Source organism: Hetaerina americana, unplaced genomic scaffold (assembly GCF_022747635.1).
Source record: "Hetaerina americana unplaced genomic scaffold, ioHetAmer1.1.p SCAF_5, whole genome shotgun sequence".
Taxonomy (NCBI): Eukaryota; Metazoa; Arthropoda; class Insecta; order Odonata; family Calopterygidae; genus Hetaerina; species Hetaerina americana.
Window position 1 is genome coordinate 36,321,893 of NW_027287095.1, and position 72,089 is coordinate 36,393,981.

Genomic DNA, 72,089 nt, shown 5'->3' on the forward strand with positions numbered 1-72,089 from the left:
CTTGCTCACATGTCTCATTTATCAAATGGAGAAGCATTTAACTGAAATAATTTGGCTTATACTTTTGATAAAATGTTTAAAAGACATCCTAACAAAAAAAGTAAAAATAAATGAAATACACAAAGGGATATGAAAATAGGAATGGGATTATTTCCGAATGTCTACGAGGTGCTCAAATGTACTGTTGGATAGGGTAGTGAAATCAATGCTGTTCAAACGTGACCTGAAACTAGACGCTGCTGGCTACGGCAGCCAGTTCGGTAAAAGACAAGCCGTCAATCGTAACTACGAACAGAATTACACTGACCTTTTCGTAAATCCAACGGCGAATAGTAACGGCAATCTTAACCGATAACTGACAGTTTGCTACGGGGTTTAGGTCGCAAGGGTCGGATTGTGAACTTAATCATAAGCCAAAATAATGCAGTGGGAAAATCGACATTCGAAGTGAGATGAGGATATGGGTAGAATAAGACACGATGGTTTTGGCGAGAGAACTGAGAGCATGAGAGGGGACGGAGTTCGCATTTAATGGTAGCAGTAAAGAGAATAAAATTCATCAGCCTTTCATAGCGAGAGTATTAAAACGCTCCGAGTTAAGAAAAATATGCAAGGTTGCGATCGAAGAAATTTCTAGAATCTTTGTGTAACCTGGAGTGGAGGTATCAGGCATTCATCCCTTTCCGATGGAAAATCTATCTCATGAAGATTGATTTGCACTGAATATTCAGTGCGGGTCGTTCTCCATAGAAACCGCTATAGGGTTTGAAGCAAAGACAAAGGGACGAGGGGAATCACGATGAGTACGTTGATGGAACGTTTTTGAGCATTAAAGGGTGTGTAGATGGAGGAAACCAGATGAGAACAGTTAAAGTAAACATTAGAGGGGTTTCCATGAGAAGAGAGGATTAAAATGATTAAAGAAGAGATTAAAAGAAAAGATTAAAACGCAATGGCAAATGAAGTTGAATGGTTTAACGATGAATCCAAGTAAGCAAAGCTGTCGCTCAGTTCTGCTGGCGCTCGTCCTAAAATGTACGCAAGGTTACGCACTTCTCAACGTTGAAAGATGAAAATTTTCAGGTCATGTTTCCGAAGTCGTTCGAATGAGTTATTTGTTTAAAATATTTAAACTTCAAAACTGACTCCCCGAAGGGATTACTCTGAACACTTATTGAAAAACTCTTAATTGAAGTATTACTGGCTCCAAAATTAGGGGATTTTGTGCTCATTAACTATTAATAATAACGTAAAGTAAGTGCTAATTACAAATACCATGAGAAACCCCACCGTTTTATATTTAGCATGGCTGCTATCCTTAGAGATCCATACGTTGGTAAAGCACTAAGTCTATGTTGCTATAAATTTTCATTTTTCTCAGATTGATATTTTTTGCCTCTAATTCCTCTTATCCGTTAAAAATACTTAGTATTTGTTCATGAAGAGATTACTACCCCTATATACGAAGGTGCTCGGAGAAAGTCAAACTCGGAGGCCTCAATTTCATCTTTAACAAGATTTAAAATTTTTATTTAAATTTGACCATGCAGGATTTATAACGTCATCATCCAAATATTAGTTATGTCCTATGACACAAAATTTTATTTGGAATTGTAAACTAATAACTAATTTCCACATTATAATATGTAAATTTGCTGACGGTCAGTCAAGTTTTTCTTCAATCTGGAGTGAACTTAGAGCCAAAATCTTGGCAGGTAAATTACAAGTTATAATTGAATACTCCTACTATAATTGGTATATAAATAAATATTTTGTGTAAAAATAAATTTTAAAGAAAAAGTTAAATTTCTGGGCATCACTCTCTTTGTCAGGTAACTTTAACAGGAGGCGATACATAACTAAGGCTACCAAATGAATTGATCATTTTTTATTTAACTGGGGTTATTTCTTCCCTCCTAATGTGCCAAATGCAAATTAAATGATCCATTGAAATTAGGGTGAATACATATGGGATTAACAGATTCACTCAGGAAGAAGTATAACAGTAATTATGAGCGGCTAAATGCATGCATAATATAATAGAACCAAGAAGATGACAGACGCCGCCGCAAAATAGTTCAATAAATACGATTTGTATGTAATGCCAATATTATTCGGCTTTAGCTTAGTCTCAGCCTTTAAATATAAACTCTTGTCCTATATGTTATAGCTATATTTCTATTCACAACACACAGTGACGTGCTCCAATACTCTGCATATCAGATCTGAAATGCCTATCTTAACATTAAGAAGACAAATATTAACCCAGACATCAAATGACGGCCAGTTGAACAAAATACGGAATATTGATGAAAAACTTGTCTTTATTAACTATTATTTGGAAACCCCAACACAAAATGAACTAAAGACATTATTCAATTGTTTACTTCTCTTAATTGAGCAAAGAAATGTAAAGAGTATGAGATAGTAAATATGGATTTTAGATAGGAAATAGGAGAGATCATTAATTTTACAAATGTTGATGTTATCATGCATTATGTTAACAAACAGTTATTTTAACGGTTAGATAGATTTTCAAAAATTAGAAAAAATCATCTTTTTTGTAACATACATATCAGTAATGCAACTCGTCCAAATGATTTCATAATAAGATTATTGAAAAAACAATGTACACGTCCTTTTGAAATTTTAGTCATTTTAAAACTCACACCATAGTTAACTGAGAAAATTGATTCAACGCCCTACTATACATAAAACATTATGAACTTTACAATAAAATAATTTCAGAGCGTAAAAATCATTCACATACTCTGAAAATGTTGCAATGTAATGCGCATACTGCGGATGACACCGTTAAACGTTACTGTCGCGACATCTCCCGCAGTTCCTTGGATTTATGAACTTTGTTTAAGCATTTGGTCACAATTATCAAACGAATACCAACAAGTAACCCCGCATTGCCCCAATGCTTTAGGATAACTCCGTCGCACAAGCGTATCAGGAAGGTCCGTCCCGTCACGCATTTCAAGGTCTAAAATTCATATTTTTCTCGCCATGAAACAGCATTTTCTACATACAAAAATTTACTCCCAATTGTTAAGTTAGGACAGTAAGAGTATTTTGGAGCTTTTACTCCTACTTAAGCGAGCTACAAATTTAATTACTGCATCTCTTTAACCATGGAGAGAACTCTCATGTGCATGTGCAAGTGGAGGGAAATTTATTTTCCACCACCTCAGGAAGAGCTCTCCAACTACATAAATTAGGTTTATTTAATGACCATGCAATATTAGTAACATAATTTCAGGCGTTTGGAAAATGAAATAAAATTATTTCCTCCAAGGCAAAACATAAATACACGCATAAAGCCTTTAATTTTATAATAATTTGTTTTTATTCATAATAATTTCAAATACATTTTTTATTTTAATCGCTATAAGCAAGTGAAATATTTCGGTAACAAAGGAAAATCGAAGTTCTAAGGTTAAATTACGTACATAATTATTCTCTCTCGTCTGTCACATGCTACATTCTTGATGTCCCGTGCCACTACTCGTATTAATTCACCTAATGAATATGGTTGTGAAAGTGACGTTGGGCCATTTTCCGATGGTAACTTCTAATGTATATGCATGGCAATTTAACATACAGCTTCTATATCGTTAACGTAATGTTATCCGGAGTAACCTTAAAAGACTAAACCGTATACTTTTACTCAATTTAGAATAAATGGTGATAACAGAAACGGAAATGTAACTGTCGCGAAATGGCACCGCTGTTTCCCATCGCTAAAGTAATTCTGACCCGTGCGTAGTGTGATTTTAACATTTCCCCAAGTATTATCGTTAAAAAGCCAGATCAAAGTTCTGAAGTATACGCGTTCTTCCTTCCTAAAAATGCCGTCTTCATGGGTTCAGTCAGGGGATGTACAAAGACGGTCCTGCAGCCTCATACGGTCGTAGTTGGGCTGTAAAAAAGATTACGCTTCGTGCGCCTCACAAACCTGATGCCTTCACGTAACCAACGCTCGCTTCCTCTGGTCGAAAAATACACTCCCTTTCCCCCACCCAGAGCCTCTCTCTCTCTCTCATCTTACTCCCACCGTTCTCTCCCGCTCTCTTTCCCTCCCCATCTACTCCCACCCGCCTGCCTGCTCACGGTACACACCTCCCACCCCGTCGCCGCGTCAACCCCCTTTCTTCCCTCTTCCGCCTCGGTTTTTAAAACCACACCCTCCTCTTGCCCCCTCGCCTCCTTCCTCCCTCTAAAGCCAACGGGGGACGAAGAGGGGACGGAGAGGGAAGCAGTGAGAGTGAGAGAGTGGAGGGGGAAGGTTTTGGAAAGAAAGGAGTTCGCGAGACATTGGGGGATTTTCGGATGGGAGGTGGAGGTTGGGAGGAGTATCGCCATAAATAAAAACAAAAGACTCGCGGATAAAAAAAACGGAACAGGGAGAGGGCAGAATGCAGAAGGGAGGCGGAGTCACGGCGCAAAGAGATTTGGCAGAAAAAAAGAGAGAGAGAGAGAAGGGGATACGGAGAGTGGGGAACAGAAAAGAGGGTCGGCAGCGTAGGGGCGGGGATCTGGAGTGAAAGGCTCGCCAGCGGGGAAGGGTGGGAGGGTTGGGATGGGGGAAAACAGGGTGAAAGATGAGGAGGGAAGTTCATCTACTTTCATGCTTATACGCTACGGGAACGAGTGCGTTTAAATGGAGAAAGCCGAGGTCAAAGGGAGGAGGCAGGGATAAAAGGCCGAACGAGAAACAAGGGATAGAGATGGAGAGAAGATAATAACGGGGAGGACAGAAAAGTGAAGCCAAACATTGCGAAAAACAGAGCCAAACCTCTCAACGGGCGAAGAGAAAAGTTCGAAAACTAGCAAAGGTACGTCGGTTTTAAAGACGATAAAATGTGAGACACTGATGGGACAAACTTCAATTAAAATTAAAAACCAGTTTTTAAAAACTATCTGATGAACGTGGCGCACATTGGATATCATTACCTTTAAAATGTCATATTACAACTCGTATGCTTAATTTTTTACTCGAATTAATGGGTAAAAAAATACTATTTCATATCATTCCCATTCATTTTCGTAACTTTATATATCTACGTATTTAATCATTATTTTTGGATAAAATTTATTAGTTTCTAAAAGAGTAAAATATGAGAATAGTCATGAATTAGTAAAACAGGTCTTATGTGGAAGTTGAAAAAGCCATTTTAATTCTACAGCAACCACACGCTTTAGAAAACTCTCGTCAATTTCTGTCCCATTTTATGAATTTTAAGTGCAATGAATGGTTCATAAGCATTCTTCATTATTCAAAAGAAATCATTCTTTATTATATAGCTAGAAAAATACCGACAAGTAAAAACCTATAACAGAATGGATGAAATTGTCCCAAAATAGAAATATAGAAAATCTAATTTCATAAAGTATTTGCACCTCTACAAAGTCTAGGAGAAGAATATTTGATACATCAGCAGGAATATTTAAGAATGAGCATTAAGATAGAAATAATAAATCTGTGAATGCGGGATGACAAAATTCATCCGTACTCGTAATAAGATTTGGACTAAGCTGAGAACAGGTATCTTTCAATGAAACAATAGAAAAGAAAATTGCTCCAGGGATTTTTCATTCACTGCGTTCAGATGCAGCTTTCCAGTATTTAACTCAGACAATTTTCGTAGACATAAAAAATACATTTACCTGTCTCTTTATGAAATTAAAATTTTTTCTGGAGGATAGAGGAAACTTTGAAAAAATAAAAAAGATAAAAATGAGTATGATCTGGTGCTTTCCTGGCGTGTCTGCTTTATGAAGTTTTCTCGGGTCTTTTACCTGGTAAGGGGTTCCATGTTGGTCGACGTTTCGATGCTCGACTCGTATATCTTCATCAGGGTTGATGCGTGAAGTTTTGTGAAGTGAAGTCACTCATCTGCACTGAGGACGATGCAAGAGTCGAGCATTAAAACGTCGGCCAACATGGAACCTCTGATCCGGCGGAAGACCCGAGAAAACTTCATCAAATAAAAAGGTAAATAATAATCATATAGCCAATAAAGCCAATTTAAGTACTTCAATAATGAATGCATAAATTTTCATTTTCTCACGAAATTAAGATATACTTACAAGATTTTCCATTTAGTAGATTAATTTTAATTATCAACGGCTAACATATGTTCGAAATTGATGCAGATATGTTGAAAAAATGAACAAATGAATCAATATTAGAAAAAAAACCGGAATTAAGCTTGCATATTCGTTGTGAATCGGTTCTTTCGGTATTCCATCCAGCCTTTGGAAGCTAAAGCTTACGTCGAGTTTTAGACACAACATATCAACGCAGCCTATTAAATTGATGAAGAGCCATAAGATCCATTCCATGTACATAGTTGACTTTATCACTAAGAATATAAGGACAACCTGCTAAGACATGCGACATCTTGAGTTTTCTGCATATCTCTGATCCTGTGTGAATGCCCAAAGATATCAACAGAATACTCAAGAAACTCTTGCCAGGAGTTTTCAACTTGTTAAGCCTTCTAGATAACCATAACCTACACGTTTATTATAAACTTAATATTAAATAAAATTCCTACGGATACATCTATGCAAATACCTCATCGCAGAATATCGTATCTTTAAAATCAATCTAGGAAATTTACTGACTAGTGAGAAAAATAAAACTGTATCTTACCTGCGAAGTAGTTCATAAAGGATAGCGAATCGCTTTGTCAATCAAATGGGAAGAGATTCCGAACCGAGCATGTTATCTGTCAAAAAAATAAATATTCAGTGAACAAATCTATTCTAAAAATAATATTCAAATTTTCATAGATACATTAGCAAAAATCTAAACATAGTCGAATATCAAATGTGGCTAATAGTGTTTGTATCATTGGATTTCAGTCACAACGCATTGAATAACGGTTTCCATGAAATCGTACTGGAATGCAAGGGTATTCCTTTGCAATCTGAAAAACATTTTTTGCCTAAATCTTAGGAGTGTATAAGGCAAGCATAGTAAAAATTGTGAAAAATATTAATGGAACATAGTTCTTTTTTATTTCAACACTATTAAATTAAATCAGCGCTATTTATGCTAGCACTATGCCAACTTGATAGATATTCTGCCGTGTTCAAGGTAGTAAGATTTAATATCAGATTTTGAAGTGTAATATTTAAATGGCCAACTCTATTTTGACTATCAGTCATACATGTGATTCATGAATTTAAAGCAAAGCTTAATTTTGAAAACATGCTATGGAATGCCTTTAATTCAGCAAGCGGGAAAAGTTGGAATGACTTGCAAAAACAGTATAATCGAAAGACTGCGACCCTTTTGATCCAAACGGAAGGAGAAAAATCGTAAAACCGCGGGAATATCAAAGGGTGTCTAACAAGCGAGAAAAATATTTCATTTCTGGAGGAGTTTCATGGCCACCAACATTAAAACATTTCTTTACCATGAGCACGTAAATTGCGTAAACAAGAGTTAGAATGTTAATGCGGACAATGCTTGTCCGCATATAAGTACTTTGGTAACTCTTCGTGTCGGTTTCAATGGTCTGGTTCAAAAGAACTATTATAGCTGTGCACTGAATGGATCAATACGCAATCTCGGAAAATAAATGGATACGAGTCAAAAAGGTTTATTTAAACGTGGCATAACTCATAAAGCCTCTGTGCCATTTAACTTTTACCTTTTGTGCCTAGTGTTAAGCTAAAAGAATAAGAGGGAAATTTTTTCCCTGCGCTGAAAAATGTATTATAAATATTCAAAGAGTTGGCAGCCAGCAATTTTTCTCTATGTGCATAAAAATTTGCAAATGTTCACACGTTAATTAAAGTTGTCAGTACTGCTCAAAATGAAAGAGAAATTGAAACATTGATACCCAAAATAGGATTAAAATATAACAACTCAATTTTCAATTCTTTACGTGGCAAAAATCTCTTGAATATGCAAAATGAAAATTTTTGCAGAGAATTCATGTCACATAAATCATCCAATAAACCATATTTAAATTCACTTATCCTCGATACGCTAAAATCAGGCGAGCAGAATACTTAAATGGATGTAATATGCTTAGACTTCAATAAAGCCTTCAACAAAGGACTTAGTGATAGGTTAACGGTTGCAAGATGGTATAAACGAGAAATCAGTTTTAATGCAACAATTTCAGAGCGTAAAAATCATTCGCCTTGACTGGGACTCGAACCCAGATCCCTCAATATCCGGTCGAGTGCTTTAGCCACTTAAGCTACCGAGGCGTCCTCTGGGTTCGAGTCCCAGTCAAGGCGAATGATTTTTACGCTCTGAAATTGTTGCATTAAAATGCACATTAGCGGATGACTCCGTTAAAAGTTACTGTTGCGGCATCTCCCGCAGTTTCTTTGGAATTTGAGAAATCAGTTATCTGATTCAAAGAATTCCTATCGCATTGTAAATAAAAGGTGGTAGTAGATAGTACGAGCTTCAAAGAGGTAGTCGTGAATCCCGGCGTGTCGCAGGGAAGTGTTACTCTTCCTAAGCTACATAGCCGATAACACTTCTCGTATACAGGTATGTAGCAGCATTGGGTAATTTGTATACGACACGGTCATCTATAGAGATATAGAGTCGGCAGTCAATCATGAACTGCTCTCCCGCCATTTAGACAAAATCTCGAAGTGGTGCAAGGAAAGATATTTAGAACTAGCATTTAATCTAAATAAATGTAACATAATGACATTTTGGGAGAAACTAAATATGGCAACAAACACCGCATGCAAAATTAATGAGGTCGAAATAAATGGCAACAAATAAGGTACTTAAGTATCACCCTTGCAAAAACTTATCATGCAGCAAGGCAATTAGGAAAATTTGTGGAGCTACCATGAAGGGACTGCAGTTTGCCATGGAAAAGTATATTACCCTATAGAAATGACATGGAATTTTCACTGGATATAAGTACTTTGTATTGGATAAGTAACACTGGATAAGTAACATTTAGAATGCCATGCGCAAGAAATATTTTCGAGGGGGTTTCGCTGCAGATAATGCATTAAATGAAAAATTATACTTGGTATTTCCGTTTTTTGGCCGAAAAATAGGGCGAATATACACTTTCATCCCAATATGCCAAGAAAAGTAGCAGTAGGAAACCTTTTTTAGCTCATGATTAATACGTAAACGGAACCGAAAAATTACTAGTGCGATGCACACTAAGACATAAGGAGCATACATCTTTTGAAATAAATATTTAAATCACATTCTTCCACCTACTTGCTCTTCTAGGTGAATTAAGTCTGAGTCTAGTTCCACTCGTCTGTAATTAAACATGATAGTACTCAACCATTTGAAACGGCCTTTCTTATGGAGGTATTTTAGATTCCAGCTGATACAAATTACTACTTATGCTTCTGAAGAGGACGGTTAAGCGTTGAAAGGCTTCATTTAAGCATAACAGAGTACATTCCTCATCACTGGTCATTAATCCCAAGATTGGTTCGACACAGCTCTCCATTCAATTCTTTCATCGACCAACCCTTCAAGCCTACGCATTTCTCTTTGTCGTGTGTCATTACTTGTTCCAAGTATCTCATCCGAGGCCTTCCTATGCAGCATCTCAAGCTCATTTTCCCTTCGGCGACTGTCTTCATCAAGCCTTCGTATCCTAAAATGTGTCTGACAAAGTTGTCTCTTCTTATTTTCTGTTTGAATTAGACTCTACCTTCTACTCTTTATTATTATTCGATCCTGCCATTTGATCCATAATTTAAACACCAAGTGTATAATGTAGAGCTAACTCCGCTTCATTTAGGGTTTATTTATCATTTTCTCTAAAAAAATAATGCATAGCTGACATTTACATTAGCAATTTCGACTGAAAAAAAGTGAATTTTACATTGATAATAAGTGTACAACTCTGCCAAAAGAGGGCCAACTTGGGAAATGTGGCTGATATAGATTTTTCATTTTTTCGATATTTAAATTATGAGCAACCTACAGTTTTGGTGGATTTTATTACAAGTACATTAAAGACAACCCCCTGAAATTTCTAATAATAATTTTATATTCTTTAACCTAAGTTTTTTAAAATTTTGATATATAAATCAATTAGAAAAACTGCAGACAATAAATAGCAACACCAAGGAAATCAAACTAAACGAGGAAAGTGTTTCCGGTTTTACTTTGTGGAAGTTATCCATCGCGAAAGAAATAAAGCTTGGGTTATTTCATTTTAATTAACCAAAGCCTTATTATTAAACTTATTCACTCGGGGATAATCAGGTATGAGCAGCAATACACATCAGAGTTGAACCTAGTACCAAACATGAATGGCATATGTACACGTACAGTTATGAAAGCCAAAAACTTTAATTCTTGAGTCTTTTCTTGCAGGCTAAGGAAGGAAAATCAGCTGCCTTGACCGCTAGTGTTGTACCAGTTTAAATCTTACTCGGCTTAAACCTCAGTTTGTTTTAGTTTTAAAACATTCAGGCAAATTTATTACATTTTTTCTGTTTGTTTCCTTTGCAAAAAATTTCATATTCTTATAGGATTACTATTTACCATTCCTAAATTACTCGTTCTTGCTATTTAAAACACATGCAAAGGTATGTATGCAATTATAATAATCGTCTTTTAACAAAAGGCATAATTTTTAGCCCTTATCTATTGGAAACACTATGGTTTGAGAACATCGTACTAATGATATACTCAAAGGAGTTAAGTACTTAAACGTAGATGAGGAAGTGCTTGTTTGCCCATAGTTTGAAAACGATGCTCAAAGTGTGCGGGGGTATGGTAGACGACAGGTTTGGTCTGCAGGAAATAAACCACGTTAAGCAGGCGACGAACGTGGCCACAAGGGGAGAGCACCATGGAGGCTAGCACGGACACGGGGGAAATCACGGCTGCACTTAAATGGTTAGGTTTCGTGGGGGGGAGGAGGAGCAGAGCCGGAAGGAAAAAGGGTTGGGGAAAAAGAGGGAGTGGGAAGGGTTGAAGGGCTTGGGGTGATGGAACACCAGGAGGGGGGAAACAGGGTAGGGAGATGAAGAAATGGGGATGGAAAGAGAGGGGGAGGTATTTAGGCGAAGCAGAATGGCGGGCTGGATGTAAAAGTGGGTGGAGCCAACAACCGCGTGGCTTCGTGATGTTTGCAAAACCGTCTGTTGCAATTTTTCCCGTAAGGAGTCGTTAAGGGATGCTGGAAAGGTTAGCTAGGGGGTCAATGAGAGGACGTGGAGGTATAAGGAGTGGCCTTATAATTTTTTCCTTGCTTGCCTTCTCCTACCTGGAGGCAGTACCTATGCCAGTAGCGTTTAGATTTACTTGCCATTACGAAAACACTTATTCCTGGCTGCCAAAATTCATAGTACCAGAGCATATTGGCTTCCGTTAGTCATAAAAATTTTTATTTTTTTAATATGAATATCGATTTCAAAGTTATTGATTCAATAATATACATCTGTCTCAAGCATATTTAGCAATAATAAGTTTACTAAAATGAAGAGTACGGTACAGATGAAAAATCCCTGATATCTTTACTGAACATAATTTTTTATCATAATCCACTTATTTCGATTTTGCTACCTAATATTGATACTGCAATACATATATTTTGTATATATACATATACATATACATATATATATATATTTATTTATTTATTTATTTCCGGCGAATTTTAGCAAATTTATACCGTGGTTATTATACCTAAAACTACTAGATTTAAAAGTCCAATTCTTTGTATAAGGTATTAATTGGGTAGATCATTTTCCTTCCATGGGAATAACCTCTCTTCAGAAACGAGTTCATACATTACTGAAAAAAGAGAGAATAAAAACACATTTTAAATACCACTCTATAGTTTAATTTACGCGTTCCGGGTACCGAGTCATTTTCAGGTGACCTTATGGTTAAGATCTCAAACAAACATCATTATTATTATTAGGTAGTCAACCATTTTAGCAGGTTTTGGATTAACAGACAAAACAACGATAGATTTATTTCCCTAACCTAACAAAATGCAACCCAACCCACAATAAACTTTTACATTAAGCATACTTCCTTACTCCCTTCATTCAGGCAAGTATGTCCATCATTTTTCTAGCCCTTCCTCGTTTGCCTACCATTTTCCCTTTCACCTTCCTTCGTCTTCGTCTTCAACACCCCATCGTCAATCAAAACCTTGTGCATCCACACGTCCTGTTTCCTTTGTATCTCGCCCAAAAATCTTCTCGTTTCTCTCTATGGCTAATACTGCTTCTAATGTTTTCTTTCTGTCCATTTTATCTTTTCCATCCTTCTCCACGACTATCTTCTTGTTTCAGCGACCATGTTTCAAACCGTACAAAACCATGCTCCATATCAGAGTCTTCACTAATCTTTTCTTAACCTTTCCCAATACGTTTATCTATCATCAATTCTCTCCTCCTTCTGAAAGTTTCATCGCCTAACTCCTTTCTTCTTCTAATATCTCTATTACTTTTGGCATATTGGGCACCAGGTCATTTTTGGCAAAGAAGGCATACTTTGTTTAATAAGATTGTACTAAAATTATGTCTCTGAGTCCCACTCCATACTTGCTACAATTTTATTCCCTTTCAAATGTGTTTGTGATATCCATCCGAATACGTACATAGTACCCGTATGCTGAGGAAAAGGTATTTCTGAATAAAGGAACAATATCATTTTTCGCCATTTAATCAATCTTGAATATATTTCGCCAATTCTTACAGCAGAAACGCAATAAGTCTAAGCACTTAGTATCGATTTGTATTTTCTATAGGAACTATCTATTTCTCCCCGATTTCAACTTGAATATTACATTATCAATACGAAAGAGAGGTTATTCCTAAAACCTCGATAGCATATTCCCTAACGGTGGAATTCTTGCTGGATAAAACAATTTTGAACGTAAACTACGGCTATAAGATCCCTATTAATCACAACAAAATACGCAACTTCCGAAGTGATTACGGTACGTATACGGAGGCGAATTCGACCGGATGTCCCTTAAACCATACCACAGACTAGTGCGTGCGCATGTTAGACGCACAGATTGGGACGCTTACTATATTCCACGCTAATCTGAGCCAATTTCCGTTGATACTTCATTATTATGACAACATAAGTGTAATCCAGAGAAAAATAGTAATTAATTATAATAATCAAACACTCTAGATGTGTTGAAGAATTAGGTTAAAATCTCTGTACTCAAATGAGGAGGAAGTAGTTGGATTTTTTTTCAATGGCATAAAAACATTATCATGAGGAAATGCAACTCCCACAATCAATCGTCAAATTCACAAAGGACTGACGTACGACGGCTGTAAATCTAGTCTTTTCTTTCACTTTCTTTAATTAAGGAAATGTATAAAAGGGTAGTTGAAAAAATTGTACGCAAAGAATCCGCTGTTTACAAAATGTGGGGTTTATAAAAAGCCTTTATGATGATTCATTCATCAAGATAGCTTGATGATTATACCATATTTCATACTTATACCATGAATCTGATTTGCTAACTGTTAATGAGATTAATTAGAAGGTTCCCTACTTCTCGCTAACAATATAAGGGAGAAAAAGTCGAAAAAGTGAAATAATTACATTTATGACTCCCAAAAAGAAGATCACTAGAGATGGAAGTTTGGAAGAACAAAACTAATGAGATGAAAGGTACATTTGTAAAAATTTTATAACCAGAATAAGAGTTTGAAAATGGGAAATAAAAACAATTTGTTTATCCTGAAACTGTCCAGAATAATAGTGAGGCTCGTTGGGAACGGTTTAGATAAGTTTGACGCATGCGTGACAAACCAGTATAAGAAATTATAAAAGAGAAAATGCTTAAACATAAAAATTTGAATAATGTGAATTACATTGATCCAAATCTTGAAAAAACCGTTGATAAAAAGTGACAAACAAATCTGAGATACTTGAATGCGTGGAAGACTGGTGACTATGTGGACCAAAAAGCATTCTACGAATGACGTTCCCGAGACTTAACGGTTTCGTGAAGTGCGACCCTGCGCTCTATACGGTGATAATACGCGAAAAGGTCTCGTGTATATTCATAAGAAATAGAGGGCCAGGGAGGCCATATAGACGGGCCAGTTACGGTTGTAGTTTTGAAATAAAAAACGGGTCTGGGTCTAGGTCTAAAAATGTAAATATTGTGATTTTTTCAGTTTGTACTAGGGAGATGAAATTTAGAAACATTTCATTTGAACTTATCAATAATTACCTTAAACTGTTATACAGTTTAATTTACATAATATAATAATAATTATTATAAGTATTTCAGCAGTTATTGAATTGATTTTTGGAGGTTTCACACTAAAATTAAGTGGAGAATTGTTGGAAAGGAGGTTGGATAGAAGAAAGGAATATTTGCCAGTACACCAAGCCGGAGATTTTGCATCTATAAAATTCATATGATTCGCCATTCTTTTCTAACGAAACTTAATTTTTCAGCACTCCAATTCATTAATGAGTGTTTTAAATAGACTTCTGCACTTTCTTTATTGAGATCACTGTATTAATCCATTTAAAGCTCATCATTTACACAGCATGATAAATTCGCCTTGTTTTTACTCACACTATGGAATAGAAATGTGGTACATTTTCTTTAATAATAACGTGATGACTGTGACTTTTTATGACTCTCGTCATGAAAAAGTCATAGAAGATGCATGATTAGAAGATGCATGGTGCTCCTATGCATGCATATGATCTATGTACAAGTGAATATACGTTAAATAAATATATATTCGGAAAAGCAGTGGCATGTACCTAGAGATATATCACCACTTCGACATTAAATGGTCGAATATTAGGTGGTCTTTCTGCAATATTAATAATTTTAGAAGTAAAAACTGTTTCAGTTTTAACTCCTTGCTTAATTTGATGAAAGATAAGACATCCAAAGCTTCTTTCCTTACTTAGCAACACTAAACAGTATAGCCATGTGCATGACGGGAAATGTTATCATCACATTACCTGACTATTCCCCAGAATGAGGGTACGAGAAATGTAAAGAGATAAAAAATTGAATCGGATTGCTTAAATCGTTTCCAAAATTATAGCCACTATTTTAAACTGCTGTTGGTCATATATTCCCATATTCTAAGCACGCGCTCATTCTCCAATTCCGCAGAAATCATCAAATCTTGAGAGATATTAAAATTCTGTCTCTCTAAGCCACCGATATCAACCCCACTCACTCCCTGCAGCAAGCCTCGCTCCTTCTTCCCCACCCTACTTTATTTCTCTTACTCTTAAGTTTACCCGTAGAGTTCCTCACGGCGGAGTCATCATAACTTATCACCGGGAAATCTCCAATAATAACTAAAAGAGACGACCCCTTTTACGAACCATATATTCATATACTTATAAGCAAACAACGCTCTTCCGTAAGCAAGTCGGTGCTAGTCACCGAATTCCTATCGGCAAAAGAGAGGGAGGAAGGAGGGGGTAAGGCGGCGGGAGAGTAAGGGTGCCACCGGGGGTAAAATGGAAGCCTGGGGAGAGGGGTTAGGGAGGGGCTGATTTCTTCGTTTCTCGCCTCGTCCCTTTCTCTCGCAGCCACCCCCTTTCACCCTCCGTGGCTTCGCCCTCGCTCTCGCGGCCGCACGACACTGCCATCGCCCGAACTCCTTCCCTCTACCAATCTGCTCTCCCAACACCGCCCCCGCCTCCCCCTCGTTCTCTCTCCGCCCTCAACAACCCCACGCCACGGTGGCGGTGAAGGATCGCCTCTCCCCTCTGCCCCCCCCCCACCGAGCGCGCGCACACACACAAGCACATGCAGGAACTATGAAGTCCCGCTGCCGCTGGCTCGCTTTTTTGCCGCCACTGATCTTTATCTCCGAGGTGAGACGACTGGTACGGCCTATCTCCGTCGCGTCCTGAAATACTGGTGGTGGCGGTTTGGTTGACGTACTTTTCAGGGGGGGGGAGTAGGTGGGTGAGAGAGAAACTCGAAAATTACGTGAGAACAGAGTGCAGGCCCGTTTATTGTCCCCCTCCTACTTGGTAGTCTTATCAAACCATCCCTCTCTCTCTCTCTCCTCGCCCTTTACCTCTAGCGACCTATTCCGGCCGCCTGCTCACGGAAGGCGTTTATAACGCATGCTTCCGCGTAATATTCACCCCTCTTCCTCCACCGACCCTCCCGTGATCCGTGACAATACGAGTGGTACCTGGTTTTTAAAGAAGAGTCAGAAGGTTTACCAGAAATTACGACGTGACATTGATTTTTTTCTTCTTCTTGAGAAGATGGATACCGTAAATTAAATTAGAGGATTAAAAACTATATCCCTCCATTTCTACTTAAAAGCGCAATGCAAACATATCAAATAAGGTACTTAAAATTAAAGAATAGTAGTTCTTGATATCGTTTGAATAAAAGCTTTAACTTTTTGCTAAGAAAATTAAATATAGTTATTCGAAAAAGGAAAAAGTTCAAATTAAGTTTTTTTCTGCGAAATTCCTTTTCTTGCGTTTCTACTTCAAAGCAGAATACTCATATATCGCATAAGGTCTTTAAAATCCAAGAATAGCAGCCCAAGATAGTGTTCATTCGACGATCCTGCACCCATTGTCGCCATTCAACCATGTTCATGGTGTTCAGACACATTTTGAAATGGCAAGTCACATCATTTTTGTCTAATACATCTCCACAAATCTTGATACTCAGGTATTCCAACATTTGATTGAAAGTTTTCTCTTCCTATGATTCTCTTCATCCATATCATCCGTCAAGGAAACCAAAGAAATGATATTTGAACCTGTTATCAGTAGTCTCTGGGTTAACATGTCGTCATAAGCGTACCTGATGAAAATTAATTTCAATGGTAACATTTACTGAGGCGACCAGTAAATGAAACAGGTAAATTTTAACTAAGGGGAAAACGCGCACTGAGCTAATGAATAAATCACATCTGTGAGAAATAATCTAGAATTGACTGGCATGTGGTATGCCGGTACTCTCACTCGCAGAAGAATCATGCACACCTTATGGAAGCAATTGTGGTATTAATTTAGCAGCATAAGTTAAGCATTTTTTCTCTTCAACATGTTCAATATATTTCATGGTTTTTCTTCCGACTCTTTAGGAATTAGTTAGTTTAGTATAGCGATAACTCACATAAGTGTTTTCTTTCATTCCCTTTGGAGCAATGTCATAATTGATAAAATGTTGAAGACTTGAGGTTTCCATAACTGTAACACTGATACTAGGTACGTTTGTCATTCTTATTTTTATCTGGTTGCATTAAAAAGAAGCGATTTAGAGAGGATTTCATAGATTGTATTGAAGACTAATACGGATGTCCCCTCATTTAATAAATCCTAAAATGTACTTGCTTACCATTTTAATATCACGCTACATAAGAATATTTGTTTATTCTCGATTTCGAAGAGAATTTTCTTCACCTTCCAAATATACACTCCAGTAAAGATTAGAGCACTGCCTTAACATTCTGCTCCAGTTGCTTATGGCCACGTCAATACAATATATTCGGCAAAGGATTCCTGGATAAAAAACAATCCCGGAAAAAGAATTTCTATTTTTAATATCGCCGAGATTGTTCAGATTGATCTCGCCAGCATGAGGAATAGTGACAAAATCGCTGAACCCCTTTACCCTAAGACACAGTGGTCCAAGCAATTCATGATGGTGGGTAAACCTCTGCATAGCCCCCTTGACTCTTATTTCAATGGAAGCCTTTCAGTAAACACAGTTTTCGCTTTAGTTTTTAAATTAATTAAGCGGATTTAAAAAAGACTTCTCTCTACCCGTGCATTTCCCTCTAGATCCCTCCAACCTTCCCACAAGCGTGAGTACTGATGCAACGACGCGCGAAAAAGGTGTGGATAGGAATAATTCACTTCTTGAGGAGAGACATCGAGAGACTAAACAGCCTTCAGTATCGTTCACAGAGCCTATTTCTCGGCTCATTTCTGTGATGTCTGCCACAAGCCCTTAGGTTTCAGTCGATTAGACGAATACATTTCTCTTACTCGTTTGGACCAATTTAACTAAAGTTGCAGTGAAATAGTGGAAAAATGACACGATCGATGTTTGCATTTGGATGTTATATTATTTTTAATGTATCATCGTATATTTACATTAATCGTATATTTACATAATTTACATTAATACATACTAAGAAACAATTTAAGTAATAATTATATTCCTGAAAAGGTTAAGTTTCATATTTTTTTTAAGTAGAGGACATTTTAATGGAATATAGTCTCTGAAAATTTAGGGTTAGTGAGTAAAATGCCCTAAGCGATTTGCTAAGTACGAGTGGGTACGCGACTATTACCTACTTATGGTTCAAGATATTACCTACTTATGGTTCAAGCAGAACTTTCATCTCACTATCTATTCTAAAAAACACTAGTGCTGGGAAAATTATATCAGCAAGAAGCATGAATGCAGAATGCCAAATGGATTCAAATAGTTCAGAAAATTACTAAAATATTCAAATTTGATTTTGCGATTCAACATAAGATTCTAAAGGTCACCCTTTTTCCCAAAGTATAAAATTATCCCTCTCATCAATAACCTCCAGCTATTTACAGTCTTGAAACAAAAATTAATATTTACCGAAAGTATAGATACAAAAATTTTCATGTGAAATTTTTGATTAATCACACCTGTAACGATCACTAATGCTTCAAAGTTTCATACATTTTGACGATTAAAAATCAAAACAGCCATTTTCCAACCACAATTCGTATTAAGTCTCCTTCTTGACAAATGTGCAGCAATTAAGAAACTCAGCTCCACATGCGTACACACCAATCATGATTCATATGGCAGCTAAATACCTAAGTAGATCCAAAGTAGAAACACACTGGGGATACCACACTAATGACGATGACGCAATCTGAAAATATCAGCTGGAAGGCTTCTATACTCTGATATTCGATGCTTTAGATTAAATTTAGGAAAATTAATTTTCCAATTAACAGTGTCAATGTTGTTTGGGAGATAACGCTGTTTTCAATGCTGCCTTGTGTACAATACGATAAACAGATTAGAGCCCCCTTAATGGTCGATACACGAGGCGCGTTCACTCAGTTATAGGTACGGAGTATACCAGCTCACGTGTGATATAGTAGCGGGTTGCAACGTGGATAGCGAATTCACTGTGTAGCCAAGGCTTGTGGATGTTGAAGGTTGAATTACAAGAGGTAATTTCACGCACTACTAGCAGGAGAGTTTACTAGCGGGGCTAACGTAGCAGTAGAGAGTGAAGTCAATCGTAGTACAGTAAACTGGCTGGGTAATACGGCGTTGTGTTGGGGAGCTTATTACTCATTCCAGCAATCATCAAACTCTGACGGTCAGCGAGTTGCGATCAAAAATGACGCGATGAGCTTTTACTTCAATCGCACGAATCGACTAGCTGACGACATCGTTTGCTTATGCAATTAAGCGGGTGCTATTTGGCGTGGTTTTTGCAGCCACACCGGCGAAATTGAAGCTGAAACTGTTACACCAAAAACTCACTCCGTGTTATCAATCCCCTTTTAAGAAAAATTCGTCAAAGTTTTATTATAGACATACGCAACTTTAAAAACTTAGAAAAACAGTATAAATAAGTTGACTTGAACTTCAATATGGCTTTCTAAGCTTTTAAAATAGGGCGTGAATATTTTTATAATGGTCGAGTGAAACAAGAGCAACATCTCTAGCCATTTCAGGCTTCAAGCAAAAGCGTAGCCGCTTGAATATATATTTTCTTCGCATTTCCATCAAATCCCCTCTGGTTTTCTGTTGCTAGGTGGTGATTCCAAACGGAGTCGAATACTAAGGCTTTCCAAAATTGGTATCAAAATTTCCGACATGAATACGCAAATTACTTCATATATCAGGGAGTCGAATTACTACGACGGTTGAGGCATAGTATTCCAAACATATGGCATTAGAGGTGCTTCACAAAGTCTTCCTCTCCGTTTGTTCCTCAGAAACTATTCTCCTTCTGTCTCCGTTTTCCTCTTTCCAAAACTCCCCTAGCATATTAAATATTCATGACGCATTACTTGACGCGAGCAGCGTCAACGCCTACGGTGGTAGCCCATGTTTATTGCCTTTCATCTCTCACCAACACACTCCTTGCCATCTCCCATTTCTCCCCTCCCCTACACTTCCTCCCCCTTGCTCTCTGGCCATTCCTAATCCATTTACATCCCGTGCCATGAACTGTTGACACGCTGTTTGTTATACACCCTCCTACACTTAATTCGCTGTGTCCACCCACCGCTTCGCATTCAACATTGGTCGACTCTACCCACTCACTCCTCATTTTCTCTCTCCCTCCTACCCTAAATCTTACCCGGCTTCGTACGACGTTGACTTCAACATCTCTATAAATAGCTTTAGAAATACGAAACATGCATGCCATTCCAATGGTTCATTCAATCTCATATTGAATGCGAAAGAGTTTTCTACCTCATATTTGGGTAACAATGAATATTCGTCGCCTAGTCCTTGTTTCCCCAACCCAATTATCTCACTCATAAAATGTAAACTTTTTAACAATGATTTTTCAATACCACTCATCCTCTTTTATAATTACCATCATATATGTGCAAAGTGCAAGATTCTTGTAATTTTTATCTCTCAAACCTCTTTGTCCACTTCATTACAGTTTCATCTAAGATTTTTTCATGGCGTAGTGCTTTTAGGAGTGAATTTCTATCGTCTACGATATATAAGGCTGGCATTGATACTGTATTACTTTTAATTTAAAATAGCTGCGCATTAAATATTAATCGGCAAGCAGTTGAATGGAGAGGCAGAAGAACGATGGAGTTTAATATGGAGAGCGAAGAGAGAGAGAGAGTTGCTGGGTTAAATCCGAACAAAAATACAGAATGATTTGACGACATATGAAAAGTAGTGGAATTTTGAAGGTCGTGATAGAAGGGATAAAGCTTGGTAGTTGGAATATGGGAAGGAAGGGAATAAGATTTTTTTAGAGAAAATGAAGGTTGATATACATTACTGAGAACTGAAGAGGTAAATAATAAAAAGGCTATGGAGAGGAAGTTACCTAGCCACGTAGATGATCAAAGTAATTGGGGATCGTCCAAAACCCAACTTAAATAGAATACTTTGAATGATATTAACTACAAGACAACTCTGATGGAACGAGAAGGGCGTCGTAGCCCATAGGGTGGAGTGTTCGATTGCTAACCAGTACCTGGATTTGCATTCTCGTCCTACATTTGGGTAAATTCTGGATACCTTCAGTAATACCCAAACTGTGCCATATTTAGGGTATACCGCAAGAGGATCAGGAAAAGTGACTTGTCCCTCAATCCTAATACATTATTCACATCGCAAAGGCAAAATTTTGAAATAGGTTTATTTACGCCCATAGTCAATTTACACGGAGTGTTTCATTGTTTCCATTAAAAAACAGTAACACACCTTATTTTGTGATTCTGCCGAAAGATTTTTTTTGCCTTCCGTCAGATGCCTGACTACTTCTCCTGATGGTCTACCCTAGCTAGGTCTCCATGCGTAAACGCCCAAAAGACAGGGGCATTAATAACGCGCATTAGTTCGGACCCGCCGCTTCTGTCAGCCATTTCCGTCCATTTTGGAAAAACTCTTGTTTCTGATTCACAGCGGGACACTGTCCCTTTCGCTCTTTAACTTTTTCGGCGGTTTTTTTTCCTTCAAACCTATCATCCTCTGCAAGCACTAGTTTATTCCAACTCCTACGCCTGTATCTGTCTCTGTCATCACTCTCGTCACTACTCTATTCATTCTTCCAGGATAATTAATATAGAATTACTCATAAAAATTATATATTGTCATATTCCGAAAATTTCTCCGCCTTCGAAGTGGTATATTTCGTAAAAACCTTTTAATAAATTTTTAAGAAGTAATTCTTTTAATGAATTTTATAAGCAATGCATGATTGTATCAAGGCATTGTAAAGCAAATTATAGCCAAGATAATAGAGCTTAATTATTTACAAAAATAAAAATTCCACTCACTTATCGCATTTCAACACGAATTAACTTTGGAGGACATGAGCAGTTCCACAGAATTGCTGTCAAGTTTATTAGACCTTATAAATAAATGAAAGGACTAACTTTTTAATTCCATACGAAAACGTTTCACACGAAAAGTTTTCGTGTGGAACTACAAAGTTAGTCCTTTCATTTATTTATAATGAATCGGTTCCATAAAGTTACGCCATAAACCATTAATTTTATTAGACCTCATTAATGTCAATAATTTCCAATTGAAAAAAGTAAAGTTACCATTTCAGTAATTTTTATTAATTCTGTTTATCAAGAGGCAAGGAAGTGGTCACTATTCACCGTTTAAGGGAATAAAAGGACCATTTTAACAGAATAGATAAGCTGGAACTTAGTAAGGGACGGACGTTGAGATATACCCCGAAGTCTTTCAAAGGAAATAAATGAAAACCATTAACGGAGTTTTTCCATGAAATTCATGACGTATATATTTCAATATATATGTGATACCTATGTCAATTACGAATGAAACGCAATTAATTACGCAAAATGAAGACGTTCAACTGACAAAATGAAAGTATCTACATCTAGAAAGTGTGTGTTACTGGGGGAGTTAAGCCTGGCGAGGAGAAATCGTGCCCAACATTATAAATAGTGACAAAAGGGTTAGTTTAAATATTTAAAATTTTTATAGTCAAATCTCAACTCTTTCAAATATTTGAAAATTTATTTCGAGCCGCTTTCGAGTCCTTTATTTCCATTATTATTATAGTTACTACAAAACATCCTAATTATATCAATTGTCTTCTTGAATTCAATTGCCTCTCTCTTTTCAATGTCAAGTTCATGATTCCTCAATCGTTACAATTACCTACTTACTTTCCAAAGAGGTATTTCTGTCAAATGAATTTTGCTACGCAATAAATTAAAAGAATGCCCATTGCAGAAAAGCATTGAATCCTCTTTAGGGGATGTACTCTAATAATACTAATTAATATATAAAATTTAAAAATTATTTTGAGCATCATCGATTACAATAGGCTCAGTGTTAGCAATAAAAGTCTTAAATTTATTTAAGTGGTTAATTTTATTTTATTTCACTCATTATAATCAAATTCTACTTTCAAATTAAAATCTGCCCTTCGCTAGATTTTTCAATTTAACGGTATTTCACTAAATGATGTGAGTCCATACGTTCCACCCTTTATGTGAAAATCTTACCGAAAGATAAATGGCATTCAAATATTTCACATGCACGTCGGTTTTACTGCCACTTAAATTCTTAGGTATTCTAGGTTTTTACCACCTACGCAAAAAATACCCCAAGAAAACCATCAATTAAACAAATTATTTGAAACAGACATTGCTATTTTTGCAATATTTATGCTAAAATTAAGCTCTCGCAGCCAGAATAAAAAATAGATTAGACCGATAGAGAAATTTGAATAGGAATAGAATTCATTTGACATCTTGTATTGGATAGAACATCCCAGCACTCTCTACGAGAAACAAAGTTGCGCCGCATGTGTTCGGCTAAGGTGATGATAATATTTCGAAATCTTATTTCACCCTTTATCTTAATAATTGCGTCACCGCCAGCGAAGTTAACATTTGCTCCAGACAAAATACGTTCCACGCTCCTTTGACTCTCTCATTCCGGACGCCTGCCGCGTCCGCCGACCATTCTGAATGCTTACCAAACCCCTCTTCAAGTGGATTTTCATCTCTCCACCGTTCCCTATTTCTTTCCTGTCTGCCCACACATCCGCTACTTCCCGCTTTTGCATGATACCGGGCAATCGCTACGGGGACACCGTTGGCGATCAAAGTCCTCATAAATACGCGCACATCTTTTGACTTTGTTTCGTAGCCATTAAGCCCATTCGTTCATTCATGCTTTTAGGCAGTTGGGAATATTTGCATATCAATTCCGAGGATTCAGGAGAAGTTTCCTCTCCCACTCCTTTCTGTGCGTCGGCAATTCAATGGATTTAACGCGGAACGTCACGCGATTTCGTAGCCGAAAGGGTAACTAAACGTTCCTTCGTCTCCGCTGACAACCACAAACTGTCAGCAAAAAAAACTTTATGATATGACCCGATTTTATTATATCACTCTTCTGATGTTGGTCACTATTTTATACTATTCAAAAGACTTCCCGATATTCTACAGAAAACAAAAAGTCATCACGGGGATGACCGGTATTTAGAGTGGAAATTGACATGATTCATTGCTTTAGTCATGATTGATGAAATAAATTCCGAGGAAATTGTTTTCTCATATGATTTGTAACCTGTGGAATGAGTTACACTGAATTAAGTCAGAGAATATTTTCAGTGTACGACTCAAGAATAAAACCCTTAAATTTGCTTATTCCTCTTTCGGAGTTTATGAATGGCAATTATTTTTCTAACGACGGTAAAATTCTAAACTTACCCAAGGTTAGATCTCATAGAAGTCCGTAATCCACGTGAGAGTAATCATGAAGTTCATTGCTTCCCATTAATACACAGCTTTAAACATAAGTTTCTGTATTGCAAAATAATAATATCATAAGCACTTATATTGGTGACAGATATGAAGGTAAATAAGGCCAAATAAACACACTAATTTAAACCTGAACACATTCTGGGCTTCCTTTCAAATCTAAATTACTTCCAAACATAGAAATCTTATACCTTTCAGCTGTATCGGCTGGTTGAAGCAATAGATTCGGACTTAGTGTTTCTGAGAACAGTAAGTATTATAATGTTTTTCCTTGCCGGGGATTCTGTCGCTACATTTTACAAGTTAGACAGGAAAGCCACATGGTGCATTAATTGATTGTGTCCCAGATACTTAAAGAGCTTACCATGAGTAACACTTCACGTAGGAACCATAAAGAATAGCCAGGTCGCTTTATTCATCCAATACTTCCTACTTGGGCGAGGGTAGATCGATCTAACACAACGTGTTACTTACAGGTATGTTTTCTCATTCTTTCATCCGGCCTGAACCGAAACCCAACGCGTATGCTCTCAGTCTAAGAGCTCTTCACTGTTTCCTAATCCAACTAAAAATTCAATATTACGATCTTACTAAATGCATTGAATATATAAAGCGTAAAAACAGCTCCAGCCTAGCTTAAAATTTCCTAATATGTCAAACTGCTGATGAAACTCTATGGTAAAGAGTGGAGTAGAGCAAAATTATGATGAATACCCACTTCATTTGTAAATATATACTACGGTTTGAAAAAATACTACTTTCGGAACTTAAATAAAAGGTGTGAGTGAGAATCATGATCACACATTTTTATCTTTTCTTTAAATCCTGTCAATAAACACGTTATTGAGATATTCATTAAAAAATATGTAAATAGTATACATGTATATAGTATTTATGCATGTGTATGTCTATATATATATATATATATATATATATATATATATATATATATATATATATATATATATATATATATATGCATATGTATACCTATAAAAATATATATATATATATATATATATATATATATATATATGCATATGTATACCTATAAAAATATATATATATATATATATATATACACATTAATACGTATCCATATATACAGAAACACACACTGAATATCTGATATTTCTCGGAAAACTTGTTTCACCAATAGGTAAGCCGCTATTCAGCTATTAATTCAAAAAGTATGCTCTAATTAATGTATCATGGCAAATCTGACAAGATTCACACATTTTTTTGGAGTTCTCTTTCATTACCACTGAGCAAAGGGTTCTCAAGGTCGCCAAAGTATGCTTCCTTTAGGATGGTGTACGTACTTGTTCAAGGAAGAAGGTGAAAAGGAGGGATAGAGAAGAATAAAGGAACGAGCGTACTACTTTGAAGAGAAACTGGTGGGAGACGAATGGAACGAGGGAAAGAGGAAGAAATGTAATGGGAAAGATACGCCGGAAGTTCAGGACAAAAGGAGCGCCGGGATGCATTCCCCCGGATTGAATTAACGCTTCCTCCGGCAATAAAAGCTGCCGACGCGGCGACCCAAGAGAGAGACGCACCGCGTGTCGCCATCGCGCATCCGGTCTAGAATCCTCGACCGCTTAAAAGACGGAATAATGAGGTTTAGGGGAGGGGGCAAAGAGGTTAACGCATGCGAGTGGGCTACTGTGAGATCTAGGCGAAATAGTACGGAGAGAAGCACAGGGAGAGAAATTAGAGGCTTACTTCAAAAGAGCCAAGTGTGCCCATGGCCACCCAGAGTAGTGGAACTGAAACTGGATAAACTCCAATCATAGAGATGTGTTACATGAAAACCTTCGGAATCAAACTAACAGCTTCGATATCTGCGACGTACCCACTACATTTTGTAGAACGAGTCAATTTTACCTCCAGATGAAATTTCTAATTGGAATTGAAAAAGAAAACGAACAGGATATGTCGGACTGCCTTAATTTTCGCAGCCGAATCGTCCGAATCTATTCAATTTGGAGAGACTTTTTTGGCAGGAACCAACCGGCTTAGGGTAGATTTTTTATGTATCAGGGCACTATACGCTACTATACTCCTAAGCTCTTAAAAATAGTAGTAGTTTTGAGGGGAGGCGACCGACTGCTGAGGTCATTTGCGCCATAGGGGATGGACAGGAAAGGATGAAGGGTGGAGAGAAACCCGGCGTCGGCATTAGCCTACTCTTTACGAAAGGCGCCAAGGGGTCCGCAGCTTAACGTCCCATCAGACGGACGGCGTACTCACTCAAAGTGCCCTCCACAAAGCACCTCAAGTAGGGATCGAGATACCTCTGAAAAATATTCAACACCGCCGGGATTTGAACCCGCGCCCTCAGAGTGGGAAGCCAGTACGACAGCCCCCGCACCATCTCGATCCCGCTCTTAAAAATGTGACTCAAAATATCCTTAAGTCCCACACTTCATTCTTCAGCTTTGCATACTTCCTACCTTCCTTAAATCCATCCAAAATGCCTATTCTTTTCCTCCCTCTGCCTCACTTTCCCAGCATTCTCCCCTCTATCACTGTCTTCGGAATCCCATTGCCTCTCTCAGTATCTCCTGCCTCTCACTTGTCCTGCCTTTTAATTTTCCCCTACTCCCTTCCCTATAATGCCTGAAACTTCATCGTTTGTTCTTCTTTCCGTTAGGCAGTGGGATGGCTATGAAAATTGAAGCAGACCATTATACTGCAATGTCAGCTTATCTCCAAATCCCACAAATATCTCCACAATCAAACCTGCCATTCAGGTCCACCTACTTCCTTGTAAACGCTGAAATTGGCATTCTCGCGTAGAGCCAGAGAAAATTTTGCCGTCAGAAATTTAAGAAGCGAAATCATTAATTTTAGCTAGGGCCAGAGGTCCAAGAGTAGTTCATTTTTATTGATGAAAGATCCTTCGAAATGGAGAATTAACAAGGTTATATAATTAAAGTAAGAAAAAATAAAGAATATGAGATGTGATAAAACCAGACCATGCAGCTTTTAATATTAAGTGTACATGCTGTAAAATAATATACTCTAGTAAATAAACTCTGGTAAAATAATATACTATAGTAAATATTCTAACCCAAAGGTATCTCAAAGGTAGCTGGATCACCGAATGTTCATGCCTCGGACTTTAAACGATTCCATATCATTAAATTAGTCTAAGTCCCTATCACTAAATGAGGGGAGGTTAAACTTTGTTAAAAATATTAATCCTTCAAAACTTTATCAGCATACCTCCAAATAGTTGAAGAACAATTTAATAATCGACATATTTTATTTTATTTCCTTGTTTTACTATTGCACAAGTTGTATTCGTCGCGTTAATTGGACCCACTAATTTATTGGAACCACCCATTTTAATCAAGTGTTCATTTGAACAGCATGCATTCTCTCTTAGCAAAAAAATTGGAAATTATGAGACTGAATAGGTGGAAGAAGAAACTTCGAAGAGTTCTGTTATTATACAAAATATTCAGGACATAATAATTATTAAATTTGTCTACTTGATTTGGAAGCATACGTGTAGAGTGTATGCTAAGCATGATAATTCGTGGAATGCTTCTGGAAATGCTTGAAGAACTACTTCTCAATAAAGAAAAATTGGATTGAACGCATTTAAAGATTTTTACAAAATTAATGTAAGTTTCAGTTAACTTATACGAGGGTCATCCGGAAAGTAGTACCCGTTCGTGCCGCATGAAGTGCTGACGACGCGAGTAGCCGCTGGACGAGGTCAGATAGCTTCAGTGGCTTGTCTGCCTTCTCTGAGCCAAGTTGCGTGACGCTAGCATTGCCTGTGTTGTTTCTGTGATTGTTTACAATGTTTAAAAAAATTGAGAACGCCGCCAGTTGTGAAGTGAGGGCAGTGATTAAATTCCTCAATGCAAGAAACGTTCGCCCATGTGATATTCATCGCCAATTAAAGGAGGTGTATGGAGACAATGTAATGGACGAGTCGTCTGTTCGGCGGTGGTGTCGCAACTTCAACATGGGGAGGGGGAACACACACGACGATGAGCGTTCGGAGAGACCGTCTGTCATTACAGACCAACTGGTGAGCTCAGTTGACGAATTCGTGAGGAACGATCGGCGCGTCACAATTGATGACATCTGTGAGCATTTTCCCAATGTTTCTCGAACAATTGTTCATGAAATTGTTAAACACCATCTGCATTATGCAAAAATTTGTGCAAGATGGGTCCCTCGCGTATCTCAATGAGCTGGCGGCGAAGGACTATGCAGCAGGAATACAGAAACTTGTCACACGTTATGACAAATGCCTTAATTTGCTTGGAGATTATGTTGAGAAGTAGTTTAAAGTATCCTCTTTCAAATAAAATTTTTTATGTTTGTTAATATTTACTTTTGTGTCTTTATTTCACGAACGGGTACTACTTTCCGGATGACCCTCGTATATTAGCTCTCTTCAGCGTCCTCAGAGTGTTACTTGTGTTTATGCAATTACCGAGGAAAATATATGATCTTAAGGAAAGAACAATATTCTACCAATAAATAAGTACATAATATGCTAACCAATAGGAGCTCTAAAGTGATAAGAAATTTTTTAAGAAAATGGTATAAAGAATTAACCTTCAACTTCGTTGGTATTTGATTCTTTTTGACCATCTACGGTCGAAGTCACCTCATCAAAAATAATTTTTCTCAATTGATATAAGTACAGTCAAACCACGTTAGGTCTTGAAATTCAATTTAAATTCTTTGGAAAAGCAAATGGATTCAGCAATTGTTCTGTATATTATATGGTACTCGACAAATTCATACCTAATATTTCCAGAGCTAAAACAAAAATTTCCATAAATTATGTTTAATTATAAGTAGCTATGTGATAAATTGAACTGTAAATTCAATGGATACTGCTAATTGTTTCAGGGAAACTACAATAATTCTCCATATCTCATCGACGATGGCCTCTCAACTTTCTTATAATAAGACGACAAAGTATATGCATTAAAAATGTCTCTAATTACTAATTCGTGAAAATAAGAATGTTTGAGTGCTTGATTCCAACAATCGCTATCTATAAAAATTTGCACTGGCTCCTTTGGCAATGAGTGCAACGGTTTACTCTGCCATCTAGCCACCATGACCGTAAGCCAAGAATTACCAAAAAATGAAAAGGACGCTCAGTTTATAGTTACACCTCCTTGCCGTTTTTGGCGACGGAGATAGCATTAAAAAGCGAGGACGGAGTGCCCCTGCCTCGTCTTTAATAGCAGGCCGTCCATCATAAACTATAGGAGGTCGTCTCGACCGCAGATGTGGCGACAGGAGCGACACGGCGGGAAGGAAAGATGTGAGAAGCAGGTGGAAGGTGGCGACAAACTCAGGGACTAAAAATGTATGGATAAAACCCAGAAAGATTGATATCAGAGAATACAAATGTCCTGATTATGTTTTCTGAGTACGTCAACGAACAGTATAACTATTCTGAGGACGGGAGTCATTAACAACCACGAGACATAATGAGCTCAAATCATTATTACGAGCGCGTACTACGAAGTTCATTGCGTATATACGAGGGTCATCCGGAAAGTAGTACCCGTTCGTGAAATAAAGACACAAAAGTAAATATTAACAAACATAAAAAATTTTATTTGAAAGAGGATACTTTAAACTACTTCTCAACATAATCTCCAAGCAAATTAAGGCATTTGTCATAACGTGTGACAAGTTTCTGTATTCCTGCTGCATAGTCCTTCGCCGCCAGCTCATTGAGATACGCGAGGGACCCATCTTGCACAAATTTTTGCATAATGCAGATGGTGTTTAACAATTTCATGAACAATTGTTCGAGAAACATTGGGAAAATGCTCACAGATGTCATCAATTGTGACGCGCCGATCGTTCCTCACGAATTCGTCAACTGAGCTCACCAGTTGGTCTGTAATGACAGACGGTCTCTCCGAACGCTCATCGTCGTGTGTGTTCCCCCTCCCCATGTTGAAGTTGCGACACCACCGCCGAACAGACGACTCGTCCATTACATTGTCTCCATACACCTCCTTTAATTGGCGATGAATATCACATGGGCGAACGTTTCTTGCATTGAGGAATTTAATCACTGCCCTCACTTCACAACTGGCGGCGTTCTCAATTTTTTTAAACATTGTAAACAATCACAGAAACAACACAGGCAATGCTAGCGTCACGCAACTTGGCTCAGAGAAGGCAGACAAGCCACTGAAGCTATCTGACCTCGTCCAGCGGCTACTCGCGTCGTCAGCACTTCATGCGGCACGAACGGGTACTACTTTCCGGATGACCCTCGTATAATCCATTTCCAAAAAATATTGAATTCCATCCTAAAAAAATATTAATATAAAAATCAACAATCTCTGTAACATGATATTCTGCTTTCAATTTCAAACAATTTTGATTTTGGCGAGAAAAATCGGACTTTTAATTGTTACAAAACAGAATATACCCCATCTGTTGCCAAATATTTTTAGGACTTTTGCAATTCGTACCAAATGTGAACTGCTATCAGGTTTTCAATGTTTCCATCAGTGTGCAGGGCGTTTCGTGAATAGAGAGAGACTGAGAGGCAATATTAAATGTGTACTCATGGACTAGCTCCCAAGGAGAGGCTCAAGACCTAAAGATCCCATATGGGCTATGAGAGTCCAAGAGAGCGAAAAAAATTCTCAGTAAATATTATTTTGGAATTCATAACATATTCCAAATTCATAAATCTTTAAAATATAAACTGAGAACTATTCTGAAAATGAAGGAATATTTTTAAGAATCAAGACTGAATGCGCTTGTTTCTCCTACAGAAATTCATCTCATCTCATGAAATTCTTTAAATTATGTCTCTAAGATACTGGTAGTTCAAAAATAATATGATACATATTTGTATGAAGTTAAATATATACATATACCACATTTTTACAAACGGTTGAAGAAAGTAACGGAATTTTTCGTAAAGCCCATCTAATTCATTCGCGCTATTAGTATAGTTACATTTATTGATATTATAATGGGTTACAAATAAATCAATGAACTGTTCTGTACATTAAGTTTGGGTGTTTTCATTCATCTCCTTTTACTGAACTGTATTTTATAATGTTGAATCCAGGTACATTATAATCTTTGTGATTTGTTCCGGAAATTATTTTTAATTTGAACTTTAATTTTGTGCATTAACAAAATGCATGTCAAAAGAAAACATTTTTCTTAAAAAAGACTAATTTAAACGAAAATAGCTCACTTTAATATTTCGGTGGTCCCAGCCACCTTCATCAGGGTATGAGTAGTCAGTGACACCTTGTTGTAACCGAGGACCTCCAACACAATATTCTGCACAGAGAAGTAGCTCTTCATTAAGGCTTTTCGTTATCTCACAAAGGGTAATTCTCCGGTTATTGCGCACCATCTCGTTAATTGGAGCCACCGTTGATTCCGGCAAACTCGCCCCCCCCCCCGCTGCTCATCGTGGATATTTTCCCGGCCATCATCAAAAAACTTCCTGCACCACTTCCGCCCGTTTTTGTTGTCCATACACTTCTCACCGTACACTTCCACTAAATGGCAATGAGTTTATATCGGAGAAGTAATCGTCAGTTGGCTGCGCAACGCGGCGGGAGAAAGATACGACGCCGGTATTAAAAAGCTGCTTACAAGTATCGAAAAAGTGAGTGATCGTCAAGGTCAATATGTGGAAAAATAGCTAAATGCTCAACGTTTCCACCGATGTAAGCAAAGTTGAGAATAAAATCCATTTTTTATGAAAAAAATGAGACCTTATTTTTCGAATCGCCCTCGTGTGTGTGTGTATGTGTGTGTGTGTGTATATATATATATATATATATATATATATATATATATATATATATATATATATATATATATATATATATATATATATACACCCATGCATACATCTGTGCATATATATATATACACCCATGTATACATCTGTGCATATATATATATATATATATATATATATATATATATATATATATATATATATATGTATATATATATATATAGATATATATATATATATATATATATATATATGTATATATATATATAGATATATATATATAGATATATATACCACGATTGTACGGAAAAACTCACGCGAGCGGCACAATAATGGGCTGACACAATATAACACAAATATAATAGAATAGCAACATTTAAAAGGACACACACGGTAAATTGTTCGAGCCTTCGGCCCTCTCAGAGGCCTTCTTCAAGTGAGTCTCACTTGAAGAAGGCCTCCGAGAGGGCCGAAAGCTCGAACATTTTACCGTGTGAGTGTCCTTTTAAATGTTGCTCTTCTATTTTATTTGTGTTATGTTGTGTCAGCCCATTATATGTATATAAATATATATATATATATATATATATATATATATATATATATATATATATATGTACATACATATATGTACATACATGTATGTACATATATGCGATGAAATTTGTCAATAGCGCATTGAGGTTAACAATTTCTTACACGCATTTCTGCTCCAAGATGTGTTTACAAATTCACTTTGGATTCTGGATGTTAGGATATTTGCAGAATTAAATGAAATGAAACAGCTGATTTATATCCTATTCTCAATCCATCAAATTCATACAAAGCTATACCCATGTAGAATCAAGTGGTCAGGATTATATTATTTCAACAAAGCCTACTACACTTCATAACATTCTTGCTATACATTCCCACACAAAAACGCTATGCAAAATACTCATTTATCCTTCACACATATATCCCTTTTCCCAATTCCTTGTCTCACAGAAGAAGTACAGCTTTTCAGCTCGGCGCCCAAACTCACCCAAATGGACCTCTAATCAATCAATCTCCACTACTCTTCCCACAACTTTTAAATCACGGCCCTCTAAAAATCTCTTAACCTCCTCCGTTCCCACCCCCCCCCACACACACACGCTTCCCATTCCTCCCTTCTTGTCTCCCTCATAGCCTTCTGCCTCATCTCTTTCCATTTTCCTCGTCTCAAGCACACTCCTTTATCCTCCTTGGCGCAGTCTCTCTCCCTCTCCTTGGTCTCCAGCTATCCCCTTAGTTCATCTTAACCCCTTTCCCCAACGACTTCTTTTCTGGACACATATACACGCGCCAGCGCGACGCCCCGCCCCCTCCCACCGGCCCTTTCTCCTTTCTCGCCCTGAAAATCTACCCTCCCATCACCCACCCCGTCCACTGCCGGCAACACCTCCTTTCAGCATCCTCCTACCCTCCTCATTCGCTTCCCAAAACTCCATTATTCAAACGCTTCCAACTCCATCGATCAGACGCTCTCATCGTTCACAGTTCGTTTCACCCTCTCCCATCCCGAATTAGCCCTCTAAAACTCCCCCACCCTTCCTTCCACCCAAGCGCCCTTTTGTTTGCTCCTACTCTACTCTAATATAGGGAACTCTCTCCCACTCATCTCGCTTTAACCCAGTGCAAACTATTTATCAGGTCTAATCTCTAACCTCCCGACAAAGCACGATGGGGAAGAGGTTTAAGTATTGTCAAAGCCCTGGGGAACAGATTGGTCAAGATGGACTCGCAGCGTCGTTCAATTGAAAATGTTAATCGAAAAACCTTTACGCTTCATGACAATTATAGGCGTAAAAATATTTAAATATGTTTCATATTCATACCAGATCTGCTAATTTCTGTAATGGCGTTGTATGGCGGTGACAATAGGTGTGCCATTTTATGTTTTACTTATGTACATAATCGGCCCGATATCGTAAATGTTCAGTGAGAATTTTGCCCCTCATGAAAAGCACAAATTGATGTTTTATAATTACAAACATTAAATTTTTTCATGGTCATACAGTTCAGTTCTTCTGGGGTTTGATGACAAGAAAAACATATTTATACCATCCATGTCCGTGCTAAACAAATAGCAGCCCAGATCCACTTCAACAAAAGAATATGAATATAATGTTAGCCCCTTAAGCAATAAAAATGGATATTAAAATATTTTGGAGTGCCGCGAATCATTAAGTTACATATATTTAAAAGTGATAGCACCCGATGAATTCAAAAAAAATATTGAAATCTTTGCTATTAAATTTAAATTAATTTGCAATAATTTGGCTTTTGCTAAATAAGACAAATGATCCGTAAGTAAATTTCGGAAAAACTGCCAATTCATATTTATCGTAAAGAAAATATAAACTGTCGCGTTCGTCATATTTAATGGCAAATTTCCTGTAGTTTAAATTTGAATAATTATCTGTCAAAATAATTGTTCCCGTTGAACTCATTATGCTGTACCTGCGGCATGAAATAAAAATTGTAAGGAATATCAAGTAAATAAAAATACTGGGCAAAAAATGTTTCAAATTAAATACTCTCTACGGCTTACAAAGGATAGTTAACAATTTTTCAGTTGATTTAAAACTTACTGCTCTCTTTGGGTATGGTACAAAAAAACTTCCGAAGGTTAACCCTTATTTCAGCCATATCCGACCAGTTGCAATGTATTTTCACTAATAGTAGCCTCTACTCTTATCTACTTGAAGGTTTGACATTGTAATGAGGTAAATCATAGGTATCAGAAGAAAAGGAAGTGAACGGTAGATCCTTATTTGAGAATTTCACGCACAGTTTAGAGTTTAATATTAGGTAAGCTCTATTCTCACCAATGAAACAAAACTTCGGGTAGATTATTGTTTCTATAACCTATAAAGCAATAAAGAATCGATGCTTGAAGATACCTCATTTTTGTTACAAATTGCCTTGCTCGTATGAAGGAATGGTTCCATTCTTGCACCAATTTATTTTACCCTTCTATGAAAAACAGCTGAAGAAATGACATTCAAAAACCATATAAGAAAAGAAAAGCACTAAAGAATACGATACTGTTTTTCCAAGAGGCCTTACCGATAACAAAGCATGAATGATGTCTGATGAATAAAGCATGAGCAAGTGTGAACAAGCAGTTTAGCAATTAATTCAACCTTTTCCCGAGTTACGTGTTGGAACATTATTGAATGAATGAAGAAGACTTAAAAGGAGATTAAAAGTGTGTTCTTTATTTAACCAAGTTTAAGATTATTTTTGAAACTCGATGATGCATATCTCACTAAAGGCATGGCAACGGAGTAAAGATTAATATTGTTGATAAAGGGAACAGATAAATAACCACTAAGTGCATGCACATGCCGTACTTCATTTTTACAGCATAACCTACGACGGGGGAATGTGTTGCTCTAATATAGTTATAGTATAGCAATGGAGGATAGAAATGTAAACCAATAAGTGAAAATACAATTTGCAGCAAAACAATTTGTTTACCGCTTCCTACCCATAAATTGTAACTTTCATAAATGACATTAAAATGAAGGTGTTGTGCAATAATTAAACAATGATAGGCCAACAAGTAACTTTTAATTTTTACTTACAGCTCACTTACTAGATGCTAAAATTCATTATTCTACTGACGAATCAAAAAATAACCCTAGCCTCCTAAACAGAGAGGAAACTAAAAAGTTATTTTTAAGTATGGATGTCCATAATTTCCACAAAACGACGCGACTCAAAAAAGTTTACTATACAAAAATATATTTATTAATGTGAAATTAGCATTTTTTCAAAAAATCTCGAACAAACATATGTGTTATTTCCTTAAGTTAAATTCGATTATAGGACATGCTATGAGATTAAGAAATGAGTATGATGTAAAAGCTTCAGTTTATAGCCCTTATATAGAATTATCCCCATAATGAAGTAAGATCTGGATCTTCCACGCACCGGTTAAGCCTGCCCACATTTTGAGCGCATTCACAATTCACAAATCGCGGTAGGCAAGCACAGGAAATCATTAAGAAGAACATTAGAAGATGTTAAAGTCAAGTATATTTGGATATCTCATTCCGTCTTGTCTTCAAAAAACATGCTCTGACTATATTGGTACGCAAACATGATCTACTGATAAAATCGATTTTTTTCACGGCAATACCAACCGCTATACTCCTTAGCATCGCCCGATCTAACTTGCTTGTTCTCTGTCCCTATCTTCATCTCCCTTCTCATCGCCAAGAGCATCGACACTCTCGCTCTATCTTATTTCTCATAAGAATGCATTCTTTTCCATCGCGAAGTCCCTCTCGTCATACTTACGAACTCTTTTCTTCCATGCATTGCCTGCCCAACCTCATTCCCCTTACTCTCTCCCTCGAGAGACCGACTGGCCACTCCCTTGCCCTCACCCCACTTCCATCCATTTTCCCACTCCAAACACTTCACCCACCTCTCCTCCCATTCCTCGCACACTTGCCTAATCACCTTCACATCATGCTCAAAACTCCTTCCCACCCACCCACCCCGGGGCTCGAGCCCCACCTCCCCCCATTCTCCTCCATCTCATCCCACCCCCATATACTCTCCTCACACCATTCTTCCGCCTCTTCCCATTCTCCACCTCGCGTCCTCCCTGCCATCTTCCCCTTCCAAACCAACTCCAAATCCAACCTACCCCGCACACCTCGTCTCTCTCTCTCTCTCTCCTCTAACCAAGTCCCCCAACCCCATCCACAACACTCATCTTCCTCAGACATAAAACCAACAAACCCATACCCTTTACCTTTCAAGACCCCGAGGGCAGACAGGGAGGCTACACCCAGCCCACGCCACCAAGCTCTGGCGCCTGGGAGGGCGGAAGGGGATGAGTGAGTGAGAGGAAGGGGGAGCATAATGAGGAGGGGTAGGAGGGAGGGAGGGTGAAAAAGAGAGAGGTAAGGTAACCCGTAAGGATGTAACCTGCAATTTTCGTCCTCCCCTCATCACCTCCATCAACTCTCCTTCCACCTTCCCCAGCGTTCCCTGCCTCTCCCTACGCCCCTCCCCTTCTGCCTTATTCACAAGATACCCTCCTCCTCCTCGGGCCCACAGCCTCCATCGTTCCCGTCTTCCTTCACCTCGAGCCCCCCACCTCGGCGTCGCATCTAATCACCGGCGGCCCCAATTGCCATCACTCCTCCAGTTTCCTCCTCCTTTCCCGGCCCGGTAACAATCCCACCTCTGTCTCTCTCTCCTTCTCAGACACACACGCACGCACGCTCACAGCGAGGCGAATGGATTCCCGCCCTAGTCACCTCGAAGGACTCCCTCTCTTATCGCCCTCTCGGGTTCTGGAAACAGTTTTCAATCTCGCTCGCCCCACACCACTCACCGTCGAAATTCGCTCCTTCCTCTCCTCCCGTCCGTCACCTGTCCCCTCCCTCGCAGTCCCACCTACGTCGTTATCACCCATTTTCCTTCCTCACTCCCACCCGTCCTCCTTTTCTCTCCCCTCAGCCATACACCTTCAAAAAGTTTCCCAGTTTCAATCGCCTCGGAAGAAAAAACCTATATTTTTCCAGGAATTTTTTTCTTTCGCGTTCTGGTGGTTTGAGGAAAAAAACGGAGAGGAATTCCTACACGAGATGTGTGAATAGGTTGACTGGTCTCCGAAAATACTTGTGTTTTTTGGGAGGAATCAATTTGTGCAGCCCGTGTCAATATGCATTGCTTTCCATTCGTTGAATAACCCAAAACAATTTTGACAGACCTACTGGAGAGTCCATAATTACATCGACTAGTTAATGACTGAATAAAATGTGGGAAATTCAATGTACCAATCTCTTATTTGTACGTTGTTGGACAGAGAAGTGATATTTAGTTCGCAATTATATTATGGAAATAACATAAATCCTTTTAACATTGATGACTACATACATACTTTTTTCGTCATTAATTAATTGAATAATTAGTAACATATTGTTATCATCACATGAATGATAAATTTTTATAAGCTCTGACACACAAAATGTCAGTGTTTATAGATGTGGCTGTGAATATTTGTGCTGTTTCAGTTTTTCCTGAGTAGAAATTGAATTTCCCAGACTTTGCAAGGTTTTCCGTAGTTTATAAGCCTGCAACAAATGTTACTTGTCACAATTTGTTGATAAAGTATGTTGTTAGGAAGTTTTCTTCCTTCTGCATTTTTCTGATTCCAAAAACTGCAGTTGTCAGTGAGAGGAGGAACTAATGCGAGGGAAGCGTTTTCTTAGTTCTTAAAAATTTACATCTTAAATGACATGATGTTTAGGTTGGGAGATGAGGAGGACCTACCTAATATCAGTCACAATTCCGAGATTATCACAAGGCTTTAGTCCCTCTTTCTTCTATCTGCTCAATCTGTTCCTGTATCTCTTTCAGCAAAAGATTCACTAACTCGTCTGAAAATTTCGAGAAGGTAAATATTTCACATCCAAGTGAATTCAGAACACAGAAACGGGTCCTTATATCTTCTCAATTGTTCATCGCCCATCCTCCTGAGATGCGATACGATCACCGTCCCAAGATACGATATCTGAACACTGTTAACAAGTTATCATTCTGGTCATGTAAAAACGTGATAATAAATGAATTATTGCAATTATCCAGGTAGAAGAAAGTTTTTTTCGGATTACGGAAGTCTTCTGACCCATGGTATTTTTCGTTAATAGTTCGTTTGCAATAATTGCTGATGCTTGCCTGTGAGGGAAAGCCTCACCGAGAGGATGGAGGTAAGCTCTTTAGAATAACACTGCCACTTGGGGAAGTAGGAACGTCTTCGCTGCTTCTATTAGCGATTCTGTTGCCAGGTTAGAGATCAGCAAACCAAAAATAACTGCTGCTTCTCTTTCACTTTTACCGCAGATGGATTGCTCAAGTATATTGCTCAACGTGGTTTTTGCAAATTTGAATCTCGAGCACTCTTGAGTAGCCATTTCACTCGAAATGATGAACCTTAATGGAAGTCATCTTGATAATATTTTTTCCCTTTTCCTCAAAAGGCAGATTAAATATAATGAATTTGATTTTCCAATTCATTCAATCTGATGTAAGCATGAGGTCAGTGAAAATATTTTTTGCGATATTTTTGCGAAACTATTTCGAAATAATTTAGCCTATACTCAACGATTACTTCTCAGCAATTACTGCAACATCCTTTTAGCGTTCTTTCAAAATTAAATATTCTCTTTCTCTCCCAGGAAATGGTTTTTGTCACACTGATATGTTCTCTATCTGAATATCTATTTCTTAGCCCCACCCTATGAGCCGGAACGAATTAGGTTCTCCTCTATTATTCATTCCGACATCACCAAGACAAGAATCTTCTTTATTATATTTTCACTTATTCTAAGGACGAAGCAAATCATGGCCTAACGCCTTGAAGCCCGATGCAGATAAGCTATTTGATTGAATCTGACACTTAGCCAAAAGACCTCGGAAAATAAAAATGGAGACAAGCTTCACATTTAAGTATAATAATGGTAATATTTACGCGAGTGTCCCGATGACTTTCTGAAAAGCATGTTCTCTTTTCGCAAGTGTAAAATCAATTTTCACATGGGGCAAACATTATTTTGAGCATTACCAAAAATGCAAGAGCACGGGATAACTTGAGCTTTTGATCACAGTGAATGGCTATGATTCCAGGACTGTCTCATGGCGCAGCACTCACCTGCAAATAATATATTGTTTCCCCCCGATAACTTCAATAAAAATCTCGAATATTCAATTATCACAGGATGATGGGTCGTATTCCCGAGGGTCGTGGTTGAAATTCATTTCACGTTCTACCTTATGAATCAAAAAGCATTATCAGCACCCGCATATCCTCTGCTAGCTTTTTTTTCCTCTCGATACATCCGGTTCACTCACGGGCGTGAGAGCATTCACGCTGTCTCGAAAAACTCACATTCCAAGGGAAAACGCTCGCGCCCTCCCACATCGCCCTTCACCCCGAAACACGACCTCCTTTACCAATTACCCTATCCTCCCCCTCCCATTCCTCCCCGTCTACGTCCCCTCCCCCTAAATCTCACCATCATAAGTTCCTTTAAAACCATACCCACTCTCCACTACCAAACCCCATCGGACCCTGAACATATTCACGATCCCTCTCTTCCGTTTATCCTAAGCTATTACGTTCGAATCATCGTTCTTTTGTCATCTCTGACCCATCTATTCCGTTTCCTGTTATGGCGCAATCTACGAGATAGCACGCTCGAGTCCATTCACTAAAAAAGGGGGAATCGCTGAAATTGAGACATCGGAGCATGTTTTCAAAGGTTACTGAATTCCTAGTACTCTTCTAAAGGTTAAAGGGCCGACCAATTCTCACAAATGTGAAGATATTTCACGAAAACAAATTATGTTAAACGCAATAAAATTCAGTAATATCCATGTAAGTAATCGATTCTATTTTATTTACTATTTTCAAGTCATTATACGCACTCAAATCACTATTTTATAAATGAGTTCTCTGTACAGTCCGCTCTTCACGATCCCTCTGTTTTTTTCATCCGTAGCTATTACGAACGCATAGCTTTATATGTCACATAACGTAAGCTAATCCATTTCATTTTTTATTTAACATAGAACGCTATTTTACTATTTTAGGAAAATTTTTGGTGTGGACATACGCTTAAGATATCTATTTAATTAAATGCAGACAAAATTAAATGAGGAAAGAACACGAGGAAGCCCCCATCGTCGAAATTCAAGTACAGCGCTCAACGACATGAATTGAAGTACATTATAATGCAGTAGGACCACGTCAAACTCAATAAATTCAAGAAATTTCAATTAAAATTTATTTTTGGCTATTGGATAAAATATTGAAAGTCTTTCAAGGTCTTAAAAGTATTATACATTTCCAAATAATTTTTCATCGCTGGAAAAAACCTTGCCAGAAAAACTTTTATCTTTTCAAAATCACTTCTTCTATTAACGTAGTTCCAGAACAATTGAGCGATTTTAGCAAAATTCACTATGAGAATGTTTACTGCTTCCATACCCAGATCCGAACATAGACCTCAACTACAAGCCTAAAGCTTAACCTTCAGCGGATCTTGCTAAAATAAAACTCATGAACACGCCAAAAAATACTCCTTTCTTTCTCAATTCTAATCGAACTTTTATCATCTCCTCTTGCGTCATGATCCGAAGAAAACCTTCCAAAAACAATTCATCTCCAGCCAGACTCTCTCCGACATTAGCCATCAGCTTCTCTACGCTCAATTCATAGTACCTCTCCAACTCCTCCCTCCTTAATTATAATGTCCCCCTCCCCCTTTCTTCTACTGTATCCCCTTTACAACACCCTTACTTGACAAGTTTAAGCTCTTTCCCTCCTCTTCCATTGACATTCTCTTATTCCGTGTTGCACACCTTTCTCCTCATTTCGCACTCCCACTCTCCATTTTATTTCTCCTTCCCAGTTGCATTCTCCACACGTCTCCTTTCCCTACCCCAGCTAGACGTCAACATCATCATTATATGATATCCTCTCTTTCCTCCACCTTCATTCCTTCTGCCGAGAGGGAGAGAGAAAACTTAAGTGGCCTCTCAACTTCCACCCTTCCCCCGCCCAACTCCCACACTCGTCCCATCCTATTCCCCTCCACTCCTTTTCCTTTCATTCATTCTTTCCCTCCTAATCTTCCCCGTTCTACGGCTCACCCTCCCATCTCCTCTCCTCCCCGGCGTTCTCGTCTACATTCACACAACGTGAGCGCACCTTAACCCATCTCTCCACTGTATAGCGGTCCTCCCCCTTCCCTTCGTGACGCCCTTCCACCCTCATCTCCACCCATACCCTTCTTTTCTCCCACTACCTCCAACGCCCCCAACCCCCAGGTCGCCTCTTCCCCCCACTCCACTCCGTATCACCTCACAACCGCCTGCAGAAACGAGGGCCAGCGATCAGACGCAGAGACCCTTCATCTAACAAGCAAACAATGGAAATGCCTAACCTATACTTAAATCCTACTTCTTTTTCACTCTTTATGTTCCTCGCTGCCCTTCCTTCCTTCCCTCCCTACCCTAACCAGCGTAACCGAAGCCTTTACCTCCTCCTCCCTCAACCTGCCCGGACCCAGCCTCCTCCTCCTCTCAATTCCCACTACCTTCGCGACCATTATCCATTCACTCGCCTCCACTTTTATCCATCCTTGTTTCCTTCTCATCCATCTTTAATCTTTTAAGTCTTGTGCATCCTGCTCTTCATCTCCGCGGTTTTTTTTTCTCGCGACCGGAATGACGAGCAACGTCTTAACGCGTCGCTTCTCCGCTCTGTAGGTACGAGTATTTATCAAAGCTTCAGTATCACGTGCTGTACCCTTGACGAAAATCGGAAGAAAGGAACGTGTGTTCTGCGTGTTCATAAATAGATATAGAGCTGTGAATGAAAGGTTGGCTAATTTGGAATAGTTAATTTCGGTCTGAGTATAGTAAATAAACCACAAAAACAAATCCATTGCCGCTAGAGTTTAAAAAAAATGAAAGTTTAATCAAGTGTGAAAAATTCCGGCTTGATTATAATATTGCTTCAGAAAATTAGTTTTCGAGGTGATACGTGTTTGAGTCTTTCAAACATATGCGGTGACGGCTAGTTTTTTTATTCATAGTCAGTCAGAAAAAATAAATGAAGCAATGCTAAACTTTATGTTCAGTTATTAATTCTAAACCAAGTGTATGAAAATACTATATGCTAGACCTCACGATAAGAGTTATAGATAAATACTAATCGTTAATACCATTAATTGACGCTCGTTTCCTATAAAATTACATACTCTAAGATTCACAACGCTGTCGCCATTTTCTTCCGAAAACATTCGATCGATGTGCATATTTTCATTTTCTGCTTGTTTCATGCTTTGTTTTTTTGTGAAAATAGTTTCTCTCGGAGGGTAAGCGTAAAGAGGTAAGGAGTGGAGTGAGATAACAGCAAGACATTTCTTGCAAGGACAAAAGACGCTCTGCGAAGTAGAAGTGGATGGCAGAAAGAGCATAATGAAAGAGAGATTTATGAGTGAGGTTGAAAACAAAACTCCTGGCGTAAAGAAGGCACAGCGAAAAGAGAAAAGGTAACGAAAGATTTCGTGAGAGTGATGAGCTGGGAGTTTCTCACTAGTTGGTGGCTGCGGCTATGCGTGGGGTCGACTTCTAAGCCTCACGTCCCATTCATTCATGGTATTTCCCATTACTCAAGGCCAGGGCGTAGGGAGATAGAGGAAGGCTGGATAGAAGGAGTAGGATGAGAAGGGATGGATAGAAGGGGTAGGGAGGGCTCCAGACAAGATTAGGGAACGGATATAGGCGGCATTCCGAGGAAATGCGATGGAGGCAATGATGAAAAACGAAGGTGCTTTCAAATAGGAGTTGCTATCACAGAAAACGACTGTAGATGCACACTTCTATTATAAATGCATAAAATAATGGAAATAAAAAATATCTGAAATTTAATTTTTAAAATACCATAAAAATATTTCACTAAATCATGGTGTATATGCGTCACTCAACGTGTTATCAACATAATAAGCACATTTTCAATTAAAATTTACTGATTGTGCAGAAAACATGAAAATTTATCTTAAAAATATCCATTAATCAATAGTTTGACGGAGGAATATCAAAAGCGAATCGATCGGCGAGTCCTTAAACAAAATATTTACACAGTTTGTGACCGAACTTAAGTCTCAGTGTCGAAACTAGACTTTAGTAACTACTAAGTCCTAGGGCTTGTGAGCATCACATATACAAATGAGTGGACCAATTCTTTTCTTTAATCACATTTTTCGAACTGCATGCACTGAAACGCCGAACCAAAATGTAGCAGACGGGAAATAAAACTAAAAGGTAGAGACTAATAGATATGATGGATAAAATGAGTTGCAATAATTGTAAGGAGTGATGAGTTGCAATTACTAAGCATATTGATACGACTTTATCGTATACTGATTATTTCATATCGTTGTAGTAGCAAAAACAAAACCATACAAGTTCCACCGAGAACAATCACGAGTACAGTTTAGTATCGTTTACAATGAACTATGTAGACTGAAATAGTGTGTGATTATCGTATGATACCATCGAATTATATTTTCCAATGAAAATAGTTATTAAACACCTTATCATAAGTTAACTCTCTTTAAAAAATAAATTGGTACAGGACTCTTTTTATGTTGTTGTGCAAAAGAAAACATTTCTAAGTTCTCATGTAGCTTATATATGGCCCCATCTACCTCCAATGGATAGCATAAAATTGCATGTGTTATTAAATCTAATTTGTCATATTTTATATGAAAAATTGACCAATCAGCTGGCATTCGTAATCTGTATAAAGATAACTGTGATGACGTTAAAAAAGTGTATTCTGGCCCCGTCGCACTATGGTAGGAAAGCTCATGAAAATAAGATTGGAGAAGTACACTATAGGCACGACAGGTTCAAAATGTTATTTTTCCCATGAATGATTAGGGGCCATAATAACTGCCAATGACAGCGATTATGGGTATTTTTTTAAATGCTAAGTAGTCTATTGTAGTGCGTGACCACTTATTTTAATTTTTCCCATACTAGCAGCTCGACTTAAATATGATATACAATGTAATCCATTGTAAAAATCATCTCCATCAATTGAATTATGTAACTTTTTCATTAGCAATTAACAGTTCAGTAATATCCACTTTTGATATTGCATGCATGGTGTGGGATGACTCCCGCCACACACCATAGTGGTGGTTTGTGAAGTACCAACGTCCTGTAATTCAATACATTATTAACACTCTTCTAAAACATAGCCATTAAGACCATGTTAAGACAGTCCAGTATCACAAAAAAACTATGCTTACAGTCTGCCTTCAAAGGTTAAAGGAGATGAAAAAAGGGAATAATTGGAGGTAAATTCCCAAAATAACATAAAACAAAAAGAAAAAATGGAAGAGTGATGAAACTAGAGTTTTTTGACATGGGTATTAGAAAGAACAGATGTAGCTCTAGTCAAGAAAAAAAAGGCAAAATGACCTTGTCTGCAACACATCAACGTCATCATTCTTTTTTGCTATTCTCCTTTCTTAATAGCTTAGTAAAATAGTCTACGGGCTACGAGAGAGAGGACTGAGAAAATTAATCCGAGAATTGGCGACGATAATGGAGACAGGTGCGAAGGATCAAGGATATTAAAATCACCTTCAATTCAAGGAAAACCACCCATAATGATAGACCAAAACACTCAGAAAAATAACAGCGACATCTAAAAACTCAAATTCTATAAAATATTAGGCATGATATATATATATATATATATATATATATATATATATATATATATATATATATATATATATATATATATATATATATATAGATATATGTATATATATATAACGCATTAACAGTATCGTTATTGTATCCGGATTATATACTTGTACATGTACCGATATGTGCACATAAAATCCATTAATCCTCGTAAGCGGTAAAATGTGTCAATTAAATTTAATGTTTTTTATCATGGATTTACAATTTTTTAGTTTTATGATTAAATCACATGTTATTCACAATTCCTATAACTAATATCAATCTAAATGTATGTCTCTCGAGGAGTTTAGGTATGCCCACTGGGCATACGGGTGCGGCGCTTAAATCTGGGCGAGTACGCGTTTCTTCGAATGAGATTTCCTCGCCGGGTTAGCGAAACCTTCCCCAGACTTCTCCCAAGCATTATACTTAGCCACAAAATCGTAAACAGCTGCTCTGGGGTACCTGAAGAATCGAACTATTTCGAAATATAACGCCTAGCGCGAACATTTTCAATAATAGCGGCTCTTCGATTGTACTCCGCACTTGTACGTAACATCTCGGGCATTTTGAGGTTATGCCTGTTTATTAGATCCCTATAGCTTCCAATATATTTTCTCCTAGGCTGCTATTCTCAAAACATAAATTGTACAATTTTAATAATCGAAAATAGCAAAGGCAAAGTAAAACATGACATATCATATTACCCAATGCTTCTATTTCAAATTTTCTTCTAGGAGAAATAGGAAAAACACAAATGTAGAAGATAAAGTATACGATATTATATAAGTTTCTACGTCTTGATCCCTCCGTTGGGCGAAGCTGTTTTCCCACAACAGGTTGAGTTTATTTAATATCTTAGAGTGCATTTGAAATTTGTGAAAGACAAAGTAAGTAAAAGAAAATGTTTTATATATTCTTCCGTATCCTGCGCAGATACATTTCCAGCGAAGCATTTCATGGCCAGTTAGAAAGAGATTTACATAGAAAATAAGAGCTGAAATCAATTCATGGCGAATGAAGAAAGGTTTGCAAGAAAACGTAAGAGCTGAATGTCCATTAATATTTTCGATAACAGCACAAAATAGAGACTATTTCATGCGTAACACTTGAGCAGGTAAGGAGTTTGACTTGTTGCGGAGTGCAAGGTTGACGAGCGTGAATTGCAGATATGGTCGCGAAAAACTAGGAATTGCGTTTACTTGAGAAAAATGTGACGGTTTATGGCGGGGCTAAGGAGGGAAAAATATTTCACTTAGGATACATAGACACAGGGGTATTTTGCGAAGGCAGAGTAGGCTGTAATAAAAAGAAAAAGGCAAGGCTGCAATAAGAGAAAGGTTTTCCTGAAAGGAATGAAACGCGAATGGGTGAGAATTAAACGCACAGAGAAGCGACACCTTTAGCGAATTTGAGCTGACTTTCACTATGCTTGAGTGCATGAGGATTCTTCTCCCATAATTTTTTCCGTAAATAGTCCACCCATCGCAAAGGTTGTTGCTTTTAAAAGAGTTCTAATAAGTGCAAAAATTTATTCTTCACAAAGTAGGGATTTATTTATTTAAAATGTTGCTGTTTATACATAATAGTGGCTTATCGGGTTATGGTCCGCCTTTTTTGGGGCTACGATCAACTATTCGAGACTAATACCGGTCATTCGTATTTATTTTGTATTTTATTTATTCAACACTTATCCCAAAACTGTATATGGATAGTATCTTCCACCGAACTACAAGTATTTATGAGCAGAAAAATAAATGAAGCCTAAGTCTCATCGTAAGGAAAACAAACCTAGCCAGGAGTCGAAACCGAGACCTCTTGATTAGTAGCTCAGTCACCCTAATCTACCTGAAGACGTTGAGAGTCAAAACAGGTAACATTTTTGGTGCTGTTAACGGATTGGTGTAATCGACATTGGGCATAAGGGTAAAACGATTCCTTTTACTTTGAAAACAGTTCAAGTTAGGACAGGGATTTATTAAAATATGACGATATGGAGAGGTATACTTCGGTTCATGCCCATTATCTGCTAAGTCAACACTTCTATCAATCACTAATTCTGGTTGCTGCGGAAGAACATGAAGTTTCCTTAAAATTAGCTACTCACTGGTTGCTATCTTTGCTATAGAGTTTATCATACGCGTATATATGTGTCCGTTTTTTTAGATGACAGCTATGGACTAGAGGCTTTCGTAGCAGATAAAAGACTAAAAACGTTTTCGGACCAATCAAAAATCATACAGGAGAACAGAATGTTTTTAATTGGCCTTAATAAAAAGGGGTAATTTAAAATTCACTAGTAAATTTTATCCCTAATTGTACTTTGAGAGACAGACCACTGACAAGAGAACTTGTTTGATGAAAACTCAGAAACCCAATCGTTCTTATAATATAACATGCATTTTGAAGAGTGAAAACAACTATCCTCGACACAGTTTGAGATATACTGGTAAATTCTTTGTTTTTATCATTTAACCCGTTTTTGCATATTTATATTTTGCAATTGGCGTCTAAATTCAAAAATTTCTCATTCCTTTATTTTGATGAGAGTAATTTATTTGCCAAAATTTCTTTCACGACACCCTTTAGAATAACGTGTAGCAAGACATACACATTGATACGTATGTACTGCAACTCATTAGACGCCAGTGTGTTCCTCATTACAAGTGCCAAATGCCTAGAAATAATAATATAGTAATAATATGGCGTACAATGAAAAATCATAAGATTTACAATAAATTTATAGTTTCCATCTTGTTCAGAGGTAATTAAACTAATTAAAAAGACAAGAGAGAAGTAAAATAGAGCACAAATCGTCATTAACCCAGAAGGATTCCAGTAAATGATCAAAGTAATTCAAATGCTGCATAGGGAAATTATTCTAAGAGAATTATTCTTGCCAGAAATAAGACTACATACTTTCTTCGCCAAATAAATGAGTCCCTCAGCGACTAGAATTTCCTCCGACCCCAATTTCTAGAATGCTCCATCTACTCCCCATCATAAACCAATTTATCCGCATCGCCCTAATACCCCATCCACTTAACTCCAATATATGCTCGGTCGCAATTTATCACCACTTCCCTGACCTATCTTCCAGATGGTTGTTTGTCGCTCACTTCCCTTTAGCTTCGCACGCCTCCAAGACAGAAAAGTCTGAACATACACATATTTTCCATCGAAATTTTTCAATCCTAATAGCACCACCTAAACTTCTGCACAGACCGAGAATATGATTTCAAAACATAAGGTTTTACTGTTTTAAGGGATTATTCCAAGTCTCGCCACAAGTGTGTATCTGATGGATACGACTTCACGATTCCAAAGACACCCTTGCCTCATTCTTAATTCCATTTTCCGTCAACTAGATTATCGTCCATGTGGCTGATGTTGTCCTCCCTGTCGCCTCGAAAGCCTCTTCGTATTATTTCCCGCAAGCCCGAAGTTTTCCCAACTTCCCTCCTCACTATCTCCATCTCAACGGGAAGCGCGGCAGCCTACATATCGCTCGCCTTCCATTTAATATATCATGCTATCGCCCACCATCCTCTCTCCACAGTGCCCAACTCATCTTCATCCTTGTCCCCCAACATCTCCCAGGACCTCTCATCCGAATACACCCGCACCTACCCTCCACCCCAGAACCCAGATACTCTCTTCCCCTCTCCCAAGTCCTTCCCATCCGACACCTCCTGTTCCACTCCCCATTCTCCAGTCGTCATCTCTCGCCGCTCATCTCCATGGGTGGCTTGCCTGACCCTCCTTTCCCACTCGGCCGCCTCGAGGAAACCTCTCCTTTCAACTCTCCCCGTCTCTCTCTCATACTCTTCATCCTCGTTCTCCGGATCCAACGCCTTCCCAACTCAATACCTTGAGACGTTCCATTCACCTCTCGGGTCTCCTCTGTTTCACAAGCGCGCACACACACACGCAGGCGCGCGCACGCACACACGACCGGCCGGCCAGCGCCGCGTCCATTCTCCTCTTCCTAAAAATCTCCTCATAACAATCTCCACCCACTTAAATTCACCTATTAAAGCCAACAAGGGTTACCTCTCGTCGCCTACTTTTGTTGACCGCTGTCCGCTAAATAATCTCTTCGCTGATACTAAAAGGTGTGATGTGGATGACGCGGATTAAATGAATTAACTAACTTCGCTCGCAGGGAGAAGAAATCGTCTGAAACAATTTTTAAGAGTTCGACACTAAAATTTCTCCCGGAAATGAACTTTTAAATGTTGAAGTTAATTCTGTTCTCACTCTAATTTACCCTTAGAATGGGATAAATATGAGCAATAAGTAGTGTAGGGGAGGGAGACAAGATCGAATAATTTAAAAAATAATGAATCATTAATTTAAACAAAAGATGCAGATGCTCGAAAAATTCAATCGCGGAGGAATCCCAAATCTTGAGTACTCCAGAGCGGAACACAGCAAAGCCTTGGTATTAAATTATAATTTTATTAAAGTGTTTATCCTAATCGTTATTGAAGAGCCAATTCAAAATCACTCTTCAGAAAATATAGATAATAATTATAAAGTTGATATTTTTTTATCCCAAACCAAATTAAGACTTCTCCAACTGAATGTATGTTATCTCCGAAAAACTTTGCGGACACTAAGTAATGTAAGCGCTTCCGATTACTTATGTGTTATTACTGATGACGTTATTAGCCATTTCTGCTTTGCGACAAACAAATTCTGATGACCCACGAAAGATACAGTCAACGGAACCAGGAACTAGATTTGAAATACTGGAATGGAACAGGGTGGTCTCATATTTGGTTAGTACAGAAAAACTCTTTCTTATTTTAAGCCTCCTCGATTTACAATTTTTATAAACTTGCGCGAATGGCTCCACAGACATCAATAATTCTTCCATGAAAATAAAGGTCATGGGTCTTCCTTCGAAACTGGGGCCGAGAGAGTGATAGCCGAGAGTTTCACAATCAATCAGGGCAATCAGGCTATTCCAATAATGCTGATTTCGCCGTGACTATAGGTATTAATTTAGCTAGCACTTTATGGCTCTCCACCCACTACTAATGAAACTGTGAGAGTTTTGGTATCCGCATAATTTAGTGACGGCAATAAATTCAACCCACACATCCTTACCTGTAGTTAGACGTGGGAAAGAGGGACAGAACAACAAAACTTCCCATTACCCTTCTGGAATACGGTCGATTCGAGTAGTGCCTTGGACGCAGCCCACGACGCCCTCTTCAATTACTGCCTCAACAGTGGCGTCACCATTCTTTCCCATTCTACCCACCTCAAGCTAATTATTAACATTCTCGAACGACCGCAGCAAAAATAACTGGTTGCCATTATTCGTCTTTTTGCCAACTCGAGACCCTCGACGACTCCTTTTAAAAACGAAATTGAAAGCGAAGACACGCAAACGAGGGGAATTATAAAAAATAGAACCTTCGCACATTATTTTTTTTACCGAGCTGAGCCAATGAGCATATAATGGTTTACGGGAGATACGGAGGAGACGGAATTCGAATGGTCCGAAGACGTTGGGTGCAGGAATGGCTGGAATACTAAGCAATACGGACTTTTAAGGCCATTTCGACCCTATCGCAAAAAGACATTAAAATTAATCACCGCCCCGTGGACTCTCCTCTTATCTCCGCCTAGTTCTTCTTTAATTTTTCCGCTATTACATCAATCCTTTTACATTTCGTCCACCCACTACGCGCCGTTGTTCCGTGCCCACTTTATTCTCATTTTTACTTAGACACACACTCTCGACATCCGTGCAGTTGGTCACCTTTCGGATAAAACTAAGCGAGTCCCGCAGCCGAGAAGGATGAGGGAAAGAGAAAGAAAGAATAAAGCAAAATGAGCAATGGAAAAATGAGAGACGCAGTAAAAAAATCCCCTGGACGAAACAAAAGTGTGCGTGGATAAAAAAATTATAAAAAATAAATATGAACGAAGGCTAGTTTCATTCACGATCTCACCACCTTTCTGGCGCCAAGATGTTCATTTTTATCTCTTTTCGTTACTCGACTTTTTTTTCCTCCACAGTTTTTCACTCCTCTCTCTCTCTCAGCCTCCCCCTCCCACTCCTCCCTTTAAATATGTATACGTTCCTCAGGCATCTTTTGACTCTCCCTGCCCTCCTCCCTCACCTTCCCTCCTCCCACGTGACCGGACCACCTCCTTCGGCTCTACATTCTACTTCCCATCATCATCATCTCATTTTTTCCCTTCCACCTCAAACCTTACTCGCCCATCCTTCCCCCCGTCCGACCCTCCCCTTCCAAATAGGAACCTTTCCATTCTCCTTATCCTCCTACGGCCTTGCCCCTACCTTGAGCGTCTTCCCTTCCCATCGCATACCTATGTGAATAACCCGAACCCGGTATCACCATGCTGAATTTCTTTCTGAATCCATACCAACCTTAAATTGCCAGCTCGAAGCGTTCCGGGTCGCCAAAAATTGCCCGAAACAGTATTACAGTGCCGGACCAAATTGAGGCGATGGGTGGAATGAGATTCTCTCGTGTGAGTAGTTTACGAGCATTTACCGTAATATTTTCAGGGAAAAAGTTATTACTTCTTCAAGATTCATTTCCATCAAATGATTCTGATATACATAACAAATAAAGGGGAAGTCCCAGATCGCATCTCCAAATTCTTAAACTTTGAGGACATACATCAGCATCAACAAAAGAACTCCAAGAATATTTTGCATATGTATTTCAAGATTAGATACTTCAAATACTTTTCAAGTGACTTCCCCTCGGATAGATGGAGCGCAATACTAATTATTCTACTGACGGCAGCCAAGTAGCACTCAAAATATCAAAGCGCAACGTGCACATTAGTTTTCGGTTGACCGAAGCAAGAGTTGAGGAACGGTAAATGAATAAAAGGGGACTCCAATTGCTTGAGGATGCTTAGAAAAATACTATATATTAAATACCTGTACATTTCCTTTTTTTAATTTTACAAATTAAATTAAGGTAAGTAAGGAATTACATATAACAAGATTCAAAGAGCCTTCATTAACAATCATTACTGTCCAACAATTTTTATAACTGCATTCTGTGTACATACAGGTAATTACTTATTATATTCCCTAATCAATAAGAGTAGAATGTATTGTTTGAATCCAGATACCATGATTCGAGTTTTTCTTTTGATAATAATACATTAATATTTGACGTCTCTTACTCCGAGTTTAGTATATGATATCTTAATGATTTATTATACGTGCAGACATATTTTGAAAAAATGTTTATCAATATATCCATTATTTATTATATCCATTACTCTGAAAAATGTAGAAAATTTAATCCACATTAGATCGTTGCCGTTTTCTCAACTCTTTTTTCGTAAAAATCTACGCAATGTTTATGTGTTTTACAACGAATTAAGTGTATATATTTACAAACATATGTTTACATAGATTAAAGCAAAACAATCTGGAGAAAAAAATTCTGCCCCCACTTGTGTCGGATCCAATTCCCAAGCTTTGGCATACTGCTGAAGAGGTTCGTCCGAGATCAACTCAAATGCATAATCACCTTCCACTATTGGGTTTTTACTAACGATCTAGCTGACCGAGCATATAAATTGTTCATTACTTTTTTACGTGTTCTGCATTAATCCACTTACCTCCCATTCAATCCAATCAAGAGATATACACGAAACTGATATATTTATTAGTTAGCGGATGCATTCATTATCACTCCTCTTATGAGTTGTTTCACTTCACCCCAATGGCTTCCTACATGTCAATTAAGTAATCTTTGCATAAATCGCTGCATGGAAGCAAGACCAAATGAGTTTGCAAAATAGGTACGCCATGTTCAACTAGGTTTTTAGGTATGTCGAATTAAAAACCCGCACTATCGCAGGTTTAAAAAATATTACATTTTTAGGTTTACATGAATTATATAGCTGTATACATTTTTGTATGTTATATACAGCTGGATACATTTTTACAAAATACTTTCTTCCAAAAGAGAGGACAGACAAATGGTAAATGCAAAATAAAAACTATTGGGATAACTATAAACTAACAACAAGAGGCACCTCACCACCTTCCCGGTATCTAACCACATAGAGTAACTACTTGTGATAGAAAAAGAGTCAGACATAGCGCTGAAGCTGGGCATAAATGCAATTTGACAAATATAAATCCAATAAGCATTTTAACACACACATTACAATTAGCGATAAAATTTTACCTTATATTTATATATACGCAAAGGACAGAAAATTTTATTTACTTTCAACTTGTCAATTCCAACTCTACTCCAAGTAGTTTTTACGAGAAATTTGAAAAATACATGACGCTTACCTTAGTCTTGTGTATAGGTAAACGGAATAGTGCTTGAGTAACATATCATCATAACTCCGAAAGTAAATAAAAGAAAAACCAATCTTTGGGTGAACTGCATATAGGAATTAGTCTTAATCATGGCACCCATTTAGAGAACATTATAACCCTGAATAAACCACCTTACTACTTAATTCCGCGAATGGAGGCAAACGTAGCCAAGAAAAGCAGTAAGCGAAAAACGGTATCGATCCGATTCTAATGAGTCAGCGATCAAAGTTTTGAGCAATAAAATTACACCTTGGTAACATCCAGCATAATGACTTATTTCGAAGTTCCGGTTCCAACTCGGTTTTGTATACAAACTGAAGATTGACACAATATTTAAATACCTAACATAACTACGTGTCTACACGCATTATGAATTATTTTCCAGCAAGGAATTGAGATAGTGAGTTCACAATTGTATCAGGTTTCAAACCGAAAGCCCGAGTTGGAATTCCGAGGTAGTCTCAAATTATTTAAAGGCATTCAGATTCTTATATGAATGCTGTGTGGAGATCACGGAGCACAGTGCTCCGTCCGTCGAATGGGACCGTGAGCTACTGAACAGCTTTTGTTAATACAGTAGATCCGCGAAGTTGCCGAGTTTTTATCCATTACTTCTCAGCTGGATTATTCAAAAGTAACCTCAAAGTCTTCACTAATCACAGCGGAATCAACCAAGTCACCTTCTTGACCTTCCCCTTATAGCTGCTATCACTATCATACTCATTTTATCCCAATTAAATGCCCTTGCCCTTCGTGAATTATCGGAAAGCATGATATAGATGACTACCGGAAATATTTTCACATTTATATTCATAGGTTTACGGTACTTAAATTAGATTACAGCCCTTATAGTATCTTATTACCAGAAATAATAAAGGAGTAGGGTGTGTTGAATAGCAAGTTGTGATTTTTGCGATCCATAGTACGTAAATATTTGAAAATGAAGACTAAAAAAATGTTACCCGCCAAAAAAATTACAGTTTTAATTTCAAATTCATCAAACATTAACGATCTTTAAACCAACATATTTGGCAAGTACCTACCTAGTTAGTAAGTTGAGCATGACCAAATCGGCCAAGCTAGGACGGATTCCAAGATAGTTCTTTCTGAAGACACATGAACGAAAATAAGAATTACCGATTCTAACTACCATCTAACTTGAACGTTCTGTAGAGGCAATACTCTTTGACTAATGATTCATTTAAGTTATTTAATATGAAACTGCAGTAGCTACAAGCAGCAATATATTTAAGAGCAGTGGATGGAAAATCTTACAGACTAACGGCGCGCAGAACCCCCTCTTATTTTTTTTCAATCAGGACACGAGATTGGAATGCCAATTTTGGATGGGCGCATTGAAAGCATGCTAAATTTGAGCCCTGGCACTACGAAATATCTCACGTTGTCCGGAGAGCGTTTTGTTCCCGGTCATCGTTTAAGCATTCCATAAAACTCATGGGCATGGCAAGGCGAAAGACGAAACACAATTTCGGACGGGACCATTCCTCTTGTAAGTCGTTCTCAGTCCGTTCCCTCTCTCTCCGTTCCACTCCTTCCTCTTCTCGCCACCCTCGATTCCCCTCTTCCCACCACCTCCTCCCGCACATTTCCCTCTGGGCGTCGGTAACGCCCCCACAACTCCCGGGCCGGCCGGTAGGCGCCGCTGTCAGACGCCCAAACCCTTCGCTAAGAGTAATCGCATGATGAATGACAGCCACGTTTCGGCATAGGGGCGGAGCTTCCACGCCTCTTATCTCTTTTCCACCACCCCCCACAATTCCCCATACCAACCACTCTCCCTCTCTTTATTTATCATCCTCACCTTTTTTCACCACCACATTATTCCTCCACGGCCCTTCCCCTCAAATCTTTAATCTAGGATTCCTCTTCATTAATAATTTTTATTCTATCCCTCGTATTTTGCCAGACAATTTCTTCAGTAACCCGAATCTCGGAAGAGCGGAAGTAACTCCAAAGCCTGTTCTTGTTACTCCCACTACTTCGTATATGCATACATTCTCTGATTACTCAACGTCATTATTCCTTCTTTCATTCCTTTCCCTTCCGCGGTGCTAGGGTCTCATAATGTTCTATCTCCTCCACTGTTCATTTTCCAATTTTGGAAATTGGCAATTCTGTACGCCACACTTTTCTTGAATGTCTGTGAATAAAATGTTGTTCTTAACTGATTTATGAATAAATCCTACGCGGAGGACCGCTAATTCGAATGGATCTAATGTGCGAGATTAATCGCGCCGAGAACTAAGTTCGATTCACAAAGCGTTGACAGGAGGTCAGTCAAACTTCTATGACCCTTACTTGGGTCTTTTGAAGAAGACACTTCAATGTGTGCTTATACTGCCTGTGTAAAATTTGGAAATCACGACTAAACACTCTACCTAAGAAATCATTAACTGCCCACACCCAGTCATTGTCCACATCTCTCGGTCTCCCTTGATCCTTTATTTTATCAATACACACAAACACATATAGTATATATATATATATATATATATATATATATATATATATATATATATATATATATATATATATATATATATATATATATATACACATTCAAACACGAAATCCCGCCAAACGGCGAATAAATACTCATATATACAGAAACATATATAAGGAAAAGGGATAGGAACACGTATAAAGGACGAACACAATAGAGGTGGGGAAGGCGGAATCGAACGCATCACAAGAGTAAAAATATTTCCTCAACCGGGACTCGAACACCGGATCTTTCCACTTGCCGGGCGGATGCTCTTAACCACTTGAGCTATCGAGGATATGTAATTTACCCTGAGATCCGTGGGTCTTATATGTCGCCAAGCGCCCCGATTCTTTAGCCAAGAGATGGCGTCAGGGGGCTGTTTCACCCACCAAAGGAGAAATAGACAATACACAAGAGGAAAGGACATTGGTTAGAATTCATACAACATCATACAGGAAAAGAACAGTGCGTTCTAGGACAGAACAGAACAGTTCTATTGTGTTCGTCCTTTATGCGTGTTCCTATCCCTTTTCCTTATATATGTTTCTGTATATATGAGTATTTATTCGCCGTTTGGCGGGATTTCGTGTTTGAATGTGTATTTGGCCAATGTGGCTCATCTCTTTCTTCTGGCTATGCGTGCCACGAAACGCACTGTTCTTTTCCTGTATGATGTTGTATGAATTCTAACCACTGTCCTTTCCTCTTGTGTATTGTCTATTTCTCCTTTGGTGGGTGAAACAGCCCCCTGACGCCATCTCTTGGCTAAAGAATCGGGGCGCTTGGCGACATATAAGACCCACGGATCTCAGGGTAAATTACATTTCCTCGATAGCTCAAGTGGTTAAGAGCATCCGCCCGGCAAGTGGAAAGATCCGGTGTTCGAGTCCCGGTTGAGGAAATATTTTTACTCTTGTGATCCGTTCGATTCCGCCTTCCCCACCTCTATTGTGTTCGTCCTTTATACGTGTTCCTATCCCTTTTCCTTATATATGTTTCTGTATATATGAGTATATATATATATATATATATATATATATATATATATATATATATATATATATATATATATAACACTTTTTGAAAGTGTCAGGGATGTGAATAATAATGTATAAAATTTAGCACTAGTGGACACAGACAAAAACCCAGAAACAAACAAATAACAGACTCACTAAAAAAAAGAGACTGTACTTGACACTGCACTAGTGCTAAATTTTATATATTTTATGTATATTATTATTAGGTAATCTAACGGTTAATGTAGGTTTTTGGATGGACACAGCTCCGAAATAAATATTTTGTGACTCCTAGCAAAACACAACACCTTACTCTACATAAGGCCCCTCTTCATCTCTGAGTACCTTCTTCCTCCCTTCATCCAGTCCAACATCCCTATCCTGTTCCTTCCCTTTCCTCGTTTGCCCAACATTCTCCCCTCTATCACAGTGGTCAACATCCCACTGCTGGTCAATACCCCTTTCATCCTCTTTTCCTGCCTCCATAGGATTTCTCCCAACAAACCCCTGTCCTCACCCACCATACCAAGTACTTCCTCGTTTGTCTTCTTCTCTGTCCATTTCACCTTCTCCATTCTTCTCCACCCCCACATTTCAAAAGCCTCCAATCTACGTCCATCCTCCTGCTTCAATGACCACGTTTCCGCGCCGTAAATAGCTACGCTCCATACAAAAGTTTTTACGAGTCTTTTCTTAACATCCTTACTCAACGTCACCGTCATCAACTCCCTCCTCCTTGTGAAAGCCTCTTTGCCTAGCGCAATTCTTCTCCTCACGTCCCTACTACTTTGACCGTGTTGGTCCAAAACACTTCCGACATACGTAAACTGTTCTACCTGCTCTAGTTTTTGCCCTCCTATTTTAATGTTTAGCTCAGCCTTTTTCTTTCTAGAAAATCGTATAACCTTTGTTTTATTAATATTTATTCTTATCCCATACCTGTCGCACTGAATTTCCAAATCACTCAGCAATGCTTGCAACTCTTTGGCTGACTGACAAACTAAAGCTTGGTCATCAGCAAACCTAACTGATTTTACGGATTCCCCGCCCACTTTCATTCCTACCTCCAGTTCTTCCCATACCTCTTTAATCATTTCCTCTTCATACAGGTTGAACAGTAACGTGATAATGGGCAACCCTGCCTTACACCTCTTCCTAACACTACGTATATATATATATATATATATATATATATATATATATATATATATATATATATATATATACACAGACAATACAAGGTTTGTATAAAATAATCGCTAACAATATTTTCCTGACACGTGCGTGAAGTGCTGAATTCAGACCGTTGGTCAAGTGTGCGCATAATCGCAGATCGTATTGGCATTGATAAGATGACAGTGCATCCATTATCACTGAATTTGGTGATGCGAAAAATCTGCGCTACACTCGTCCGGAAGGTCCCGACGGACGAACAAAAGCACAGTCGAATTCTCCCTCAAAGGACACCACCATTGGACCCTGAGTACCGTCAAAGAAGCTTGCACGCGTACCCCAAGTACCTTCCGGAATCAACGCTCGTGTGACGACGCACAAGGGATGTACGTATGTACTATGAAGAATTTTGATGGATGGAATCCAATGACGGCGGTCGAGCCGTTGAAACGTCAAAACTACTTACTTATGTGAGTGTCCTTTCTTTGTGTTTCTATGTGTTTCTACACTTATACATGTATATATATATACATATATGTGTGTGCGGGTATATATGTATGTGTGTGTATGTGTGTGTACACACCTGTGTATATATATATACACAGGTGTGTACACACACATACACACACATACATATATACCCGCACACACATATATGTATATATATATACATGTATAAGTGTGTCTGTATGTATAACTCTAGTATTTATCGCTCGTCAAACTAAACATCCATATCTTCACAACTTATCATAAAAAATAATTTAAAATCTACTTCCTCTTCTTTGTTCAAAACGATGATGTCATCCTCTACGCACCCATAACACACATCACATGTTCTTTCCTCTTCATTCACTTTTCCTTCCTCTATATTTCCTCATCCTTCTCTGTCACTGCCTGCATCTCCGTCCTCATTTCTTTCCCCACTTCCACACCCCCTACTTTGTCTCATCAGACTACTTCTTTCCTGGGGTCTCTCCTTTCAACCTCATGCCTGCCATCTAAATCTCCCTCTCCCGCATCATCCTCGTTTTCTTCCCTCCTTCTCTACGCCTTCCTTCCACCACTCCTCCCCTCAGTTCTCTCCTTCATCCTCTGCAACCACTTTTCTGCCTATTCCTTTCCTCCCCGACTCTCTGTCTCGCACCCTCCCTCCACCTCCCTGCCGCCCCTTCGACCTCGGTCTCCCATTCTTTACGCCTCCCTTCCGGGAGGCGTTTCTCTCCGACGAAGAGTAGCAGTAAAGAGCAAGGGGAGGGTATGCTGAGGAAAAATAAAAGCGAAGGATGTGATCCAGTAATTATTGGCTTGGAGACACAGGGAACATTAATCCTCTGAGCCTGCCACCAAGGGTGAGGGAGAGTAAGAATGGAAGTAAGAACGGGGGAGGGTAGGGGATGAGCAGGAGAGAAAACTAGAAGTAGGAAGGGCAATCGAGTGGGTGGAGGAATGCATGACAACCACAACATAGAGGGGGAGATATACTGATATCATAAGACTAACTCGCGCAATTAAGCGCCCTAAGCTCTGCGTTATTCGTCAAATTTTATAGACTCTTTCAATAAAATATGCGATTCTCTATGTTTCAGAGACATTGTGGTATTAACTTTTAAGTAGAACAATCATATTCTGCTTGCCAGATAGACATCAGAATCACAAACAAGGCAATAATGTTTATAATCAATATCCTCTATTTTTTAACATGTTACGCATTATTTTCCGTGTTTAACTCTACTCATGAGCAACCGTAAGCTCTTAAACAAGGTTCCATTATGAGTTGATTCAGAAAGTCAATCTCACTGAGAGATCCAAGGTTGTAAAAGTAACATAATTCCGAGACCAACATTGAAAAAATCCCTTTAAATTAGAGCATAACGCTTTAAGTTCGCCTTGTTTCTATTTGGCTCTAGAAAGGATTCATTGCCTACATTGTTTGATTTCAATCTTGAATTTCCACTGAGAACGACAACTTAATATTTTTATGTGATACTGAGAAAAATGAGCGATATTGAAGGCACAGATATATCCCGACACGGGAATATTAATAAAATTAACATAAGACAACATTTATACTCTAACCTTATGCGCCGCAAATCTATAAAAACTAAATAAATACAGGCTATTTCTAAAGCTTCTTGACTGAAGTGTATTCTCTATAAGCTCATAAAACATTGTATTTATGATACAAAGTTAAACCATATCGCTTTCTTGTACATATCTTACGTATGTAAAGGAGATGTGATGGAAGATTTTTATATTACCTGCGTTAAAATTTGAATGAAATTCAAATGCATATGCGATGAACGTTACATATAATTATGTTAAGCATACAACTGCGAGAAATGGAAATACAATGAAAACTAAAGTTATTGGTCAATAAATATAAAACGATGCGGTTTGTCAAATGATGTTTCAAACAGCTTCCAAGCTGAAAAGTGCATTAGCTTTAGACATAACTCATTAATTAATTAACCACTTTTGCTTCACTATAAATGTATACATGGTCCGTTATTATGTCCATACGTAGGTTATAGAAAGACTAGATATCATATCAATGACCCCAAGGTATTTGCACGCAATTAGAGGTTTTAGGTCACAAATTTCCGTTTCAAGGAAACAAATCACTTTGCAAAATGATGGGCTCTTTCATCGATCCTTAAAAATAAGACGGTTTGAACGGTGTTTTTGACCAATATAGGATGATTCATTGACTCCCTTTCCCCCGTGTACGCTAATAAAAGATACAGGAACAGATATTTAGAGCCAGAGAGTATTTCGCCAAACACGCCCAATGAGCATTCAGTAACTACGTATGTCCCTCACGCACGAATCTTTTCCCTTCATCGACCACTTCAAGTATTCAACCCCCCCCCACTCCATGCTAAAAACGCAATTTTTTCCTGATGGGTGCTTAGTGGCTTGCGCTATTATTCTCTCCCAGTTTGGCCATTAAATTTCTTCTGCCTGTACGCCGGCTGGCCACCCACGACCCCAAAAAACGTTCACGAAAAAGTGATCGATCGAGATAAGTCATTCTTTTGTTTTTCTTGCCCAAGACTTAGGGGGGAGACACATTTGAAGGAGCTGGGAGAGGGGGACTCTATAATAGATGCGTGTCAAAAGTAAAAATCGACGTCAGAGACGGTCTTCGAGGTAGAAACGTATTTTTTAAGGAAGGCCACCTTGTAGCAGCTAGTAACGGTAAATGAAAATATGAAAGTATGAGGTGAAATTTACATGAAATATTCCGAGGAAAGAAAAATTACTGGGTTCAGAGGGCTTGATAATATTCGTGAAAGAAGTATAATCCTTCTACATCCCTTCCTTCCCAGACATATTTTTTCAATTCATGTTCCCTTATTTTTCCCTATCAGCATGCAAGAGTGAAAATTTGTTGCCGAATCACTCGAAATAACAGCCATAGCGTCGTAGTCATTTAGCCTTCATTTTATTGATTGGGATAGCCATGGCGTTGCATGCTTCCTTTATGTGTGTATTATTTATAAATCTATAGGATATTAACGTAAAAAGTATATTAGCTTTTTTTAATTCAAACTCACCGTGTAGTTCATTTCATGTAACTGCCGACGAAAACGGGATTTTGATTGACAAAAATTATTAAAAATAAATAATTTTACTAATTTTACTTTAATAGTTTAAACTTTCTTACGTATTCAGACTATCTATTTCAAGAATCAGGTCTGTCCGGTGCTCAAATATCTAAGTAAATAGGGGATCGGGGTATTCTAACGTGCTGTCTTCTCACCGAGATACTCTGGGTTCGAACCCTGCAGATGGCAGATATTTTTCAGTGGTGTCCTGATCCCTACTTGAGGTGCTTTAGGGAGAGCAGTTATGAGTGCGTACGCCGTCCGTCGGATGGGACGTTAAACTGCAGATCCCTTGGCGGCTTTCGTTAAGAGTAGGCTAATGCCGACGCCGGGTTTCTCTCCACCCTTCCTCCTTTCACATGCTGATGACGCAAATTACCCTAGCTGCCGGTCGCCTCTCCTCAAGCTGCTAACTTTTCTAAGTACATATCAAAAACATTACCGGGAAATGGATTATTTTCCGTATAAAATTCAGTTTAGCAAAAATATACCAACTCTTTTAAAAATATACACCTATACATGTTCATCATTAATTTCACATTTATTTTCCCCGATATCATCAAGAAACAATGAAATATTGCTTATTTTTCTTGATCGATTCATGGTATATTGCTTAGAAAGCCATTAATTTAGAATTGATTCTCACATTATAACCTTCACAATATCCGTCCATGCGAATACTATGTTACCCAAGGGGAGATTTGCATAGAAAATCATACTTAATTCAAAGCACAAAAGAGTAAATGCCGATTTCAATATCGGTTAGGTTATTGAAGAAACACATCACTTGTTAATGCATAAATAAATTGGATTAAGCACCCCTAAGTGTGCTTGCCTTCCTCCATAGCATAATCCATTGATAATTATGAATGTTTTGTTGAGCGAGTGTCTTTAAAATTGTGGAATGCAACTTGACATTATGGTAGCAATGAGTAATTCAGATGTAATAGGCTGTGAGTAAAAAGGGGCACCAGTAATAAGCCGTGGATAAGATTTGTTTATTTTAAAAAACATTTAACACAGTTTTTCATAGCATGTTTATTTATAAATTGAAGCTCGTTCGCATTAATAAGCTTTTGATTACGGTGCGATCAAATAATCAATGTAAATTTCATTTTTGCATCATGCCTGAAAGTAGTTTAGAATGTATGCCGGTCAGATTACACACCTAGATTTTTAGCAAGTAGCTTTGATACCTACGTCGGCAATTGACAGATAACTTCGGATTTCAGTGAATGAGAGTGTTTCTCGTGGATTTCGTGAATAAATTACGGCAATTGACAGATAACTTCGGATTTCAGTGAATGAGAGTGTTTCTCGTGGATTTCGTGAATAAATTACATAACATTTCTTTTAATACACAATCTTTTTCATACTTTACTCTAATAAAAGGTTTTTCGGTTTCACCCTCGTATACTGCTAGTCGTGATTTCGCGTGGAGTTTGAACGATAGTTAAAATGGAGTTTAGTTCATTGCATTATAAATTTCCTATTCGTATTGGGAGATAAATAATCGCCGGCAATAAATATGAAATTTTTCTGATAATGTCACACTGACTTCATGTTTCTGACACTGAATGCAATTTAATTACTATTTTTTTCTAATACGAACAGAACACCTATAGTAGAAGATTAACTGTGTTCCACTAACGATGGATTAGAATCAAATTTTCAACTGCTAAATAAGGTAAATTAGAATTCAATTATTAAGCAGTTTCTACTTAAATTTTAGAGTAAAACGTTCACGAACGGATGATATGACAAAATAGGTATTTACTTGAACTCACTTGTTGATCCTGTTAACATTGGTATATTATCATTTCATCTCCAGGAAGCTCACAAATAACTGATTTAATTGGTTACATTTAATGAGGAGGGATAGTTACGGAAATACACATTTACAGAAACACAATACAGGCGTGACTAGAACTACTTGAACTTCTACAGAAATGTGATCAGAGCGCAATTGGAAATAACCAGGTTATTGTTCGGAAGATTATGAGCTCACTATCTATTTTTTTACTTAAATGATTCAATAACAAACACGATGAGTCTCCCGATCGAAATAATCCGGGGGTAAACGAATCCCCTGATGGTTAACTTGGAATGTCAGGCTCCTTCGGGCATGTGGAAGTTAAGAGAATCCTCCATAGGTAACGCATGGAAAGGTTTTAGAGATATTAGGCATAAGCAAATTGAAATTTCCCAGAGAAGGAGACTTTATAGCAGGGGCTACAGGATGATTCGCTCGAGTAATGTAAATGAAATCACAGAAATATGAATAAAACATAGTAAGATGAAGATATTGAGAGTGAACACCAACCAGTTAGTTACTTTGTTTATTTTTGCAATGTAGGATTCGTTACGGTGAAGATAGCGACGAAACACGCATAAAAATCGAAATACTATATGAGAATTGTCGACAATAGACTTCGGTGGTGACGACGGAAGATGGGTATGATGCTATCAATGAAAATAGAAATTGTAAAAGGAGAATAAAAGCAATCAATCCAGGGAGACGAAATCAAACGTCACAGAATTTCAAGAAGGAAAAATTTAGAGCATTATGGGCTATGGAGATGGAAACATAAAAGGAGAGAAATATTTTTCTTCTGCGAAAAATAAAAATTAATTTTGCTATAGATGAGACTTCAAAGCCGCATTATGAAAATATTCTCGAAAAGAACAAGTTTACGAATCTAGTGATGAAAATCCTAACCTTTCCAGAGGTAGAAATCAGCCGCATCGGTAAATAACACCAGATTAGAACTAATTTCAAGAAATTTGTGAAAATAATAAGTACACCTTAGTGACAGGTAGGAAAACTGGACGAAATATAACAAAGGATGGCCTTCCGACGGACACTAGAGAAAGTAATTGAAAGTCTCGGCAACATCGGATCAATGGAAGAAATAAACATCATATGAAAAGCGGAACACTTCAGTTGCAAGGGAGGACTTCAGAAGTGAGGATACCTGTGAAAAGAAAACCATGCTTACTTCGTAAAAAATTGCTGAACAAACGGACAAAAAAGATAAAGTTTTGAAGAATTGATTTTGGAACAAACAGAGTTCTTAAAAAAAGAGAAATTAAGTCAGCCAAAAGAAATAACATTTCGAAACACTTTTAACTATGAAATTATATAAAAGTTTGAATAAATGGAAGAATATTTTGTCAGAGCATCTCGAGGGCTATGAAGAATTTCCACAGAACCACTTTCCAGGAAAAATTGCAATAGCTTAGAGAACTGCAAGGCATCACTTTAATTCATGTAGAGTAACTCCAGTGCCATTCACAAGGGGAAAAGCTAAATACTTGGTGAAAATAAAGAAAATGTGCAGGAGAAATGATTGGGACGCCTTAATGACTTTAAAGAAATCCATGTCAGAATACCCGAAGGCGAAATTGTCCGTTGATAGAGATGAGAAATGAGATTTCTCATTCTGAATTGAATTTGATGCTGCATTTAAAGAACTTCGAAATAACAAGGCACTAGGGCGTCAAGTAATGCCACAGTAGGGAATAAAAATTCGTTATATAATACGCAAATTTAGCTAAGTAGGCGAATGGGTGATAATGCATTGTAATCTTGTAATTAAGTAAAAGGAAAAATAAATATGGCCTAAAGAACGTAATTGATCTCATGCCATTTACAAAATGACCAGATCAAGGGGTAAGACAAAATTGGACACGGAATATTAGCTCGGAAACTATTTATTTAATGTTTTTATAAGCAAATTCAACCTATGAATGAAGCAGTATGCTCAGATTTGGGCTAAGTTATATTACGTAGATAAAGTAGAAAATGTCCTTGTTACCAGGCATATAATTGAGATGTGATTTTCGCTATAACGTTCATGGTTCTGAGGTAATCTTTTAATGACATAGATTGGAATGTAATATTAGGTATGCTTCAAGGTATTGAACTAATGAGAAGACATTCATTCTATATACTAGGAGAATTTATGTAGTACTGAACAAATGTGATCAGAATAAATAACAAACTAAAAAATAAGGAATACTGCGTTACTCACTATCTCCCTTCATATTTACTGAATATCTAGAAAAGAAAATAAACAATATTGAGGAAAATACCAAGAGGTGGAACACAGATGGAGAAAGGATAACAATGTTATGGTTTTTGAACAACATAGCTACACTTGCAGAAAAGAAATAAGAGCTGACGAGGCCAAAGGAATGTGTGGGGAGGGGAGGAAAAATTACAACCTCAAAATAAACAAGGAAATATCTGAATAAATGATCTTAAACGAAGTAAAGAGCATAATTCTCAAATGAACTGCAGGAGAACACATTTGAACATAAGGAAGAATTTTTCTGCTTAAGAAGCACGAACCAAGAGAAGAATCATGCGGGAGGGGCAAGCCCAAGCGGAGAGGACTTATTAGAAAACACAAATACTGGCAATGAATAACGATAGCATATATATAAAGAAGCGACAACTAAGGAACACGAACAAAAGCAGCATCGAAGTAATTATTAGAATCGTTGACTGGTACTACAGAATAACGTTGCTAACAAAAGGAATTAATTAAGGGACAAATAAATAAGTATTTCGACGTGAGTGAAGAAAATATTCAAAAGACCCATATAAATAGAGGTAAACTTGGAACATGATAAAATTTGTTGTCTCAGGCGTAACTTTATGGAATATGCATAACATATTGAAATGTAATGAAATAATTGACTTTGTAATTCCACACATTTTACTTTAAAAAACACGACCCAGGTTTCGACGTTGAACGTCATCATCAGGTGATGACGTTCATCTACCACCACCACCTGATGATGACGTTCAACGTCGAAACCTGGATCGTGTTTTTTAAAATAAAGTGTGTGGAATTACAAAGTCAATTATTTCATTGCATTTCAATTGGAACATGATAATTTAATGAAATTCATGATGTAAGCAAAAGAGAGGAAATCATCCACAAAACACTATACATGAATTACGAGGCGTTTTTTGAAAGAGATTACCTCAATGAAGTATTAGAGAATGAAGAGATATTTAATTAAAAGGATATGTATTTACATTATATATATATATATATATATATATATATATATATATATATATATATATATATATATATATATATATATATATATATCCCTCCCCGGACTACAACCTTGACGTGGTGGAAGGGCTTGTGCGTTCCGATGATCCCTAGAGCTGTGCTGGCGGGAGTAATAATTATTGCTCCTGGTAGGGTCACCCATGCCAGATAGGTCGAAGGTTAGGAGCCAGACGAAAGGTAGTCCACGCAGCGTCTGTTCCTCAGTGAGGCGGCTGCAATGGCGTCTGACCCCAATGGGGCGGCCAGTAAGTGATGGTGTCACGTTAAAAACACTATTGAGGAAGGCAACGGGAAACCACCTCAATTATCATTCCCTAGAAAAATATGATGGACAATAGAGATATTTTGAGTCCTGGCAACCACGGGGCTCGGCCCAATCGGCCGTGTGTCGTGCCCGGCAGCGGGGGAGGCAAGGCTTCCGCGGTCGTCATCCCACGAAACCCTTGCAAGGGAAAACCAGCAGCAGCAGGACAGAAGACGCAGGAGAAGAAGACAAAATTAGTTAGAATAGGAACGTGGAATGTTAGGACAATGATGAGGACAGGGAAATTGGAGAATGTTAAGCGAGAGATGGAAAGGGGAAATATAGATATTTTAGGTCTATGCGAGGTGAGATGGAAAGATAGCGGGGATTACTGGAGTGATAAGTATAGAATAATATACAGCGGTGGGGACGAGAGCCAACGAGGGGTTGCCATAGTATTAAATGAAGAGGTAGGAAGAAGCGTAGTCAACATAGAGCAGGTAACGGATAGAATACTACTAGTGGAGATAAAAGCAGAACCGACGAACTTAGTTATTATTCAGGTATACATGCCACCGAGCAACCATAAGGAAGAAGAGGTCGATAAGATATACGATCAGTTAGAGGACATGATCGCGTGTGTTCCAGCAGGGAAACATTTGATGGTAATGGGGGATTGGAATGCGACGGTAGGCGAAGGAAGAGATGGTGATGAGGTGGGCGACTACGGTTTGGGCACGAGGAATGACCGCGGGGAGAAAGCAGTTGAGTTCTGCAGGAGACAGGGGTTAGTCATCACCAACACTTGGTTTAGACACCACAAAAGACGCAGGTATACATGGAAAATGCCAGGTGACTCAGGAAGATATCAGCTAGATTATATCCTGGTTAGACACAGGTTTAGGAATAGTGTGATAAATTCCCACAGCTTTCCGGGAGCGGATGCGGACTCAGACCACAATTTAGTTGTTATGAAATGTAGCGTACGTTTCAAAAAGATAAGGCAGGGGCGGCGAGTTAGAAAATGGAATGTAGAAGCATTAAATGGGTTGAAAAGGAAGGAATACAAACAGGCGGTAGAGAAAATCATGGAGGATGGTAAAGGGCTTATTACTATCGAAGAAAAATGGGAAATGATCAAAAAAGGGTTGTCTAAAGCCGCAAAAGACACTATTGGAACCGTTAACGCTAAAAGGACTAGGAAACCATGGATCACGGATGAGATGATTACAAAGATGGATGAACGGCGAAAATGGAAGAATATAAATACAGAATTGGGCAAAATGAAGTACAAAGAATTGAACAATAAATTGAGGCGAGCAACAAATAAGGCAAAAGACGCATGGTGGAAGACGCAGTGCGAGGATATGGAAAGTCTCCAGAGGAAGGGCGAAATCGGTGCGCTGTACAGCAAAGTTAAATCGTTATCGGGAAGTAAGAAAGGAAGAGCTATGCTAATAGTTAGAGATGAGGCGGGTAAGGTAATAGTTGACGCAGGAAAGATCCAAGAGAGATGGAAGGAGTATATAGAAGAACTGTATAGTAAAGAACTCAGACCAACACAGTTAGACATTGAAAAAGAAAATGACGTAGAGGAAGACAGCTTAGGTCCAGGCATACTAGACAATGAGATAGAAAGGGCATTAAGGGAGATGAAACTAAATAAGGCCGTGGGGGTAGATAACATTCCCGTGGAACTTTTAAAATGTTTAGGAAAATGTGGGAGGAAGAGGCTATATGGGCTGATCCGTAGCATTTATGAGGAGGGAATCTGGCCGGAAAACTTTGTGAGAGCAGTTTTAGTTCCGATTCCGAAAAAGGTAAAGGCCACGTCATGTGAGGACTATAGGACAATTAGTTTGATATCCCACGCAGCTAAAGTTGTTCTCAGGATCATAAACAAACGGATAGAGAGTAGGGCAAATGATTACTTAGGGGATGATCAGTTTGGGTTTAGGAAGGGGAGAGGTACGCGTGATGCCATTGCAGTAATGAGATTATTAATCGAGAGGAATATAGAACACAACCAGGAGGTATTTGCCTGTTTCGTAGATTTCGAAAAAGCGTTTGATAGAGTGAATTGGGAAAAACTAATTAGTATATTGCAGAAAATAGGAATAGATTGGAGGGAAAGGAGGCTAATCCGCAACCTGTACATGTCTCAGACTTCTCAGGTGCGGGTGGGAAACGGGGAGTCAGGATGGGCAGTGTTAGGAAGGGGTCTAAGGCAGGGTTGCCTATTATCACCGTTGCTGTTCAACCTGTATGCAGAGGAAATGATCAAAGAGGCATGGGAAGAACTAGAGGTAGGAATGAAAGTGGGCGGGGAATTCGTAAAATCAGTTAGGTTTGCTGATGACCAAGCTTTAGTTTGTCAGTCAGCCAAGGGGCTGCAAGCATTGCTGAGTGAATTGGAAATTCAGTGCGACAGGTATGGGATGAGAATCAACATTAATAAAACAAAGGTTATGCGATTTTCTAGAAAGAAAAAGGGCAAGCTTAACATTAAAATAGGAGGGCAAAAACTAGAGCAGGTAGAACAGTTTACGTATCTCGGTAGTGTTTTGGACCAACACGGTCAAAGTAGTAGGGACGTAAGGAGAAGAATTGCGCTAGGCAAAGAGGCTTTCACGAGGAGGAGGGAGTTGATGACGGGGACTTTGAGTAAGGATGTTAAGAAAAGACTCGTAAAAACTTTGATATGGAGCGTAGCTATGTACGGCGCGGAAACGTGGTCATTGAAGCAGGAGGATAGACGTAGACTGGAGGCTTTTGAAATGTGGGTGTGGAGAAGAATGGAGAAGGTGAAATGGACAGAGAAGAAAACAAATGAGGAAGTACTTGGTATGGTGGGCGAAGAGAGGGGTTTGTTCGGAGCAATCCTATGGAGGCAGGAAAAGTGGATGAAGGGGGTGTTGACCGGCAGTGGGATGTTGAAGACTGTGATAGAGGGTAGAATGTTGGGCAAACGAGGAAAGGGAAGGAACAGGATAGGGATGTTGGACGGGATGAAGGGAGGAAGAAAGTACTCAGAGATGAAGAGGGACCTGGTGTTGAGTAGAATTTAGGGTTGTGTTTTGTTAGTAGTCACAAAATATTTGTTTGGTAGTTGTGTCCATCGAAAAACCTACCTTAACCGGTAGATTACCAAAAAAAAAAAAAATATATATATATATATATATATATATATATATATATATATATATATATATATATATATATATATATTCGTAGACGTAACACGGAAGTGCCGAATGGTACAATACACAGTAACACACAATGTAGAAACACAAAAAAAAGGAGAACACTCACACGTATTTTCTTGATATTTCGACGGAAACAATCCGTCTTCATCTGAATATATAGAAGTAATGATTACTTCTATATCTTCAGATGAAGACGGATTGTTTCCGTCGAAATATCAAGAAAATACGTGTGAGTGTTCTTCTTTTTTTTGTGTTTCTATATTGTGTGTTACTGTGTATTGTACTATATATGTATATATATATATACACACATATATATATATCTATCTATATATATACATATATATATACATACATATATATATATATATATATATATATATGAGTGAGCAATATAATGGTACCAAGGAGACGCCAGATAAATGCGAGGACACCGGGGAAAGAAAAAAACAAAGCGAAAGAAAGCTAACAACAAGAAAAACGAACCCCACCAGCAACGAATGAACTGATTCGGGGGAAAAGAATAACTTGATGCTAAACAACACTAAAGTTAAGCAGTATACTACACCGTATATGATAAGATTATGTAATGGTTAAGCTTGTTACAACTAATGACTAAAATAGTTCCTAACGAGAAGTCTCAAGATTACATCTATCCCAAAATCTAATTTGAGTAGTAGTAGTTTTAAGGGGAGGCGACCAACAGCTAAGGTCATTTGCGCCATAGGGGATGGACAGGAAAGGATGAAGGGTGGAGAGAAACCCGGCGTCGGCATTAGCCTGCTCTTTACGAAAGGCGCCAAGGGGTCCGCAGTTTAACGTCCCATCCGACGGACGGCGTACTCACTCAAAGTGCCCTCCACAAAGCACCTCAAGTAGGGATCGAGATACCTCTGAAAAATATTCAACACCGCCGGGATTTGGACCCGCGCCCTCAGGGTGGGAAGCCAGTACGTTAGCCCCCGCACCATCTCGATCCCCATCTAATTTGAATAGAGATAATTTGAATAGAGATATAATTTACTAATAAAACACTATGTAAAATGTAATGTATAATCTATGCCACACCACAACTCGGTGGGAAACTTTGATAAATATTTTCGTTTATGATATGGCTGTGTCCGTCAAGCGTACATACCATATTTGTAGTAGTAGTTTTGAGGGGAAGCGACCGGCATCTAAGGTCATTTGCGCCGTAAGGGATGGGCAGGAAAGGATGAAGGGTGGAGAGAAACCCGGTGTCGGCATTACCCTACTCTTTACGAAAGGCGCCGAGGGGTCCGCAGCTTAACGTCCTATCCGACGGACGGCGTACTCA